Here is a 72,089-nt window from a genome sequence, read left to right on the forward strand (position 1 = left end):
AGCACATCCCTGTGCTCTGTTTTGTTCAGGGACCACGGAACGTCGCTGACCAATCAGCCCATGTTGCAGGAGGCAAGAGGATGAATGGGGACGCTCGCCCGTGTGTAATGCTGTGAGGAACGGATCCAAAACAGAGGAGATGGCAGCCGCTGAAATTAAAAGTAAAAAATGTTGTCAGATCAAGGTACTCAGTCAAGGATCTATATACTGTATATTAAGCAATTGTAAGCCAACTAATGGCAGGGAAAAGAATGAAAACTATGGGAAGGCCCCTGTACATAAAGTATCAGGGGGGGAATATTTTATTTTATTTCTATTTATTGTCAAGCAATATGCCATTCTTATTCCTAATATTACATATATGATCTCATATACATCCCCATATATACATTAAAATGTAAATTAAAATATTAAAAATTAAAATATGTATTTACATATATACCTCTTATTTTAATTACTTATCTCATTATTACTCTATGTAACATCCATTTTGTTGAGTGGCACCTTCTATCACCAGACACAAGGCACTGCTATGGGGGCTTCTTGTGCACCTAATTATGCTAATTTGTTTTTGGGGTGGTGGGAGAGCATGTTTGTTTTTTTCTGATGAATTTTGTTTTTTTCACTGATCACATTTCTTTCTATGGATGTTACATAGATGATGTCCTCATCTTAAGGGACGGTCCAGTTACCCTTTCATGAATTAGTCGACAAACTCAACCACAATTAAATTGGTATGGCCTTCACCTCCGAGGTTGGTGGACGGTCCATCAACTTTTTGGACCTAACTATTTACATAGATGAGCATAACCCCATCCAAACGGATGTATTCCGCAAACCAACATCTACCAGTTTTCTCCTGCACTGGGGTAGCTGGCACCCGGGTTCCTTGAGAAAGAGCATTCCGGTTGGCCAGTACCTCAGGGCAAGGAGGAATTGCTCAGAAGAGGCAATTTGTATGAGAGATTCCGGAAACATCTAAAACACGCATGCCAATGAGCCTATAGATCTGAAAGAAATACACTATTTACAGAAGTTAGAGAAAATTATACATCTAAAAAGGTCAGGTGTATCGGTACTTATGATGGTCATGTAGATCAAGTGATGGCAAGCTTGAGAAGACACTGGCACTTACTGTCAAGAGATCAAGATCTCTTATCGGTGATTGGCATTTCACCTAGTATTACATTTAGAAAGGGTCCCATTCTTAAGGATCAACTGGTGCACAGTCACTTAAAAGCTGAAGACAGTGGAAGAACATGGTTAGTCAATCATACGGTGGGAATTCGGGTAGAAAAACAGACATGGTGCACATCTACAATCTTGTATAATGATCTGATTGCTTCTCAGCATAATATCAAAAACTAACAGGTTGTTAGTATACATTTTTGATCAAAAAGTACAAGCCCACTCGCCACGTCAAGGCCACCTATCCAGAGTGGGTCCCTAACGTCCCTAGCATAAAATGGCGCAGCACCGGGCGGCGACCACCACCGCCGCGACGCCAATGCCCACAGGGGGGAATGACCCACCGGCAGAGCAGCCCCAATGCCACTCAAACCAGTCTATGGGCCGCACCCTCCCGCAGACACGGCGCCACGGCAGCAACGGACACCGCACAGAACCACACCAGTGTGAACAGGGATGTAATAGCTCACTTACCATACTCTCCCAGTCAGACTGGGAGGCAGCTAGGAAAGAAATGGCCCATGTGCAGCTAACTACTGCTTATATAGGGTTGGGCTGAGGGGGTGGGGAAGAGTGCAGCACATGGTAAAACAAAGAAAAAGGAGGGGATAGAAATCACAGTGTGAATTTGGGAAGAAAAACAGACATGGTGCACATCTACAATCTTGTATAATGATCTGATTGCTTCTCAGCATAATATCAAAAACTAACAGGTTGTTAGTATACATTTTTGATCAAAAAGTACAAGCCCACTCGCCACGTTAAGGCCACCTATCCAGAGTGGGTCCCTAACGTCCCTACGGTGGGCACATATTCTTGTGGACATTGCAAATTTTGTCCAAATATCAAGAAAACCAAAGAAGTGTGTAATCCAGTGGATGATCGGTCATATGAGATTCGACAATTCATTAACTGTGGAACACGTAACATCAGCTACATTGCTGAATGCCCATGCCCTAAGTGGTATGTAGGCAAAACTACGCAAGAATTTTGCAGGCGCATAGCACAACATCTGGGTAACATCAGAACTCAAAAAGATACACCACTGGCTAGACATATGCATCTTTTTCACTGTGGAAGGGGACATGAATTACAATTTATAGGCTTGTGCCAACTTAAAATGCGTTCCAGAAAGGAGGTAATTGACAATTTTCTTTAAAGAGAAGAAGCAAAGTGGATCTGGAGATAGTAATACAAAGCACCACGTGGTATTAATGAGGGTTTCTCCTTTGCTGCATATTTGTAAATTATAAATCTCAATAATACTGAATAATACTGAATTATCCCAGACGTGTATATACGTTTTATATGGCTTAGATAGTTTATGGTGGTTATAAGTAGCATCCTATTATTATCATGACCAATAGTGAATGGTGAATGTTATCACAATTGACTTGAACGGTTGTTATTGTACTTGGTCATATTTAATTTAGATAAGAAATTTGAGTTAGGTTGCACTGTATCATATAAGAATGAATGGTCGACAGGGGACTATAATTAACTAAACAGTCACATTAGATTCACTCACATAGAGTGTATTAAGAACAATATCACACCTTATCATAGTTATAGAGGGCCTGCTTCACTATAACATATGTCCAAATATTCCCCTAGACCTAGATTAACCTTAAATCATTGTCATTACACAAATTCAGATAGAGTGTCTGAGATGTCTGATTAGTATCAGATTATCTGTTACAACAAACGTACATCTGGGTCCCTATTATTGAAATAGATGCCCAATAATTATCTAGAAGGGGTCACTATAACTTAATTATATTATTATACTTACCTGAATAGTGTACATTGAACATCTGAATAACACCAGCTTATCTATTTAGTTATATCTATAATTAAGTCTCTGTATGTGAATTTGTGCTCACCAATCTATTAGATCGAGTTTCTATTAGGATTGTATAATGTCAATAGATAGAACAGAGCCCCTTTAACCTCAAGAGATACTAAGTCCAAAAACATGTGCTGTGCGCATTTTAGTCTCAAGAGAAACTAATTCCAAATACATGCGCTGTGCGCATCGGCTATGAAAAATGCACTAAGTGCCGAAGCAGGCACACTGATAACATCAGAGGATCGGCGAATAGAAGTTCTCCATAGGCATCAATAAACATGCGCAAACTTTAACGCATGCACATCAGTAACGGAACAACAGGAGGACATTGGGACTTGCTGCACGCATTAACTGTCATGCGCGGTGCAAGAGAATAATGTCGGCAATGAGGCGGGCACAACTGATGGACGTCAGTACAGGTAACAGGACAACCTTAAGTGACGTGAATATACATACCTTACCTGATTGGCGGACAAAGAGTATTCACCTAGGAAGTGATTAAGGATGCATGGACCTCATTGGACCACACTGAATCAAACTTGTTAACCTATCAATTATTGGTCCTGTGCGAGGGATTGTGAGGTCATAGGGGATGACTATAAAAAGCCCCTTTGCCATTATCTATCAGCCATTGCCACTGTTTGTTTCTTGAGAATGCCATTGTAATGGCGAAACATGTAGAGACTGGCAATTCAGTGTTATTTTAATGATCTCCAGATAGGGTTGTTGGATATCTGCAGTATCCTAGATTGGATACGTGAGGGTTAATCCCTATTATACACAATACACTACCTATCTGGCATCAATTTTAAGATTTCTTTTCTGGGGTTACAATTAACCATTTTATGAGAACACTATTAAAGGTTATGTTTTAGGGGTATTCAAATTGGGGTGTTTTACCCTGGGCTACGGCCCAGTGGTTTGGTGAATTCATAATTGGAGGGCCCCTTATGCCCTTTGGGTTTAGTTGCTATATAACAGCATTACTCTCACATTGTAGGCTATGTAAATGTACCATATTGACTTGATCTTTAAAGTTCACACACAGTCTCTCTGTTATCATCTAATAGATTGGAGACAGGATCTGCCCTGGATGTTCCGGGCTCTTCCTCGATAGCAAAAAAATGTCTCTGCAGTGTGAGTCCACGTGCTAGCTTGTTAACGTCCAGCAAGGTATTAAACAAATTTAATTTACATGTAGCTACAAAGTCCAAGCCTTTACTCAATAAAGTGATTTTCGATGTGGAAAGAGTACATGCTGATAGGTTTAGGACCATGCTCCCCACGGTGTCAGAAGGGACCTCAACGAATATCTTTTCCCTCCAATGTCAGTCGCCTGCCCTCCTAGTTCTCCTTTTTTTTTGTTGCCCGTGCGGCTTTTTGGAATGGCACCTGGGTTCGGTGCACTGTTCACATTAGTTTCTGCTGGATTTGTAGTAGGGGTTCGAGATGGTCTCCTACAGTCCTCCTCTTGGGAGCTCTCCACATCAGAGAAGCTCACTCTCCTGGACGATTTGGAGCTTGATTTGCGTCTGCGTCTTGGCTTGGAACGTGAAGTGCTCAGGATCGACCATGGTAGGTCATTTGTTTTTTCTTTATTCGTATGACATGTGAATACTTGATCTTTGTTATAATCATCAGTATCCTGACGGAATTTAGATTTTTTAATATCCATGATGTTATTTTCAATAGTGTCGAGTTAAATGCTTTGCTCCAATCTTTTGAACTCCTCATGATTTTTATAAGGTTTCAGTGATTGTTTTAGAGTGTCCATCTCTTGTTGCATACTCCGAAGCTCACTTTCTTCTTCTTCCACTATGTATGACATTAGTTTAGCAGAACACTCAAGATGTGCAGAGTCCCATTTGGTCATAAATTTCTGTGAGTATATTTTAACCAGTCTTTTCTTTAGTCTAAGACCGCGTGGTACAAGATCTTTGTCCAAGTATGTTGTGAGCATTTTGTGGTCCCACCATGTCCTGGTTTCTTTAATCATCAAGTCTTCTATTTGTCTGGTAACTCAAATACTTTACGGGCTTTTGTCGTTCTGTCGGGACCCAATGCTTGTTGGTCCTCTACATCATCCCGGCGATGGGGGTCCCCCACCTCTGTGGGAAGTGACTCCCTAATTTTAGCCAGCAATTGTAGCAAATAAGTCTTTGTGGGAGCGAGACGTCCAGGTTGCAAGTCTCTGACAAAGTACTGCATACTCTCTCACTGATGACCACTGGTACACACCTGTGCTGACGGACCCAACAGTCCCGCCTGGCTTCACTGCACAGATTGTTTCATGCATACCTAGTGCCAGACAGTCTCCATTTGCATAAAATAACTCAACACACAGCCATTAATGTCGAAACCTTGGCAACAAAAGTAAGTACACCCCTAAGTGGAAATGTCCAAATTGGGCCCAGTATCTTGGTAATCTTCTTATAGCCTAGGTCATCTTTATGTAGAGCAACAATTCTTTTTTTTTTTTTTTGCAGATCCTCAGAGAGTTGACCAGTATTTGTGAGTGTGAGAGCAATAACATCAAATTTAAGACTTATGATCCCCTTTCACACCTGAGACCTTGTAACACTAACCAGTCATATGACACCAAGGGAAAATGGCAAATTGGGCCCAGTTTAGACATTTCCACTTAGGGGGTGTAAAAAAATGTGAGGGGTGTCACTGTAAGGCCGGGTGCACATGTCAGGCGTCTAGCATTTGTTAATCAAGCCTAAATCTTGATGCAACTGTTGCCACAACTGATGACAACATGCATTAGTTGTCAACAGTTGTGTAGCATCCAGCGTCTATTGCTTCTAAACACCTGTCCAGTGTCAGTCCAGTGAGTCCAACCATTCGGTGTAAAGTGGCCTTAGGGGACCGACTGTCAAAGCAGGGAGCTGACAGCCCCCTGCCCCGCAGTAACTGTATCTACATCTGGAAAATGAAGGTGGTGACTGCATCCATGGCATCAGGCCAAAAATTTTGAGTTTGTGCTCTAGATGCCAGATACTCACACATTTGTAGTACCAAAGTAAAAGTGGTATTACGCATTAGATGAATATGGATGAACCCACTGTTTTCAGTGACACTGGATCTAATATATATGGGGCTATCCCGACAACAAATGTCAGAAAAGATAGGGATGTTGGAATTCAACTTGCCAAATACTTTTCATCTCAAAGAAGAGAAGTAATCAGCTTAATCCCCTCTTCCCATTAAAGGGGTACTCCACTACTTTTAAACATTTTAAGGTTAGGGGATAAGTGTTTGATTATAAGGGGTCCTACCTCTGGGACCCTCTACAATCTCCAGAACGGGGCACTGTCTCTCCCTGTGCATGAAGCAACATGTCAGCATGTGCTCCATGCATTCTCCATGATAAAGGGAAAAAAATGTGACCCGTAGTTGAATGTGACCGGAGCTCCTGAGCTCAGCACTCTAAGCCCTTCCCGGAGATACACCAGCAATGTAGTCGTATCTCCTGCGCTCCTATTAACAGTGCATGGAGCATATGCTGACACGCCACTCCATGCACATAGAGAGGGATACCTTTAAAATGTAGTTTACTACCCATTTAAGAATGTAAGCACTTCTGGCCAAGCCCAGTGTGCATGTATATGGGAATTGATCAAACCTACAAATCTTATCAATAATGAACACCAAGTCAAACATTTTTAGAAAAACTATGAATACATTTTATTAGTGATTCAATAAAAAAAAATAAAAAATAAAACAAAGAGTAATCTAGTTGTCGACAAATTCAGTTATCAAATAATCGGTCAATTTGTTGGAAATGGAACATGCACTGCTATACACATGTGGGTATGTGCAGAACATTGCACCTTTGTGTCTGTAGTACTACAGACACTAGAATGCAATACTCTGCGCAGTCAGAACATACCCCATGTAAGGCCAAAATTGCTGCATTTCGGTCACATTACATCCTAGAAACTGTTTTAATATGGCCATTGTACAGTATTTTTCAAGTAAAATCAGTTAACCCCCTTTTTTTGTCATTTTGGTGTGTTTTTTTTTACTGATTAATCAATGAAATTATCATCAACTAATCAATTAAATAATTGTTAATAGTGATGTCTCAATACCATTTTTTTAAGACCAAGTACGAGTACTGATACTTTTTTTTTGAAGGGGTACTCCGCCCCAGACATCTTATCCCCTATCCAAGGATAGGGGATAAGATGTCTGATCGCAGGGGTGCCTGCTGCTGGGGTCCCCGGCAATCTCTCCTACACCCCCCCACCCCCCCGAGTCATCAGTTCTCTGTAGCTAAGTTTGCTCCGTGGCTGATGACATGGGCCGGCGGTTCGTGATGTCATGGCTCCGCCCCTCATGACGTTGCACCCCCTCCCATAGACTTGCATTAAGGGGGCATGGCATGACGTAATAAGGGGGCAGAGCCATGACGTCATGAACCTCCGATCCCTGTATGGTGAGTCATCAGCCACGGAGCAAATGTAGCTCTGGAGAGCTAATGACATGGGGGGCTGCAGGAGAGATCGCGGGGGTCCCCAGCAGTGGGACCCCTGCGATCAGACATCTTATACCCTATTCTTGGATAGCGGATAAGATGTCTATGAGCGAAGTACCCCTTTAAGTACTCGCCGATACCAATTACCGATACTTTCTTCATTGTCAAGTGAGTTTTTTTTTTTCTTTAACCTCTTAAAGGAGTACTCTAGTGCACAGTATTCCTGCTCCGTCCTGCCCGGGCTGCATAATAAATGAAAATGAGCCATCACTCACCTCTCTGGGTTCCCGCGGAGCGCCACTACAGCTGGGCGGTCCTCCGGTCCATCTCCTTCATACTTCCGGGTGTAACGAAGCGTCACATGGCGCTCAGCCTATCCCCGGCTGAAGCAGAACATCGCGGCGGCCAGCGATAGGCTGAGCGCCATGTGACGCTTCGTTACACCCGGAAATGAAGGAGATGGACCGTAGGACCGATCAGCTGTAGTGGCGCTCCGCGGGAACCCAGGGAGGTGAGTGATGGTTCATTTTCATTTATTTTGGAGCCCGGGCAGGATGGAGCAGGAATACTCTGCACTAGAGTACTCCTTTAAGGACGCAGGGCGTACCTGTACGCCCTGCACCCGGTTCCTGTATTTAAAACAGGGTCATGCCATGACCCCGCATCATACCGGGTCGGTCCCATAGGCTTATGATAGCCGGGACCCTGGGCTAATAGCGTGCGGCACCGATCGTTGTGCCACGTGCTATTAACCCTTTAGACGCGGCGATCAAAGTTGATCACCGTGTCTAAAACTAAAGTAAAAGCTTCCCTGCAGCTCAGTCGGGCTGATCAGGACTATCGCGATAAAATCGCGATGTCCCGATCAGTTAGGACGCGAGCGGAGGTCCCCTTACCTTGCTCCTTTGCGTCTGATCGGCATTTGATTGCTTCAAGCCTGAGCTACAGGCTTCAGCAATCAACCCCCTATAACGCTGATCCATGCAAAGCTATGGCTTTGCAGGGATCAGTGTAAAAGATCAGTGTGTGGAGTGTTATAGCCTAAAAAAGTTAATAATGGTCATTTAACCCCTTCCCTAATAAAAGTTTTAATCACCCCCCTTTTCCCATAGAAAAAAACTGTGTAAATAAAATTAAACATATGTACAAAAATATATCATTAATTGAACCGCACGGTCAACGGCGTACGCGCAAAAAAAATCCAAAGTCCAAAATAGTGTATTTTTGGTCACTTTTTATATCATGAAAAAATGAATAAAAAGCGATCAAAAAGTCTGATCAATACAAAAATTGTACCGATATAAACTTCAGAACACAGCGCAAAAAATTAGCGGCCTGTACACGGAAAAATAAGATGAGACACGGGGTCAGAAGATGAGAATTTTTTACATATAAATTTTCCTGCATGTAGTTATCATTCTTTTCAGAAGTACGACAAAATTAAACCTATATGAGTAGGATATCATTTTAACCGTATGGACCTACAGAATAAAGAAAAGGTTTCATTTTTACCGAAAAATGTACTACGTAGAAACGGGAGCCCCCTAAAGTCACAAAATTACATTTTTTCTTCAATTTTGTCGCACAATGATTTTTTTTTCTGTTTCGCCGTGGATTTTTGGGTAAAATGACTAATGTCACTGCAAAGTAGAATTGGTGGCACAAAAAATAAGCCATAATATGGATTTTTAGATGCAAAATTGAAAGCGTTATGATTTTTAGAAGGCGAGGAGGAAAAAATGAAAAAGCAAAAATGCTGAGTCCTTAAGGGGTTAATGGGAAAAAAGGTGTTTCATTTTTATAAGGGAAAGGGCTTATATATATATATATATATATATATATATATATATATAATTGGAGTGTGTGAATACCCAGGCAGCCAGCCCAGGGTCAATACAACCAAAGTCCCCAAATCACAGCACCAGCCAGGTCATGGATCTTGAAAACTGGATAAATTTATTCTTCCCCACAACAAATGCAACTTTCGGCAATAGTAGCCTTTATCAAGCATGGGAAATGCTACTATTGCTGACACGTTGCATTTGTTGTGGGGAAGAATAAAGTAATCCAGTTTTCAAAATCCATGACCTGGCTGGTGCTGTGATTTGGGGACTTTGGTTGTATACAGTGACCCCCTGACCTATGATGGCCCCAACATACGATCATTTCAACATACGATGGTCTCTCAGAGGCCATCGCATGTTGAAGGCAGCATCAACATACGATGCTTTTGTATGTCGGGGCCATCGCATAAACAGCTATCCGGCAGTGCAGACTGCTTCAGCTGGTACCGGATAGCCGTTTACGGTGCCCCGTGTTGTCCGCTGACGATCACTTATCTGTCCTCGGGTCTCTGGCGCATCCTCTTCGGGATCCCCTGCATCGTCGGCGCTCTCCATCGTCATCATCACATCACTGCGCACGCCGTCCCATCATCCAATAGGAGCGGGGTGCGTAACAACGTGATGGAGGCGACGGAGAGGGATGATGCCGGGGAAGCAGAGGCCTTGCCGGAGCATCGGGGACACCCCGGGGACGCGGCGACAGCGATGGAAGGCGACATCCAGGGAAGCGGTGACGGTCCGGAGCGGCGGGGACAGGTGAGTATAACTTCCTCTACCAGTGGTCTTCAACCTGCGGACCTCCAGATGTTGCAAAACTACAACTCCCAGCATGCCCAGACAGCCGTTGGCTGTCCGGGCATGCTGGGTGTTGTAGTTTTCCAACATCTGGAGGTCCGCAGGTTGTAGACCACTGTCCTCTACTTTACATTGCACGGATCCCTCAACATGCGATGGTTTCAACAAACGATGGTCCATTTGGAACAGATTACCATCGTATGTTGAGGGATCACTGTATATATATATTTTTATTTTATTTTACTCGAGGTGGGAAAGATGGCACTGGAAAGACTCAGGGGGGACAGATGGCACTGGAAAGACTCGGGATGGGGGAGCAGAGGGCACTGGAAAGACTCGGGGTGGGGGAGCAGAGGGCACTTGGTAGATCTTTTGGGGGGGGGGGCACTAGAAAGACTTGGGATAGGGGCAGGGAGCAGTGGAAAAACTCAGGAGTGGGCAAAGGGAAATAGGAAGACTCGAGGGGGGGGGCAGGAGGCACTGAGTAGACCCTTGGGGGGACAGAGGGCACTTGGAGGATTCGGGATAGAGGGCAGCGGGCAGACGGTGAGGATAATGGAGGCGGCTCCAGTGACTGCACAGCCCTGGGAGGAGAGACGGTGCTGGGCGGGATGGGGAGGCGGGCACGGCTGCTGTAGGGCCCGAGGAGGCCGAAGATTTGCCTGTAGAGCCAGGGCTACCGCTAGATCCTGGTGGGCATAGATGCCATGGCACTGCGGGAGCTGAAGGTCTGCCTGCTGGGGGTGAGTGAAGGGCACGGTGCCCATAGGGAAGCGCACTATGGTAATATATTATGGAAATGAATGCAAATGCCCGGTACGCACTCCCCGCCGCCTGCTATAACCCGGAAACATCACGGGCACGGCTACCGGACCGCTACCGGGCATTGCCGAGCTCGCTGCATTGCATTCGGGAAGATGTGGCTGGTGCGGATTGTGTACTGCGCTCCAGCCTGATGCGAAACAGCTGTGTTCTGACTCTGCCCATTCTGCTGCCACCTGTATCTGCTCCAACTGCACCATGGGTTGTCTCCTACACTGATCCAGAGAAAGTGACCTCTTCACAGTGCCTGGCATCATGGGGTGGGGGCTGGCACCTCTTCACAGTGCCTGGCATCATGGGGTGGGGGCTGGCATCATGGGGTGGGGGCTGGCATCATGGGGTGGGGGCTGGCATCTACAGGCCCCTCTGATGTGCTACAACTTGTAGAATGGACTGTGTATTATATGTAGGAGAGTTCTGTCATGTCCAGATGGTGACATCCTAAGTAAGTTACATATGTGACATTAGAGAGGTCACCTGATGTCTTTGGATGGATAGGTTCATGCTGCCTTTTGTGTTTCACTGTTTGTCCTATTGTATACAGTGGTCCCTCAACATACGATGGTAATCTGTTCCAAATGGACCATCGTTTGTTGAAACCATCGTATGTTGAGGGATCCGTGCAATGTAAAGTATAGGACAGTGGTCTACAACCTGCGGACCTTCCGATCTTGCAAAACTACAACACCCAGCATGCCCGGACAGCCGTTGGCTGTCCGGGCATGCTGGGAGTTGTAGTTTTGCAACATCTGGAGGTCCGCAGGTTGAAGACCACTGGTATTGGAGGTTATACTCACGTGTCCCCGCCGCTCCGGACCGTCACCGCTCATCACCGCTGCCCTGGATGTCGCCTTCCATCGCTGTCGCTGCGTCCCCGGGGTGTCCCCAACGCTCCGGCAAGGCCTCTGCTTCCCCGGCATCCTCGCTCTCCGTCGCCGCCATCATGTCGCTACGCACACCGCTCCTATTGGATGACGGGACGGCGTGCGCAGCGACGTGATGATGACGATGGAGAGCGCCGACGATGCAGGGGATCCTGAAGAGGACGCGCCGGAGCCCCGAGGACAGGTAAGTGATCGTCAGCGGACCACACGGGGCACCTTAAACGGCTATCCGGTGGCAGCTGAAGCAGTCTGCGCTGCCGGATAGCCGTTTATGCGATGGCCCCGACATACAAAAGCATTGTATGTTGATGCTGCCTTCAACATGCGATGGCCTCTGAGAGGCCATCGTGTGTTGAAACGATCATATGTCGGGGCCATCGTAGGTCAGGGGGTCACTGTACAGCAAAGAAATGAAGTACATTGAGGCTTTTAAAAAATAATTTAGGTCAATGGACTTATATGGCATACAGCAGAATCCATTTTTAGCATCCCTTTAACATTTGAGATTTTCTGCTTTTCTTCTTGCCAATAGCAACCGATCATAACAAAGCTTTGATTTATTAAAAGCACTGTATGAAATGAAAACTGATCTGTGATTGGTTGCCATGAGCAGTAAAGTCAGGTATTGTTGTAGCAAGTCTCAGGAATCTTTCATATTGTCTTTTTGTATGTATTGTGCAGTTTGCTGTTTATTACAAGCAAAAGTCCAAAGGGAAGGTCAGCAATTTAAAGGGGTACTCCGGTGGAAAACATTTATTTTTAAAAATCAACTTATGCCAGAAAGTTAAACATATTTGTAACTGACTTCTATTTAAAAATCTTAATCCTTCCAGTACTTACCAGCTGCTGTATAATACAGAAGTTATTTTCTTTTTGAATTTCTTTTCTGTCTGACCTCAGTGCTCTATGCTGACACCTCTGTCCATGTCAGGAACTGTTCAGAGCAGAAGCAAATCCACATAGCAAACCTAGACTGCTCTGGGCAGTTCCTGACATGGACAGAGGTGTCAGCAGAGAGCACTGTGGTCAGACAGAAAAGAAATTCAAAAAGACTTCCTCTGTATTATACAGCAGCTGAGAAGTACTGGAAGGATTAAGATCAAGTCATTTGCAAATCTGTTTAACTTTCTGGCACCAGTTGATTTAAAAAAAAAAAAAATGTTTTCCACCGGAGTACCCCTTTAAAACACATCCTGTGCAAGTTTTAAGCCAGCCAAATCAGGGCTGAAATTTTCTTGCACCATGTAGCAAAAAGTGCAAAGTTTCGGCATACAATGCCATCATCAGGCATGCTTGATAAAGGCATTGAATGGCGAAACGTCCCACTTTTTGTTACATGGTGCAATAAAATTTCAGCCCTGATTTGAATGACTGGATCCCTGGAGTTGTGCTGTGATTTTACTTTTTGGGTGTGCTGTTTATTAGTTATAATTCACATTCCTTAAAGGAGTACTCCACCCCTAGACATCTTATCCCCTATCCAAAGGAAAGCTCTGTGGCTGATGATGGGCGATAGAGGGGCTGGAGTATTGTGATGTCACGGCCCCACCCCCTTGTGATTTCACGCTCCGCCCCCTCAATGCAATTCTATGGGAGGAGGCGTGGTGGCCATCACACCCCTCCTATTGGCTTGTATTGAGGGTGCGGAGTGTGACTTCATGAGGGGGCAGGGCTGTGAAGTCTATGCTCCGTGCAGCTGGTGAACGGGTGGGCTGCAGGAGAGATTGCGGGGGTCCCAAGCGGCGGGACCCCTGCGATCAGACATCTTATCCCCTATCCTTTGGAAAGGGGATAAGATGTCTAGGGGTGGAGTACCCCTTTAAATGGGTACACCTGTGGAAAATATGTGTATATATATATATATATATATATATATATATATATATATATTTTTTTTTTTTTTATCAACTGGTGCCAGAAAGTTAAACAGATTTTAAATGACTTCTATTTAAAAATCTTAATCCTTACAAGTACTTATCAGCCGCTGTATACTACAGAGGAAATTCTTTTCTTTTTGAATTTCCTTTCTGTCTGACAACAGTGCTCTCTGCTGACACCTCTGTTCATGTCAGGAACTGTCCAGAGCAGGAGAGGTTTGCTATGGGGATTTGCTCCCACTCTGGACAGTTTCTGACATGGACACAGAGGTGTCAGCAGAGAGCACTGTGGTCAGACAGAAAGGAAATTCTAAATAAAAATGACTTCTTCTGTAGTATACAGCAGCTGATAAGTACTGGAAGGATTAAGATTTTTAAATAGAAGTAATTTACAAATCTAATCTGTAAGAGTATCCTTTTAAGGGTAGGGTCACACATAGCTTATACGCAGCGTATTTTCCACTGTGAGAAATCCGCTGGGCAGCAGGAAATACGCTGCACATTTTGGAGGTGGGCCAAGGGCAACAACGTGATGCAGGTTTGAATCCTGCACATTAAATATGTGCAATATACTGTACATGTGAATACACCATAAGGGTACCTTCACGCATACATGGTCTGCTGCATATTTTGTGCAGATGATTTTGCTGCCAATTAACTTCAATGGGTAGTAAAATCAGCTGCAGAAAATATGCAGCAGATCCTCTATGCGTGAACATACCCTAAGGGTGCGATAACACTTGCATATTTCCTGCTGCAGATCTGCAAATTTGCTTCAGTAGATTTCGCTACACATTAACCCTGATTTACTATTGTAAACCCTACCGGTTTTGTCGGGTTGTGCACCACAATTTGTGTCTGTGCCAGAATTGTGTCCAAAAAATAAAAAAAAAACCTGACCAACTCTCCATTTTACTTAGAAAACTGAAAAGGGGCGTTCCCACCAACATTTTTGAAAAATCCCAACATATATACTAGTGTTTTCATTGAAGATGTGGATTTGAGCTCTGGAAAACCTGACAGCGCAGAGCATGTGTAAAAATTGCAAAACGTAGTGAAATATTAGTAAATACTGTGGAAAAATACCTGCTGGGAATCAAAACCCACATCAAAACCCATTTTTTTTATTTCCCCACAGCCGTATTGCATAATTGGAAATGCACCCTATGTTCACACGTCGGAGAGTCTCAGTTCGGACGCTGCGGGCGCCGGCATGCATTTCATGTGGACTCCGCACAAAGAATGTGTTCATTCTTTGTGTGGACATGGAAAATGGAATTTCCGTGCCAGAAACATCTGGCACGGAAATTCTGCCGTTTGCACAGCGCAGCAGAATCCCGTTGAATTTAACAGGACTCTGCTACAGCGGAATCTGCGCGCCGAATTCCAATGCGGAATCTGGCACGAAAATTCCAACGTGTGAACATGGCTTCACCCAGTGGTCAAATTCTGGGAAGAAAAAGTGTGGGAACTCGCCCAGGATTTCCAATCAAGGGCTGGACAGGACTCCTGCTAATGGGGACAGTGTATCTGCTGTGGAAAAAGTGCAGGAACTCCATTCCCAAGGGTTCCTGCAGGACTTAAGCCTTGGCTTCACCAGACCCCAATGACTGAGGAGGTCAAAAGACCCATCTGCCACAAAAAAAGGTCCCTGGTGTCATAAGACCCTGTTCCCACAATGGAAATTGGCTCTTAATTTCTGTGATAATGTGCTGCAGACAGTAAACGCTATCCCATTCACTATAGCGCAGTGCAAGGACCTCTTCGGCGAATTCCTCCTAAACTTCCGTAGTATGAATTGAGCAGCAAAATCCCATTGAGATCAATGGGAGGCTGCTGTAAGCAGAATCTGTGCAGAATTTTCTTGTGGACATTCCACATCAAAATTCTTATCACTGCACGAGAAATTCTGCACATAAGTTTCGTAGTGTACATGGTAGGTTTTGGGCCATGTTACCAAGTTTGCATTTGGGCCCACGTTTCAAGCTTCAAGGGCGGGAACCTGCACTATCTATCTATTTTATTTGTCTGTTTGTCGATCATCTATCATCTATTTCTATTCTCCACCCTCAGCCTCTCCCAGTAATATGGGTGCAGGCACAGCAGTTGGTTCTCTTGCTGCTGTTCAGCTAGGGTTGCCTTTTTTAAAGGGTTTCTGTCAGCAGGTTTGAGCCCTCAGCACTATATAGAGGAAGCAAAGGGCAGTGTAAGCATACCGGGGTTAGGGTCATGCAGGTTACTTGACTGTAAAAAGCCTGTTTTAGGGTATGTTCACACTGCGGAATTCCCACAGTGAACGTTACCATCAGTGTGAATGGGTCTTCTGCGAGACCCGTTCACAATGCGGAATTTCAGCAGCGGACAATTCTGCCGCTGAAATTGTTTCGTGCAAAGAAAGAACATGTTCATTCTTTGCGCCGAAGTCCACGAGTACTGCATAGCTGTCAATGGTACTGCATAGCCGTCAAGTATTTTCGGCGGCAGATGCCAGATGGAATCTCGGCTCACTGAATTCAGCGAGCGGAGATTCCGCAGTGTGAACATATCCTTAGGGTATGTCCACTTCTGCATCAGAGGCTTAGTTTATCTACTCATTCATTGGAGCAGATGAATTGAAACTGAAATTTAAATTGAACAGGGCTGGTTAATCCACTGGGCAACCAACACCATTGACTTTATTGGGTATCTGGCATGGAGTCCGCCATCTTACTGGACTTTACTGGACAATAAAATACTGCTTGCTACTTTTTTGTCCAGTATTTTGAATGGAATCTGGAATGTAGGCCCCCAACAAAGCCTTTGATGTAGGTGTGTACACAACTACCCAGGACACAGGCCTTTCATGGTAAGTGTCCAGAGCTCTTGGGCATTTTCCCAGAGTGACGGCTCTAGTGTTCTTCTGGATGCTAGAATTGAAAGAGGGGCTTTAATGGAAAGTGGCCGGTTGTGCAAAGCCATTTCTCTGCTGATATTAAAACTAGATTGGAACCATACCTCCCTTTTCTCACAATCCAATGTCTGAAGTCTGTGTCCATTAATTCCTATAGTGATAAAGCGCCTTTATGTTTAGATAAGATCTGACCTGAGCATAGAGGAGAGTGACTTCAGGCCCCAAAGACATCAAGCAAATGGGGCTGCTGGGTCATTAAAAGAAATGCCCATGCCCCATGGTAAAGTCACATTTCCCCAGAATAATTCCAGAAACATCATCTGTCACCAGACAGTTCTCTCTGACAAAGACTATAGCGCTCGATCGGTGGGTGGGCTGTAAAATAAAACAGCCCAGAGGGATCATGTAACCTACTCTCAAATATAGAAGTCATGTGATCTTGGCCAATCAGAGATGTCTTGGGACCTCCCACAATCTTCGAGAGGGGACCCGGCTCTCTCACCGAGGAGTGCATGTCGTCTACCGGTAGACTGCATGTGCTCCACTCATTTCTATAGGATCGCCGATGATGCCCAGGGGCTGTACTCGGGTCTTTTTGGCGCTCCCATAGAAACAGTGAGGAGCGCGTGCCGTTGGTAGCATGCGCTCCTCACTGAGATCGCAGGGGCCACAGCGGACGGACCCCCATGATCAGCTACTTATCTATCCTATGGATAGTTGATAAATACATTTTTGCCATAGATGTCCATTAACATATTGGACTCTTATTTATCAAAACTGAATATAAAATATAAAAAAATTCTGTGTTGGCTGTAGCAGCCAATAACAACTCATCATCCACGTAGAAAGCTACTTTGTGGCCATAAGGGTAGAGTTATTAATACTCTATGAGCCTTTATCAGACTTGGTGTTGTTTTCTGGCATTTTGTAAACTAGGGAATTGTCATTGATGAGTGTAAATAAACCTTAATGGGGTTCTCCATGTTAAATAACATTGATGTCCTATATTTTAGACCAGGTAGATAAGAAGGCAGAAAAACAAGATCTTCCATGGGCGCAATAGGTGTCAGATAAAAAGATCACTTCTGATCTATTGAGTGGTAGAATAGAAGATCGCTGGGATCATGGGTACTGATAAGACAACGATTTATTGGCACAATAAAGCAACGCGGGCACTTCGTAAGGCCATGTGCAAACAATGAGCATTCATAGCTTAATTAGACAGTCCTTACGTGCATTAAAAGGTTACGTTAATCAAGCTATTCAGGGTGAGCAACTCCGTTATGGGTAACTCCCAGAACAGCTCTAAGGAATAAATAGCCAAAGAATATTGTAAAAACATATAAAACGGACAATAAAATGAACCATCTGTATAGGCATAGAAAACTGTAATAATAATTACTTTACATAAATAAAAAGCCATTGTTCTGGTAATGTTACGCATATAGAATGGTACCAATCTATTGAACATAATATTAAATATAAATAGAAAAATGGTGATATTTATCATAAAAGTAAAAACAACAAAAAACTGAAAAATATGTATGTGACGGACTGAGGAGGGACCTCTCAGTGTCCCCCTCCACCAAGAGCGACTTCTCCTTCCAGACGACAAGCCCCAGCATACCACAGGCAATATCCCTGGGCAGAACTAGAGATTATCACATCCTCGTACCCAAAGAACCAGGCAACACCAGTCTTCAGGTATAAAAATCAATCTCTCTTTATTGAGGAACCAGTGTCTCCTTTTATAGGAAAGACATCACAGGGGGAAGGGGCAGTAAAGACAATACAGGGGACATTAAGTCTGGAAGATAATCCAATAAAAGTATCCCTATGTAGTGCATTGTTCAGAATGTGGACCGTGCGCAGAATTAGTACCTTGTGCAGAATGTGTCTTGAAAACAGCAAATAAAGGTATTTTAATAAGATATCCAACAAGGAGCTTTAGGTCACTGGACAACATTAACTGTGGAAATAGTGATGTCCTTAAGTCCATCAAAGTCCCAGTCTTTCTCGTGCCCGCCCCTGAAGCTAGTCCGAGTTCCGCTCAGTCACTCTTCCATAGTCACTCTGGGAGCCCAGGCAACAATAGCGGAGGGGTAGGGTGACTCTAGGGACTGTTACAATGTAAATTGCATGTAAAGCTAGCAATGGGGCTGTATAGTGGAATTGAGTGGAAAATCAGTAATGTTGAAGATGGAGAGGAGGGGATGGATAGTATACTGAATAATGATGTTATACTGACCTGTTAGGTTTCAAACAAGGATGGTCTCAAAAATGTCATTAAAGGGGTACTCCACCCCTAGACATCTTTTCCCCAATCGTGGGGGTCCCGCCGCTGGGGACCCCCGCAATATAGCATGCAGCACCCACCTGTATCTGCTTCCGGCAGAGCTGGAGGTTCTGGCTCCCGACCACGGGAACGGAAGATCGTGACGTCATGACTTCGCCCCCGTGTGCTGTCACACCCCGCCCCCTCAAGTCTTTGGGAGGGGGCGTGATGGCTGGATAGGGGATATGATGTCTGGATAGGGGATAAGATGTCTAGGGGTGGAGTACCCCTTTAAGGCTGTAGAGAGCTACATTTATGAATCCAGTATACCTCCAATCGTTTAAGCAGTTCAAACCAGTTTAATCTATGTTTGGACACATGATCAATTGGAGTCACTGAAAAAGATTTAGCAGTTCCGTTATGAATAGTCACATATTGGCCCTGATTTACTAAGAGTGTTGTGTAGGTTTCTTTGTGGGTTTTAATTCCCTACAATTTTTTCCATGGTATTTACTAAGGTTTCCCTACATTTTGCACTTTTCCCTACATTTTGCTTTTTTTTTTACACATGCTCTGATCTGTCTGGTTTTCCTCAGCTCAAATCCACAACATTTTCTGTGGAAACCTTAGTCAATAAGTAGTTTTTTTGTGAAAATGTTGGGAACACACCCCTTTTCGGTGACCACGCCCCTTTTCCAATGGGCACACCCCTTTTTCGGGTTTTCTTACTAAAATGGAGAGTTTGTCGGGTTTTTCAATTCTGGCACAAATTCTGGCGCGGACAAAATTTCGGGCACAATGCGGCAGAATCTGGCGCATAACCGGACTAAACATGTCGGCGTTTGCGATAGTAAATGAGGGCCATTGTCTAGATAGACTGTGTAACAAAAAACCTGTCTTCACGTTGAACCTCTGCTTATTGCCTTATTGATTCTGTTCCTAAGTTTCATGGTAGTCCGGCCCATGTATTGAATCCCACAATGACATTAAATCAGATATATTACGTAATCTGATTCGCAGGTCAGATGAAATTGGTTGGGAAAACTTTCTCCTTTTACATGGGAGATAAAATTCTGTTTGTTTTGCTGGATTTCTGAACAACATAGACATCTTTTTTTACCACATCGGAAGCTACCCAGCCGACTGGATCCTACTTTCTTAGGTTGGTGTTGTTTAAGTTGGATGGGGCCAAAATGTTTTTTAATGATGGCATTTAGTGGAACGTGACTCCAGGTTGTTTCTAAAGGGATGCTTTCAGGAAATTGTCACTCTCAAGGAGATACCAGTGTTTCTTCAGGATGTTCTTGATCTCAGATGCAGAGGTACTGTATCTGGTGATAAAATTTAGGTCCCATTTTCTCTCTGCATCTTTTTATACTTCTTTGTCTTTTTCTGTTCCTTTTTTGGGGGCCAAGCATTCTGCTTGAGTAAGATTTAAGTTTTTTCATAAGCATCAGACAGTAGTTTTTTTTTTGGATACTTTTTCTCCAAAAAATGCTTTGGGAGGATACCTGCCTGTGCTCGAAAATCTTCTTCTCTGGTGCAATTTTTCCTAATTCTCTTATATTGAGAGTATTGGACGCTCTCAAGCCATTTTTTGTAGTGGCCGATTTCGAATTCGATATAATTGTTGGTGTCAACCAAAAAAAAAAGTGATAAATTTGTTTTCGTCATGAGTGATGGTAAGGTCAAGGAATTCAATAGCTTCAGAGCTGGTGGTAATCGTAAAGTTGAGTCCCCATTGTTTGCTGTTTACAAACTCAGAAAATTTGACAACTGAGGACTGGGGGCCTTTCTAAATCTACACCAGGTCGTCTATGTATCGATGATATAATATCAGATGTTTCTGTATCTCTGCATTTCCCCAGATGTAGCGGGTTTCAAATGCGTCCATAAATAGGTTTGCGTACGAGGGGACCACTTTGGCCCCAATAGCCTTCCCTTTTGTTTGATGGTAAATGCCCCCATTGTACACAAAGAAATAATTCTCCAGAATAAATTCCAAACCATCCAGCAAGAAATATCGCTGAGGTTCAGTGATTTCATTATCCTCGATGAGGAATTTTTCAACTGCCTGTAGGCCTAATTGATGGTCGGTGAGGGCCGCCATATCACAGGTAACCATTAAGTATGAAGGTTCCCACTGGACTGTGGAAAGGTTATGTATAAGTTGGGATGTGTCTCGTAAATAGCTAGGAAGGTATTAATCTATTGAATGAGCCAAGTTACTAGTGGGGGAGTTTGTACAAACAATTATGGGACGCCCAGGAGGATTGGTCAAGGATTTATGGATTTTGGGTAGAAAGTAGAAATATGGCCGGTTAAAATGATACACTGTTAAAAATGTATATTCCTGTTTGCTCAGCATATGTGCATTATATATCTTTTAGACCAGTCACTGACCTTTAATCCCTGAAGATGAATGGAAGAGCTGCTGTATCAGGCAGGCACAGCCACCTGTACTCGAGTAAACAATGAAGGGGAAGGAGCCCAGATCGCCATGTCTGCAGGAGATCAGACCCCTACTGATGAAACCTTAATCTTAAAGGGGTACTCTGGTGGGAAACAATTTTTTTTAAATCAACTGGTGCCGGAAAGTTAAACAGATTTGTAAATTACTTTTATTAAAAAATATTTATCCTTCCAATACTTATCAGCTACTGTATGCTACAGAGGAAGTTGTATTTCTTTCTGGAGTTTTTTTTACAGTCAGCAGAGAGCACTGTGGTCAGACAGAAAATAAATTCAAAAAGAAAAGAACTTCCTCTGTAGCATACAGCAGCTGATAAGTACTGGAAGGATTAAGATTTTTAAATAGAAGTAATTTACAAATCTGTTTAACTTTCTGGCACCAGTTGATTTAAAAAAAAAATTCCACTGGAGTTCCCCTTTAAAGGGATACTCTGGGTAAAAAAATCAAATCATCTGGTTACAGAATGTTACATGGTTTTGCAAAGTATGTCAATTTAAAAATCTCAAACCTTGCAGTATTTATCAGCTTCTGTATGCCCTGGAGGAAGTAATGTAGTTTTTAGTCAGAAATGGTGCTCTATGCCACCTCTGTCCACGTCAGGAATTATTTAGAGCAGGAGCAAATCCCCATAGCAAACCTCTCCTGCTCTGGACAGTTATTGATGCAGACAGAGGTGGCAGCAGAGAGCACTGTGGTTAGACTGGAAAGGCTACATGGCTTCCTCCAGGGCATATAGCGGCTTAAAAGTACTGGAAGGCTTGAGATATTTAAACAGAAGTGAATAAAATCTGTATAACTTTCTGTCACCAGTTAATTTGAAAACAATTTGTATTCAATGATGTTACCCCTTTAAGGATAGTACATCAATATTACAGTGGCAGAGAAGTCCTTTGAGGGGCCATACATGTGTCCTTGTCTTCCTGAATGACTCCCAATTCAAGAATTCATAGTGTATGTGGTTACGGCCATATGTACTCTTTATTTGTCACAGCATAGACATATCTCCCACAACAGTAGGAACACTAGATATTTATTTATCTAGTATTCCTACTGTTATGGGAGATATGTCTATGCTGTGACAAATAAAGAGTACAAGTATATATAAATATAATTAGAAGAATAAAACAAATAAACCATGTGAAATTATTTACTACAAAAGACGTCAAAGGCCACTGCTTTATTCCTGTTTTTATATTTAATAAGTAGCCATACAATTCCTCTACCCTAGTGTCCTGGTGACAACACCTCCTGTCCTAATCTCCGACAGGTCAGCACCATTGTATGAACATTGTGTAAACGTAATATCATCTTTGACTGTAAATAAAAATATTAATAATAATAATGCTCTTTTCGCAGGATACGGGGGTTGGAAAGTCGAGCATTGTCTGGCGGTTTGTAGAAGACAGCTTTGACCCCAACATTAATCCCACTATTGGGTAAGAGTCAGCTGGTGATGGACTAGAGAGCATATAGGTTTATTAATTAAGATATTACTGTTTTACTTGAGCTAAGCTAGTATTTGACCCTAGATCAACATTCTGTCCTTATAAATCTAGTATCCATAACCTGTAATGTTATTACTCTCTAGAAATACCGTATATACTCGAGTATAAGCCGAGTTTTTCAGCACGATTTTTCGTGCTGAAAACACCCCCCCCCCCCCCCCCCCCCTCGGCTTATACTCGAGTGAACTCTCTGCCCTCAGTGGTCTTCAACCTGCGGACCTCCAGAGGTTTCAAAACTACAACTCTCAGCAAGCCCGGGCAGCCATCGGCTGTCCGGGCTTGCTGGGAGTTGTAGTTTTGAAACCTCTGGAGGTCCACAGGTTGAAGACCACTGCGGCCTTCGACTTCATCCAGCCCCCTCTCACCCCCTTTAGTTCTGTACTCACCTCCGCTCGGCGCTGGTCCGGTGCTGCAGGACTGTCCGGTGGGGAGGTCGTCCGGTGGGATAGTGGTTCTGGGCTGCCATCTTCACCGGGAGGCCTCTTCTCTGCGCTTCGGGCCCGGCCCCGAAATAGTCACGTTGCCTTGACGACGACGCAGAGGTACGTTCATTACCAACGTCCCTCTGCGACATCGTCAAGGCAACGCCTCTATTCCAGCCCGAAGCGTGGAGAAGAGGCCCCGCCCCGGTGAAGATGGCAGCCCGGAACCACTATCCCACCGGACGACCTCCCCACCGGACAGGCCTGCAGCACCGGACCAGCGCCGAGCGGAGGTGAGTACAGAACTAAAGGGGGTGAGAGGGGGCTGGATGATGTCGAAGGCCGCAGTGGTCTTCAACCTGTGGACCTCCAGAGGTTTCAAAACTACAACTCCCAGCAAGCCCGGACAGCCGATGGCTGCCCGGGCTTGCTGGGAGTTGTAGTTTTGAAACATCTGGAGGTCCGCAGGTTGAAGACCACTGTATCAGACATTGACAAGCGGTGATGATGATGACATGTGGTGATGAAGGGGGGGGAGGGGAATTATGACAAGGGGATGATGAAGGGGGGGGGGTGGGATGATGACAAGGGGATGATGAAGGGGGGTGTGGGATGATGACAGGCGGTGATGATGAAGAGGGGATGATGACATGCGGGGATGATGAAGGGGGGATGATGACAGGGTGATGATGATGAGGGTGTTAATGACGGGGGTCTGGATGATGACAGAGGGGGATGATGTATTTCCCACCCTAGGCTTATACTCGAGTCAATAACTTATTTTTTATTTTTTTTTCCTGGGATTTTGGGGTGAAATTAGGGGCCTCGGCTTATATTCGGGTTGGCTTATACTTGAGTATATACGGTAAGTCCAGGCCCCTTTTGAACTCTTTTATGAGTTCTACATGACCACTTCCTTTGACAGAGGGTTCAACAGTCTCAATGCTCTCACTTTAAAGAACCCCGTCTGTGCTGGTGTAGAAATCTTTTCTCCTCTAGATGTAGAGGATGATTGTTACAGATATAGTCCTGGGTATAAATAGATAATGGGAGAGATCTCTGATATATTTATACATAGTTATTAGGTAAATAACCCTAATTCTGATAATTTTTCTGGGTACTGTAGTCCTCCCATTCCCGTTATTACTCTGGTTGCCCGTCTTTGAACCCTCTCCAGCTCCACTATATCTTTCTTGTACACTGGTGCCCAGTACTTTACACAGTATTTCATGTGTGGTCTGACTAGTGATTTGTACAGTGGTAGAAATATTTCTTATACTTATATTTCATATAATTTTATTTGCCTTAGCAGCAGCTGCCTTACAGTTGACTAAATACGTTTAATACATATTACCACATCCTGGATTGTTATTTCCTGTGTCATCCTGGATTGTTATTTCAACGTTGAACCCATCTAGCCCAAGCCTCCAACCTATCCAGACCCATTTGTAACAGTGCACTATCCTCTATTGTGTTATTTACTATATAATAGATTGATACTTCTCTATACAGTCCCTCTACAAAGTCATTAATACATTTTTTAAATAGAATAGAAACCAAAACTGACCCCTGTGTTATCCCACTAGTAATTGTAACTCAGAGTATGTACAGTGGGGCAAAAAAGTTTTTTGTCAGCCGCCAATTGTGCAAGTTCTCCCACTTAAAAAGATGAGAAAGGCCTGTAATTTTCTTCATAGGTATACCTCAATTATGAGAGACATAATGAGAACAAAAATCCATTAAATCACTTTGTCTGATTATTAAAGAACATATTTGCAAATTATGGTGGAAAATAAGTACTTGGTCAATAACAAAAGTTAATCTCAATACTTTGTTATATACCCTTTGTTGGCAATGACAGAGGTCAAACATTTTCTGTAAGTCTTCACAAGGTTTTCACACACTGTTGCTGGTAGTTTGGCTCATTCCTCCATGCAGATCTCCTCTAGAGCAGTGATGTTGTGGGGATGTCGCTGGGCAACACTGACTTTCAACTCCCATAGCATTGAACAGTGTATGCGATCAAAAAAAAAAAAAAATGATGTAAACAAAAATAAACATATTTGGTATCGCCGCGGGCGTAAATGTTCGAACTATAAAAATATAGTGTTAATTAAACCGCACGGTCAATGGCGCACACGTAAAAAAAAAATACGTATTTTTGGTCGCTTTGTATACCCTAAATTTTTTTTTAAAGTGATCAAGAAGTCCGATCAAAACAATCATGATACCGATAAAAACTTAAGATCACGGCACAAAAAATAAGCCCTCATACCACCCCATATACAGAAAAATAAAAAAGTTATAGGGGTCAGAAGATGACAATTTTAAACATACTAATTATGGTGCATGTAGTATGATTTTTAGAAGGTGATTAGGAAAAAACGAATGTACAAAAAACAGAAAAACCTGTGGTCCATAAGGCGTTAAAATATAATGTTTATGATCATGCACCGTATACAGTGTGAACGTAAAAAAATACCAAACGTCAAAAATGCTGATTTTTGGTCACATCGTATATCAGATAAAATAAATAAAAAGCGATTAAAAAGTCCCATAAAAACAAAAATGGTGCCAATTAAAATTTCAGATCAATGCGCAAAAAATGAGCCTCATTCATCCCATATACTGAAAAATAAAAATGTTATAGGGGTCAGAAGAGGACAGTTTTAAGCATACAGATTTTTATTTAAAATTACCTTTTTTAAAGTAAGAAATAAAAGAAAAACTATATAAACTAGGTATCTGTTTATTGGCATTGACCTACAGAATAAGAACACTTTACTATGAAGTGCTCTGCAGAACAACAACCCTCCCCCCCCCAAAAAAAAGTTCCAATCTTGTAGTTTTCTTTTCAAGTTCCCCCCCAAATATTTTATTTTTTGTGTTTACCTTTATGGTAAAATAAAAAAAAGTTTCACTACAAAGTGCAATTAGTCGAGCAAAAATAAAAAGCCCTCATGTTTCTGTGGATAGATGAAAAAAAGAGTTATGGGGGAGATTTATCAAAACCTGTGCAGAGGAAACGTTGCCCATAGCATCAGTCAATTTTACTAAAAATTCTAAAATAAAAATAGCCACCACTAGGGGTCATCTGTCTTTATGCAGACAGACTAATCTGTATTTTGCAACATACTCGATACCGGCCATAAAGTGTGTTGGTATCCAGTATAGGAGAATCACCATTGCACCACTACAGCCTTCAGCTGTTCCTAAACTACAACTCACATGATGGGAGTTGTAGTTTTGCAACAGCTGGGGGTACAATCTTTGTAAAACTCTGTGTTAGAGCTATGTATTCCCCAGCTGTGTGTCTCCAGCTCTTGCAAAACTACAGACAAAGGATGTGTGGGCATTGTAGTTTTGCAACAGCTAAAGGCAACACTGTTCTAACACAGTGCTTTACAAACACTGCAGGTCCAGCTGTTGCAATGCAAAACTATAACTCCCAGCATTCTTGAACAGCCAAAGCTTTCTCTGACTCCTGAATGACAAGGAAGTTGATCACACATTCAGGAGTCTGTGAAAGCTGAATGACACACACAGTGACAGCTATGTTGATTAGCATCCAGCTTTACTAGCAACAGATAGAAAATGTATGCATAAAAACTACTGTGCAGTGATTTGCAGACTGCCCAGAGAGGAAAGGGTTACAGAGTGCAGTGATTTGCAGACTGAGTCATCCACAGTGAGGGAGAGAGATGGACACGCCCCCTCCAGAAGGTAAGAACACAAAGCAAGTGAGCAACATATAAATGCCATTTGTTAGGGATATATAGGTCCTAGACGTATAAAAATTATATGTACATGATCAAAATTAGGTACTGATCAAAGGTACAGATTTTTTTTGTCTTACAATTTTTGGGAACGGGCAGGGACCAGAAAATTCAGCGCTCAATATTAAAAATGAATGAGGAGTGCATTTCATAATTTTTTTTTCTAGTTTTCATTCTAAATCATAATTTTTTTTATTTTCACTTTACTTTTTTAGCCCCATTTTTAATATTGAGCGCTGAATTTTCTGGTCCCTGCCTGCTCCTGAAAATTCAAATACAAAAAAAAAATGTTAATGTTAATTTTTAAACAGGGATCAATTTATGTGGGCGGGCAGGGACATAAAAATGTAGCCGACAATAATAAAAATGTAGAAAGGGGCCATTTACATGTAAAAATAATATATTTTTTATAATACATTTTTTATTTTTTTTTATTAGTAATGTTTATTAATATTGTGTTTAATAATGTGTGTGCGTATGTGTGTTTCACTTTTTTTTCCCTCTATATTTTACATTTTTTAGGTAGTACTACTACTCCCAGCATGGAACAGACTGTTCCATGATGAGAGCTATAGTACCTGTACTAATAGACAGATCACAGCAGGTATCACTCCTGACACCTGGTGTTATTGTCCTATCTATTGCAGAGACGGAGCAGCTTTCTCCTGCGCTCGCATCTCTGCACTATACTCCGGCCGGCCAGTGATGTGAATAGATTTCACATCACTTATTCATATTTCCCACAGAGAGCTGTGATTGGCCAGATGGTTCCAGCCACTCGCAGCTCTCTGCGATAAATATGAATAATAGGTGTATATACGTCATATATTTCAGTGGGACCTGAGAAGAGCGGTCGCCCGCATCTATATATTATACAGGATGATCGCATAGGGTGTCAGGAGTGATACTCACTGCGATCTGTCTATTAATGCAGGTACTACAGCTCCCAGCAGTAAGCATAGTGTGCTCCATGATGGGAGCAGAAGTACCTGCAGTTAAAGGGTAGCTCCCACCATCCAATTTATTTATTTTTTTGCTAGCCCGTTCCCTCCATCCCCCCCCCCCCCCCCCCCGCCCCGCATACCCCGAGCCCTCATTACACTTGCAATTACTGCAGAGTCCGGCAGCGGGCGTGCACGGACAGCGGCGGCAACGAGGCGGCGGCGATGTGCGGGAGTAGTGGCCTCCCAGCCAGTGGCCGGGGAGCCAATGCGCTCGCTCCCGCTTGTCTGATTGACAGGCAGGGAGCGAGTGCAGCCTAACTGAAAAAGGACTGATTGCCACTCCAAAATCAGTCCTTTTTCAGTGGCCGGTTTTTAAATGTAAATTAAACCTTTTTAATGAAAAAAAAAATAATAAAAGTATATTAGAGATATGTTGTAGTACATAAGTACTACAACATATCAAAAAATAAAGTTGGTGACAGTGCCCATTTAAGGACAGATCAGAGCAGGTATCACTTCTGACACCGATGCGATCGTCCTATCTAGATGCGAGGAAGCCGCCCGCATCTATACATTTTACAGGACGATTTTAGCAGGTGTCAGGAGTGACACCCGGGGTGATCTGTCTATTAGCACAGATACTACTACTCCCATCATGGAACAGTCTGTTCCATGCTGGGAGTAGTAGTACTACTTTTAAAAAAAATTTTTTATAGTGAAACACACTTTATTAAACACATTATTAAAATACATTACTAGTAAAAATTGATTGAGAATTTTTTCGGATCAAATCGATTTTTTATTTTTTTTATTCATCAAATCGGCCGAATTGAATTTTTCAAAAATTCGCTCATCTCTAGTAGTGATGATCAGCTCAAATGGTAATTTGACTGGCAGTATGACATGGAACAAGGCATAGGGACATAGACAAGGGACATAGGAGGGAATTTATCATTGTATTTAGAGTTTTTTGTCACGTGCGCCAAAGCACATTTTTTTTTTTTTTTGCAACTTTATGCTGCTTCAAAGGATCTTACAAAAGTCAATTTCAGTTTCCAACTTAAATTGGTAACAAATTTATCAAGTGCAAAAGTCCTACAAAAAGTCACAAACTCCACCAAAACACCGCAAATCTACTCCAGAACAGACCTGGCTTACAAAACTTCCTTTGGAGAGCATGTTTATCATGCTGCTGTCTCAAGACGATCCGGCTTATTCTAGAGCTAAACTGTCTTAGCAAGTCAACACAAACGCAGAAATTGGTTAGGCTCACCAGAATGTGGCTCTTTATGTTGGCGTCTTGCAGTACTTTGACCCATTTCCTACCCACTCTCCTCGGAGCCGAGGGGATGAAAAATTTCCGCAGTTTGTAATAAAGATATGAAATAGACCTGTCACCCATAGAGCTTAGAAGTGAGTCATACTCTTTATAGGCGAGTTCTTTTTGTAGGTAGCATAGTTTAGAAGTATAAGTGGGATGGTGATACGTCATATTTGGATACCAGATCCGACATGGTACACCAGCGCCTCTCTGTAGTATTCATCAGGTTGCCTGAAATGTTAACTCCCTTCAACCTCCACACACCAAAACAGGCTACTTTCTCTCCCCACCGGAAAGTCTGGCATAACCCAGGGCGGCAGACCTATGCAGCCCCTAAGCAGGGCCGGCATTAGGGCGGGGCAATCTGGGCAGTTCTCCAGGGCCCCCATCCCCCAGGGGGCCCCCTGTGGGCGGCTCAGTGACGGATCCAGGGGGGGGGATCCGCCACTGAGCAGCCCACAGGGGGCACCGTCCCTTTCGGGACATCCCTGTGTCCCAAAAGATCTTTTCGGGACTCAGGGATGTCTTAGTTACGTTTCTGCGGCCCCACGTTAACGTTAAAAACGCAGGGGCCGCCTGGAGGTAGAGCACACAGGGACGTCACTGATGTCCCGTGCGTGCGCCCATAGGAACGGAGGTGCAGAGCATCGCAGCATCGAGGAGGACGCGCGCTGGCCGGCATGGTAAGTTACCAGCACTTTAGCTTCTGTGTTCCATCCACTGCTCCTCCGGTCCCGGGACCTACTGCTATGGCCTATAAGCCATAGCAGTAGATCGTGACCCCGGACCGGAGGAGCGGTTAATGGAGCACTGAAGTGGGGCAGTACACAGGCATACAGCCTCCAGCCATACACTGTATATGGCTGAAGGCTGTATGTCTGTGGGGGGAACTATGCTGTACCTAATGTACCTACCACTTATACTGCCAGCCTAATGTGGGGGAACTGTGCTGCCAAGCTAATGTGGGGGAACTGCAACCTAATGTGAGGGAACTATACAAAAATATTCAATTGTACTATTCTGATCCCTATAACTCTATTATTTTCCTGTATATGGGGATGTATGAGGGTCATTTTTTGCACTGTGGTTTGTAGTTTTTATCGGTACCATTTTTGTTTTGATGGGACTTTTCAATAGCTTTTTAGATATTTTTTTATGGTATTTGAAGTAACCAAAAATGTGCAAATCTGGTTAGTGCACTAGTACGACTTTTGGGGCCCCACTTTTTGATTTTGCCCAGGGCCACGCTAAGCCTAAAACCGGCCCTGCCCCTAAGGGCCTTTCAAGTAGCTAAAGTGTCCCTGAATAACACCCATATCTTTTTAATGTAAGGAGGGAAGGTAGGTGCTGCCAGTCTCCTCAAAGAAATAAGTCGAAAAGTTAAAATCTAGCATACCCCATCCTTCTCTCCCCAGACATCTGCTGTTGAGAAAGAGTTGTGAGGCCTCTAAAAACAATAATGGGTTCCGGTGACACATATCTGATTTGTATGGCCAGCTTTACACCCTACCCTTCAGATGCAAGGACAACATTAGGGACAACATTAGAATATATGGTGATGCTGAATTCTCCAGAAGGAGAATTGCACCTTGAGGGAGCTTTCTCCTGCTTGGTAATAAAGGGGAGGCCCAAGTGTTGGATACCCTTCAATGATGTCCACAGGCCCCGATGGCACAACTGCTCAAAATAAATCATCTACCAAAAGTCCATTGATAAAAGATTGCTGAGAATATACTAGGGTAGTTAGCTGGGGGGGGAATTGTTTCTCCTTGTGGGGATCGGCAGCTGATATAAGGAGTTTTACAGGCCAGGAAATGCTTCCTGGGAAAAAGTATGCAAATTAACTTTCCTCTGGAAAAAAGAAAGCTGTATCTTTAGTGCCACCCATTGGAGGCATAGCTAATTTGTTTTCCTGATTCTTTCTCACCTAATATTTCTGTTTGTTTCCTCTGATTCCAGGGCCTCTTTTATGACCAAGACAGTACAGTATCAGAATGAATTGCACAAGTTTCTCATATGGGACACTGCTGGGCAGGAGCGGGTAAGTACTCATTATACAGTAAAGCACAGTTCTCCTCAGTAACCTACCCAATCATAGTTAAATTTCTATTTCCCAATTGCAGCCTGCATTGTAATCAAGGGGATTTTATTTCTTTATAGATCTCTATTGTAATTACATTACTAGTTATTGCTCTACTGAAATATAATAGATCTGTATACTAGTATAGACCAGGTCGAGAACCATTATCATATGCTTAACCCTGGACAACTAGTATAAAAACCTCCATTCTATGCACTTCTGGCTGCAATCAAAGATTTGGAAAATGCTGCACGGCTATAAGGGGGTTTTGAACTGCAGATTTGTATACCTGGGCCCTGCTGTGATAGGATTTGTGAGATCATCCATAATAACACCTGTTTATATGGGGGAGGGGGGTCAAGGACTTAGAATAGCTTTGCAGTAATTATTTTTATTTGTTACTTTCTTTTGGGTGCAGTTTCGAGCATTAGCCCCAATGTACTATAGGGGATCAGCGGCAGCCATCATAGTGTATGACATCACAAAAGAGGTAAGAAATTCTTGCGACTTATAATGTACATCCATTTCTGTAGTGCACCAGTGTGTGGCTAAGGGGCTGACATCAGTGTCAGTTTATACAAAATTCTTGTAGTACTCAAAAGGGAACCTGTGACCAGTTTTTACCCTCTATAACTGGTGGCAACACATCATATAGGTTGAAATATGGTTTCACCGTATGGTAATAAGCTTCAAGGAGTCAATAGGGCGTGCAGTATCACCTTGGGCTGTAATCACGCCAGCTCAGCCCAGGCTTGGCTGACATCACTGCTCTTGACTGAAATCTCGTACAGGCCCAGAAGTAGTGATATTCCGGGGTGTGAAGAAGCTTCTAGCCTCGTGTGAGACTTTAGGGAGCAGAGCGGTGACATCAGCTTTGTCTTGCTGTCAAGGAAGGAGGGGTCTAATTAGCATACAATGCAGGACACTTTTAAAACTCATTTTTGCAGACATAAAGGGAACATGGTGTGAAATCTTATTTTACCCTTTATAACGTGTTGCTACCGAAATCTTCTCTTACCCTATATGACGTTGATAGGGATGACCCTTATGTTTCTAATGACTGATCAATATACTAATACTAAAATGCCATTGCTGCTGGAAAAATATATCTGTTCCCTACCCTTTAACCCACATACATCAGAATGCTATCTGCTCATGACTTCGTATTGAGACCTTGCCATGATGCCATGCAGCAGTAGAAAGACAAAATATCTGACGATCAGAGAACTTCTTCCAAGAAATTAATGGACACTAGATATGCTAATATATACGGACACAAAAGTTGAACAACCAATCAAAATGTAACATGCTAATTGTGATGTCATAACTAACCCTCCCTTCTTCCGAATGTAAAAACCAAATTTACTTCCTGTAATAACGGAGAACTCCCTGGGATATCGAGGAGGGAACTCATACCAACCTGGCCTGGTGTGAATTTTCTTACGTCGACACTCGGCAAAAATAGTTTAGCAGTAGTCACTCACAGATTAAGGCCGCACATTAACCAATCCTTAACAACGTGTTGCCACCAGTTATATAAGGTCAAATTTGGGGACAGGTTCCCTTTGTTACTGTAAGTCTACTAACCACAGGTAGATGCAGTGATCAGTAATGTACAAGGATATATCTATTACCAAGTCCTGCTCTTGCTCACATGGCTGTTTGTGATTCTGCACGTTCAGAGCTCAGTTGTGCACTATGCTTCTTCCCTTGTCTCCCTTAAGTCATCGCTGTTCAAGCTGTGTCCTTAGGAAGAACATTTTAGGAATATATAACATGCTGCTCTAACCACAAATTCCTTTGCAATGCTGAGGGGAAGCATTGAAGCAATATTTGACTGCAGGATCACATTACAGACAGGATTTGTTTGCAGCTTTGGAGATAAACCACTGCTCACTAATATTAACAATAATAATGCACTATCCAAATCATTTATATTTTTGGAAGTTAACAAAAGGAGCTAGTTTGTGGTGAACATGGGTATTCTGTATTTAGGCGAATAAACATCTTGTTCACATTTAGTTTGCCACGCCCCCTCATGACGTTACACCCCGCCCCCTCAATGTAAGTCTATGGGAGGGGGCGTGACGGACGTCACGCCCCCTCCCATAGACTAGCATTGAGGGGGTGGGGTGTGACATAACGAGGGGCGGAGCGTGATGTCCCTATGGGGCATGGCGAGCCCCGAAGCCTGCACCAGCGTCCGGAACCAAATGTTCCAAATGCTGGGGAGTGGAGTACCCCTTTAACAGCATTGCAAACATGGGCATTGTGTCTGTCAATTTGTCACACGTTTCAGCTCCGATTGCAGCCCACCTCTTTTGTAGGGACCCTCAAAGGTGATTTTGGGCTCGTAACTTTCAAATCTCAAACACACCTTTCCTGATAATACCATAGGAGCTCAGCTGGATTGCAATTGGGACTCTAGATAAGCCAAACCATGTTTTTCAGCACCTGTTGTCATTCTTTTGACAAAACATATTTTTTGAGACATAGGAAATGTTTGAGTTGGATATCTTGCTGTAGTATAAAACCACACCCAATATGGCGGGTGCTGAAAGTATGACATGGCCCACCAGGAAGTTGTGTTGATGCTTATAGTCCGCGATTCCTGTGATCTTTTAGTAAGTCACCAACAACACCCTCTGTGAAACATCCCTAGGCCATAATGGAACCTCTTCCATGCTTGACTGTGGTCTGAACACAAGTAAGAAGTGTGCGCTCATCTGTCGCATGGTGAACAAACTTTCACCACTTGGACCTTTGACACAAAATGATAGTAGATGACAAAAAGATGGTTGCATTGGACTTTTATCATTAAAGGGGTTATGCAGGAAAAAAAAAGTTTTTATATATATCAACTGGCTCCAGAAAGTTTAACAGATTTGTAAATTACTTCTATTAAAAAATCTTAATCCTTTCAGTACCTATGAGCTTCTGAAGTTGAGTTGTTCTTTTCTGTCTAAGTGCTCTCTGATGACACGTGTCTCAGGAACTGCCCAGTTTAGAAGAAAATCCCCATAGCAAACCTCTTCTAAACTGAGCGGTTCCCGAGACAGGTGTCATCAGAGAGCACTTAGACATAAAAGAACAACTCAACTTCAGAAGCACATAAGTACTGAAAGGATTAAGATTTTTTAATAGAAGTAATTTACAAATCTGTTTAACTTTCTGGAGCCAGTTGATATATATAAAAAAAGTTGTTTTTTTTCATGGATAAGCCCTTTAACCCCTTAAGGACGCAGGACGTAAATGTACGTCCTGGTGCGGTGGTACTTAACGCACCAGGACGTACATTTACGTCCTGTGCATAACCGCGGGCATCGCAAGGATGCCCGTGTCTTGCGCGGCGGATCCCGGCTGCTGATCGCAGCCAGGGACCCGCCGGCAATGGCCGACGCCCGCGATCTCGCGGGCGTCCACCATTAACCCCTCAGGTGCCGGGATCAATACAGATCCCGGCATCTGCGGCAGTGCGCGATTTGAATGAATGATCGGATCGCCCGCAGCGCTGCTGCGGGGATCCGATCATTCAGAACGCCGCACGGAGGTCCCCTCACCTTCCTCCGTCCGGCTCCCGGCGTCTCCTGTTCTGGTCTGAGATCGAGCAGACCAGAGCAGAAGATCGCCGATAGCACTGATCTGTTCTATGTCCTATACATAGAACAGATCAGTATTAGCAATCATGGTATATGCTATAGTCCCTATGGGGACTATTCAAGTGTAAAAAAAATGTAAAAGTAAAAAAAAAATGAAAAATCCCCTCCCCCAATAAAAAAGTAAAACGTCCGTTTTTTCCTATTTTACCCCCAAAAAGCGTAAAAAATAAATTTTATAGACATATTTGGTATCGCCACGTGCGTAAATGTCCGAACTATTAAAGTAAAATGTTAATGATCCCGTACGGTGAACGGCGTGAACGAAAAAAAAAAAAAAAGTCCAAAATTGCTACTTTTTTTATACATTTTATTTAAAAAAAAAATTATAAAAAATGTATTAAAAGTTTTTTATATGCAAATGTGGTATCAAAAAAAAGTACAGATCATGGCGCAAAAAATGAGCCCTCATACCGCAGCTTATATGGAAAAATAAAAAAGTTATAGGTCATCAAAATAAAGGGATTATAAACGTACTAATTTGGTTAAAAAGTTTGTGATTTTTTTTAAGCACAACAATAATATAAAAGTATATAATCATGGGTATCATTTTAATCATATTGACCCTCAGAATAAAGAACACACGTCATTTTTACCATAAATTGTACGGCGTGAAAACGAAACCTTCCAAAACTAGCAAAATTGCGTTTTTCTTTTTAATTTCCCCACAAAAATAGTGTTTTTTGGTTGTGCCATACATTTTAAGATATAATGAGTTATGTCATTACAAAGGACAACTGGTCGCGCAAAAAACAAGCCCTCATACTAGTCTGTGGATGAAAATATAAAAGAGTTATGATTTTTAGAAGGCGAGGAGGAAAAAATGAAAACGTAAAAATTAAATTGTCTGAGTCTTTAAGGCCAAAATGGGCTGAGTCCTTAAGGGGTTAAAGAAAGTCTGGCAGCAGTTTTGAGACATCTCTATACAGAGGAAGGATAACCATACCTGAGGTTTCAGTCATGCAGCTTGCATAAACAAGAAAACTGCAGAATTTTGTTCCGGCCACTGCCTCAGGAAGTCAAGGAGGAGGGTTGTTTCGTTCACAAAGCTCCCTGTATTGAGAGTTTTCCTGGCCCCTCTTCACAGCTGTGATTGACAGCTCTAGCGCCCAATCAAAAGACTGCTAGATCTTGAGGGTATAGGAAAGCTTTCAGTACATTACACAGCAGTACATTCTCAGTCATGCAAAAGACATCAGATATGGTTCTGCTTTCTTTCCCAATGTCTGTATAGGGTTGTCAGCAGTCTTGATGGTCCAAAACTGCTGACAGACTCCCTTTAAAGGGAACTTGTCATCACTTTCATGCTTCCTGAACCACGAGTCATTGCAGCGGTCACCTGTGGCTTCTGTCTGCCGTGCTGGCCTTGATTGATATAAGTTATAGGAAGAGATCTATCGGTCAAGGCTAGCTGGGTTGGAAGAAGCCAGGGACCACCCCAGTGACATGTAGTTTAGGCAGCATGAAAGTGATAACATGTTAATTATTCATTTTAATAGCAGTTGAGTACGAAGCCAACCACTTCCCACTCTGTGTAGTGTGGGGGCACTGAACAGCTGATCAGTGATAGTGCCATGTGTAGGCACCCCGTCAAACAGCTATTGATGGCTACCAGTTTCTATATAGGCCACCAATACTCTGGATAGGCCACCAATAGTATATTCTTGGAAAACCCCTTTAAGCAATGAGTAGCTTAATTTGTTCTGGCAGTGACAGCAGACTGGTGCTACACAACAGTTGTACAGTGGTCCCTCAACATATGATGGTAATCTGTTCCAAATGGACCATCGTTTGTTGAAACCATCGTATGTTGAGGGATCCGTGCAATGTAAAGTATAGGACAGTGGTCTACAACCTGCGTACCTCCAGATGTTGCAAAACTACAACACCCAGCATGCTCGGACAGCCAACGGCTGTCCGGGCATGCTGGGAGTTGTAGTTTTGCAACATCTGGAGGTCCGCAGGTTGAAGACCACTGGTATTGGAGGTTATACTCACGTGTCCCCGCCGCTCCGGACCGTCACCGCTGCCCTGGATGTCGCCTTCCATCGCTGTTGCTGCGTCCCCGGGGTGTCCCCGACGCTCCGGCAAGGCCTCTGCTTCCCCGGCATCCTCGCTCTCCGTCACCGCCATCACGCCGCTACGCACACCGCTCCTATTGGATGACGGGACGGATGACGTGCGCAGCGACGTGATGATGACGATGCAGGGGATCCTGAAGAGGATGCGCCGGAGCCCCGAGGACAGGTAAGTGATCGTCATCGGACCACACGGGGCACCGTAAACGGCTATCCGGTGGCAGCTGAAGCAGTCTGCGCTGCCGGATAGCCGTTTATGCGATGGCCCCAACATAGAAAAGCATCGTATGTTGATGCTGCCTTCAACCTGCGATGGCCTCTGAGAGGCCATCGTATGTTGAAATGATCGTATGTCGGGGCCATCGTAGGTCGGGGGTCACTGTACTGCCATTCATAAAAAGCAGAGAATTATGCAACTCTTTATTTCTTCTTACATTGGTTTTTTAACTGTGACACACAAAAAAAAGATATCACATGATTAGAAGGTTAGATCAGAGTCACATGTGCAACTATAAATTGTGAGCCTGAAAATGTCTGCAATATTTAGAATTTTACGTCACTTTGCTTTATTGAGAGATTGAGATTGCAGCGAGCCAGTTGCGAAATTTGTTAACGTATAATCTGTGAATAGAAGAAGCAGGGTAGGAGACGTGTTGAGACAGTTAAGAGCTCCAGATGTCTGCTTGCTGTAATTGAATAGGAATGTTCCCTTTTACATCCAGAGTATGCAACCCTGTGCTGGGCATCCACTCTAGACAATCCTCTGTAAGCTCAAAACAGCAGCTACACAAATATCTCTCCTGTCCTGATAGCTTGCTACAGTGACGCAGTAAAGGTAAAATGTATTTGTCTGCAGTTAAAGGGGGTTATGCAGGAATGGAAAGACAGAGCTAATTTCTGTAGAAAACCAGCATTTCGACTGTCCTCTGGTTGTCTGTGGTATTGTAGCTTAGTTTCATCAGTTTTGGAAGAAAAGAGCTCTGTTCTTCTAGTCTACATTCACACTGCTGTTGCGCTCTGACCCGTTTAGGGTCCGTTCGGCTCTTTTTTCTCTTTTTTTGCACCGAATGGACCCTGAACTGGTCGAAGCACAACTGACACTGCCAGGTCCTGACTGATCCCATTGACTTGAATGGGGTCCGTTTGGTGTCCAGTATTTTACAGGAGTTGAATGGGGGAAAAAATAAGGCATTGACTATTTTTTTCTCTGCTCAACTCCCTTGTTTCCGACGGAGCACACCGGCAATGTGAACGAGCCCTAACCACTTTATGCTCATAAAGGATGCCTATACTTGATGCAGCTGTAGCAACCTATAGCTATAGACAAGAATGTTTTTATTTACTGACAACAAGCAGAGATCTTGATTGACTCTCTGCTGCAAAAGACACTGATATTACCTAATAAAATTACTAGGCTTCCCCAAGGATGAGTGCAGTGGAGATCCCAGGCAATCTAAACTTCTGGACTTTCTACCCCTTTGAGTAAATTGTTCCTCTCCCTAAATTTTGTTTAATGTGTGTACAATTTTGGTGGCGCTGTACAATACTATATTGGCAAAACCATCCACCACATGTTAGATCTGTAAGAACAGGGAAAGGTTAATAGAACATGCGCACTATTTGTCATTAGGGTACTAGAGATCAACTGATTATCGGTTTGGCCGATATTATCGGCCGATATTCACGATTTTGGACGTTATCGGTATCGGCAATTACCTTGCCGATAATCTAATAATGCCCCACCCCCCCGCAACGCCCCCCCTCCCCTCCACCGCACCCCCCACTGCACCGCCCCAGCCAGAGACCGCCGCCGCTGCTGCCCCATTGCCTCCCCCATCCCCGGTTTTATAATTACCTGTACCTGGGGTCCGCGCTACTTCTGGCTTCTGCGGCATCCTGTGTTACGCTGTTCGCTGCTCAATGACGAGTGACGTCCTCAACGAGACGTCACCGTCAGTGCGCACAGTGACAGCTCAGGCCGCCGCCGGAGCCCGAAGTAGCGCGGACCCCGGGCCCCGGTAATTATAAAACCGGGAATGGGGGAAGCAATGGGGCAGCGGCGGTGGTTGGACTAAGGACCGGCAGGGGGAGAGAAGCGGGCGGCGGCAGTCTGCGGGCAGAAGGTAGGTAAGGGGAGGGGGGTAGGACTGAGGAGGACCCCACGACAGGCAGGGGAGAGAAGTGGGTGGTGGCGGCGGTCTCTGGCCCCGCAAAAGCCGCTGCAGTTCATTGATTTAAGGCACCCGCTTTAAATCCATGATCTGCAGCGGCGTCGCCGGGGGGGGGGGTGAGGGATAAATAGCCGATAATTTATACTGATATTCCGGTATGAGTTATCGGCTATAGGCCTTAACCTCCACAGATTATCGCTATCGGCCCTAAAAAATCGATATCGGTCGATCCCTAGAGAGTACTGCCAGTTTGCGACTCATGGGCCTGATACGTATTGGAAAATGAGTTGTGGAGGATATTGGCATAGGTTACTCTTGAAATGCGAAACAGAATTAATGTTAAAAATGGAGGAATTGGGTCCTTTCGATCTGAATGATTGGTGAGAGTTGAATTCAGAGTTATAATACTATTTGTTCGCTCTCTGCTTGTATGACTCATATAGATATATAAGTATTGTGTTTACCCATGTTGTTTTTAATTCGTATGTCTTTGATATTTAGGATTTATTATTACTTTGTAACTAATTTGTACTTAATTAAGGTTATTGCTATTTAAGAGGTAGGATTGGAGAGAGACCCAAGGGTCAGAGGAAGTGCGCCTCGCTGCATAAAACCGCCAGAGCCCTTTCTAGCCACATTCTTGACCATGTGACCTAATAGATGCCTGGTTTTGATCATTTTGGTGGTGACTGCCGCACAGTTCAGGCTGGTGGAGGAGGTGTAATGGTGGTGGGAATGTTTTCCTGGTGCACTCCATCTGTGGATGGATGTTTGGACAGTAGGACTTATTAGGTTCATCCCTTCATGGCAGACTGTCAGCAGGACAATGCACCGTCTACAAGGGCCTTATAGTCAAGATTGATTCTGGGAACATGACAGTAGGTTTTCCTTGCTTCCCTGGCTTCCACAGTCTCAAGATTTTATTGATATAGACTAGATCATATGTAGGACAAGGTAAAAGGGGCTGTTGCTCTGGACCTCCATGAAATGTGCAGCACCAGCAGAAGAAACGATTCAACACTTGATGGAGTCTATGCCACAAAATATTGCTGTGGTTTTGAAGGCTGAACAAGGTCCAATACTAGATGGGGGGGTGGGGGTGGGGTCTCTAATTAACCCCTTAAGGACCAGGGGTTTTTCTGTTTGTGCATTTTAGTTTTTTCCTCCTTACCTTTAAAAAAAATCATAACTCTTTCAATTTTGTACCTTAAAATCCATATGATGACTTATTTTTTGCGCCACCAATTCTACTTTGTAATGACGTCAGTCATTTTACCCAAAAATCTACGGCGAAACGGAAAAAAAAAATCATTGTGCGACAAAATTGAAAAAACAAAAAACCACCATTTTGTTACTTTTGGGGGCTTCCGTTTCTACACAGTACACATGACACCTTATCTTTATTCTGTAGGTCCATACGGTTAAAATGATACCCTACTTATATAGGTTTGATTTTGTCGTACTTCTGGAAAAAATCATAACTACATGTAGGAAAATTTATACGTTTAAAATTGTCATCTTCTGACCCCTATAACTTTTTTATTTTTCTGCGTATGGGGCAGTTTGAGGGCTCATTTTTTGCGCCGTGATCTGTGATCCATTTTTGTATTGATAGGACTTATTGATTGCTTTTTTTTTTTCATGATATAAAAAGTGACCAAAAATTCACTATTTGGGACTTTGGAATTTTTTTGCCCGTACGCCATTGACCATGTGGTTTAATTAATGATATATTTTTATAATTCGGACATTTCTGCACGCGGCCATACCACATATGTTTATTTTTATGTACACTGTTTTTTTTTTTTTTATGGGAAAAGGAGGGTGATTCAAACTTTTATTAGGGAAGGGGTTAAATGATCTTTATTCACTTTTTTTTTTTGCAATGTTCTAGCTCCCATAGGGGCCTATAACACTGCAAACACTGATCTTTTACATTGATCAATGGTTTCTCATAGGAAACCATTGATCGATGATTTTGCCACTTGATTGCTCATGCCTGGATCTCAGGCACTGAGCAGTCATTCGGCGATCGGACACCAGGAGGCAAGGTAAGGGTCCCTGCTGTCTCACAGCTGTTCGGGATGCCGCGATTTTGCCGTGGACATCCTGAACAGCCCCCCTGAGCTAACCGGCAATGATTTACTTTCACTTTTGATGTGGCATTCAACTTTGAATGTCAAGTCTAAAGGGTTAATAGCGCCACGCGCTATTAGCCACGGGTCCCGGCCATTGTTAGAGGCCGGGTGCGACCCGCTATGACGCGGGGCCACGCCGTGGCCCTGCGTTATAGAATGGGAGCGGACTCATGACGTACCGGTACGTCACGGGTCCTTATCAGGTTAAGTGCCCATTTGGTGGTTATTGTGCAATCTCTTGCACCATCCACTATCTTGTTTCTATTAGGGCATGTTCTTTATGCCCTAAGATTTGCAATTTTCCATTTTGTTTTTTTTTAAGTACAGAAATAAAAACAGAAATAACCAATTCAAATCACTGTATCTTTTACAGGAAACCTTAGCGACGTTAAAAAACTGGGTAAAAGAGCTACGTCAGCATGGACCCCCTAACATAGTGGTGGCAATAGCCGGGAACAAATGTGACCTGAATGATGTCAGGTAAGTCACAGTGAGATTTAGAGGACACAGTAGATGTCAATCATAACCTCTGAGATCATTGGCCACGGCTTTTATTCTGCACTTGACAAATGGAAGTGGATTGATTGTTCCTATGTCAGTAAGGCCGGGCACACACATGTGATGTCAAACTAAACTAACACATTGGTCTGTTTCCATCTTTAAAGTAGAGTTAAAGGGGTACTCTGCCCCTAGACATCTTATAAAATGTCAGATCGCCGAGGTCCCGCTTCTGGGGACCCCCGGGATCTCAGCTGCGGCACCCCGCTATCATTACTGCTTAGAGCAGACTCGCTCCGTGCGTAATGACCAGCAATACAGGGGCCGGAGCATCGTGACGTCACGGCCTGCCCCCTTAATGCAAGTCTATGTGAGGGGGCTTCACGCCACGCCCCCTCCCATAGACTTGTATTGAGGGGGTGGGTCGTGACGTCACGAGGGGGCGGAGCCGTGACGTAACGATGCTCCGGCCCCTGTATTGTCCGTCATTACGCACGGAGCGAGTCTACTCTGTGCAGTAATGATAGCGGGGTGCCGCAGCTGAGATCCCGGGGGTCCCCAGCAGCAGGACCCCGGCGATCTGACATTTTATCCCCTATCCTTTGGATAGGGGATAAGATGTCTAGGGGCGGAGTACCCCTTTAACAGTGGCAGCAACCAAATTTATTCTTCTATTTTTTTTTTTTTTTTTTTAGAGAAGTGCTGGAAAAAGATGCCAAGGATTATGCTGACTCTATCAATGCTGTGTTTGTGGAGACAAGTGCTAAGAACGCCATCAACATCAATGAGCTCTTCCTAGAAATTAGTAAGTAGCTTAAGTGAACGGATGGGTTCTCAGTATAGATATGCATATTATTCCTCTGTATGGTGGTGTTGGAACTATATGCAGAATTTATCACAATGTGAACCCTCTCCTATTATCTATGGGCACAGAAACTTGCTTTGCAGCAAGATACATTAAGAATGTTATTATTATTATTTTTATTTTTTTTGCAGTGTCATTATAGCATTGTCCATATAGTAAAAGAAACCGGTGGCGCTATCATGTAAAATGTAGGTACAAAAAATCTGACAATTATATGAGGTTCCATAGGAGACGCTGAATGAATAAACACTTGGATTGTGCTGGTTATATGAGACATAATTATCATAAGATGTGTGCAAAGTTGAACAAAAGCCGCACTCACCCGCTGCATCGTGCTGAAGTTCGATGCTTTATTTCATAGCATATCCATAAAAAACAGGCTAGGATGTGGACGGAATCTAAGACAACATGTTTCACGCAATTAAGCGCTTTCATAGCATAGCCATAAAAAACAGCCTGGGATGTGGATGGAGGCTAAGACAACATGTTTCACGCAATTAAGCACTTTCATAGCATAACCATAAAAAACTGTCTGGGATGTGGATGGAGGCTAAGACAACATGTTTCACGCAATTAAGGGCTTTCTCAAGTCGTAAGACTTGAGAAAGTGCTTAATTGCGTGAAACATGTTGTCTCAGCCTCCGTCCACATCCCAGCTTGTTTTTTATGGATATGCTATGAAATAAAGCATCGAACTTCAGCACGATGCAGCTGGTGAGTGTGGATTTTGTTCAACTTTCAACATATCTTGTGATCATTATAGCATTGTTATTTCGTTGTACTTTACTAAAATCTGCTTAGTATGTCACCTGCCTTGGTTCCTCTCTGAAAACTAAGAGATCCAGTATCACTTTCCAGGTTAATCCAGAGATTACTATCACAGCACTGAGGTCCCTGGAATGAAGAAATATCAGTATTGATCCTTTTTCTTACCCCTTTAGGTAGACGAATACCCTCCAGTAACACCTGCGCCACAGCTGGGAGGGGATTCAAGCTTCGAAGACAATCCTCAGAGACTGATCATAGATGCTGTTGACCACACGTGTATGAACTGGTAGACAGGACTGTATGGTCGGGGAGCCTCCACCGGACTGATCACCACTATGCACACAGTGTGTACGCTTCCTCCGCTACAAGCTTTGCACAGACGATATCTACTTTAAAGGGAAAATGTTGCGCATACACCGTCCTTCTTATACTTTATTAGGTGTATTATTGCATAATACTCCTAGGCGTATACAGAATCTGTGTTCTTACCCTCTTCTTCAATTTTAACAATTTAACCCATGGTTTCCATGTATATCCTTTAGAAGGACATTGAGCTCCAATGGATTAGGAGATAATTACGGCCCGATAGTTCATCCGAATCTCTTAGGTCCGTTTATATAGGATATCTTTATAGAGGTGATTTGCATCTTATTTAATTTTCCTCCTCTCCGTTTGTAAGATCTCTGCTTGCTGTTAGTGAATGGCAACATTCACTGTTTACATCTAGAGACCGGAATCCGGTCCTGATCATGGGCATTGGCACGATTGCTCGCTGGCGCATATTCAAATGTGAGTTTTGCTGCAGATCTGCAGGTAATTCATGGCAGGATCTGCATATTTATAATGTAGTGTCTAATGCGGATTTCACCCTTTGCATTGTGGGAGGTAAAATCCACAGTAAAGTTCAATATATAGGACATATTCCAGATGTAAAGAATCTTCCACTGAGCGTGAATGGAGTTTTATAGTCCACATTCACTTGCATTGTACTGTAATTTTTTGCCGAACCTGCACTGAAACCTCACAACAAGTCTGCAGCATCTAAACATGCCCTCTACTCCAGGGTTTCACAACCAGTGTGCCTCCAGCTGTTGCAAAACTACAACTTCCAGCATGCCCAGACAGCCAAAGGCTGTCCGGGCATGCTGGAAGTTGTAGTTTTGCAACAGCTGGAGGCACAATGGTTGGGAAACAAAGCTCTAGTCTAACAAGCCACTGAACTATTACTATCACTATGCAGTAATAATGGCTTTGTTCACACTAGCGTCATGCTTCTGTATTAATACAGAAAGCATTAACAATGCTGATGGATGCTACCGCTTCAATCTGTCTCTCCATTGACGCCAGTGGGAAAAATATTAGAACACCAGGTAGAATAGTATAGCAGGCTACGCTATTTTACCTGCCAAGAAAAATAACTTGAATAAATCCGACAATTGTGCCAGAGGGAAAAAAAAATCCCATTGAGATCAATAGGGATGGAAATGTTATTTTGGAATAGAATAACTATTTAGTGTAAATGGAGCCTAACTGGGGGTTGTAAATAAGGCATGGTAGGGCTTCTCATTTAACTTCAATAATCCTCTCCATCTGCAAGATATAAACCTTTTTTTATTTATTTTTTTCCATATGCAAATGAGGCTTAAGTGCTTAGGGGCCGTCCCCTAGCAGGACAAGAGCCCAGATAAGTCCAGGCCATGTCTTCTTTATCTAGTGGCTGCCTGTCAAATAGAGGAGGCGGGTGAAAACAGACTTTGGGGTGGTGATAAAGAGGATTTAGCAGGACTTGGCTGGGCTCTTTCTTGCCGGGCTGGGGAATGCCCCCTGGGCACTTGAGCTTTGTTTACATATTATCAAAAAGGCTTATATCTCACCGATAGTAAGGTCTATTGAAATAAATAAAAAAAAGGCATGCCCAGAATCACGACAAGTATCTCTCTCTAGCCATGGCCTTCTTCACACCCCTGTTTTCCAGCTGACAGGTCCTTTTTACAATGTCTTTGAATCACAAATCCCAGCATGCTCTGACAGATGCACTACAGTCTGCACACTTTAGTATGTGGACAAAGTATAGTCCATTTTGTTTTATTTGTGGAAATACTTTAATTTCTTAAAGGAAATCTGGCACTAGTTTCATCCGCACTAACAAGCAAAGCTGGCTGGTAGTGCGGGTGACACTGTTTAAAATGATACCTACCGTGCCCGGATCTATTTTTTAAGAGCCGAGGCAAGTGCTCTCTATCACCCAAAGTGCAAAAGTGTCACACTAAAAAACGTGCACAAAGGATGCGGTCTATCGCTAAGCCCTTCTCCAACAGGAGTGAGGCCCCCCAACAAACCTACCCTTCACCTCCGGGCCAAAAGGCACCTGCAAGGATCCAGGTTCGATGCCCCTTTTCACCGAAGCTACTAAGGGGCCGAAAATGCTCCTGGCTTCAACCTAGGAGTTAACCAGGGTATCAGCCTAGGAGCTGTACACTGATGGCATCTTGACCGAAGCCAAGATGCCCAGGGGTTGCAGGGAGGTGAGGAACCTAATGGCCACACACACCTCCCCTAGACCTCCAGGAGGGACACCCAGAAGGGCTACCGCATCCTGACAATCCTGTGTACAAAGAAAAACACAGTGGCACAGTGACATACAAAAAAAGAATAAATAAGTGAATGAAGTGCAGATATACTGCCCGGTCATCCGGCCGGATCTATAAAAATTTCCCCCATCCTAGCCAGAAGGCCGGGATACCAAGGGTGAGTGCCAAAGGTGAAGAGTAATGGTGCAGTGCGTTCACTCAGTGAGTTATAACACCCAGTGAATTTCGGCACCTCAGGCTCACCACTCCCCGAGGCACAGAAGTACCTCGGCTCTACACCCCTCTACCTCATGGCGAGACCCGGAGGAAACCAGTCACATCAGGACAGCCGTCGAGCTGATTCCTCAGAACCAGCCCCGGAACGCCCCCCGGTACACCTGCTCCCTCCATGCAGCATCCATCCCACATCAATGGCCAAATCCTAAACCACTGATGAGAACAGATACTACACTTGATCTTAGCCAAAAGGCAGGATCTGATGCTACATTCCTGCAATATCGTTATTTTTCTGAATATGTGAATGAGCAGCCTGGAGCACGGGCAGGGGTACGATCATGGCCTTGGGTATGGTGACGTCATCATTTTTCTTCCAGGCTTATTAATATTCACTTCATTTACCGCTGTCTAAGTGCCTACTGTGCAAAGCAAAACGACAACTCCCAGCATGTCCGGCTGTCTGGGAACATCGCTGATGTCACAGTACCTCGGCCGCAATCGTTACACCGCCTGTGCCCCAGACTGCTCATTCACATATTCAGAAGAATAATAATATCGCCAGAACGCAGTGACAGATCCGGGCACGTAGATGTCATTTTAATCAGTGTCACCCGCACTACTGGCCAGTACCGCTGGTGCAGATTAAACTAGTGACAGATTTCCTTTAGGGTCTAGTCAGTATCCAGCGTAGATTTGATGCGCACAATTTGATGTAAAGGATTTTCTACTGTAAATTTCAATGCAAACCAAAAGACTAAACAAATCCTGCACAAAATCTGCGCAGGATACTGTACGTGTGAATAGACCCTTTAAGATCTTCTCTCATGAAGACAACCCCTGGGTGTATAGAATGCTATAGTAGGGGGTGATCTGCTTGACACCCTCCTCTACGAACCAGACTGGCACAACATATGTAAACAATCTTGACATATAAGTGGCCACCATGTAATACTATATTTGCCCCACATTAAATTTCAATAAGCTGTAGATATGAATAGTCAAAGGGCAGGAGGGAAAAGAGCACTGTATCTGTATAAAGGGGGACTGGAAAGTATTAGCAGTATGTTTGCAACACTCACGATCTCACGAAGTTTTGTGACCTCTTACAGGGAAGTATCACTCTCATTTGGGGACTCTGTTCCTCTTGTGTGCATATTTTAAGTGGTTTTATTTGACTACTTTCAATACTTACTTCTGTGTTGTTGAGATTTTGTAAAATTTCTAAGCTCTGCTATTCTTTTCAATTCTACTTGATCTATTTTCTTAATACATAAAGGGGGTGTCAGGTATAGGCTTCTGATTGTTGTGAAAAGGCTCCTCCAACAATAAGCAGAGGGTGTTCAGTTACATCTTTACCAGTGATCAGCTGCAATCTGTGGAGGAATCTAAAAGAAAGTATTCTATTTTCCAGCAGCGCCACCACAGGTTAATGAGTGATAATGTGAGTGATAACTAATATGGCTTCCAGCTCCCTTGTTTGTCCAATTGGTTTGCATTTACAGGATAAGCCATACATTTCTGGTATCCGCAGAGGCCATCTCTGGGGCCCACACCTATCTCTGCATCCAGGGTCCCCTGGCCCCCTCTAGATCAGATGTGACCGCCGGAGGTGGTTGAAAGCCAAAAACAGTTGAATGGGCTGTTTTACATAGAGGTTAGTTGGTGTTGCGTAAACAACAAAGCATTGGGAGCTACATTGTCCAGGCAGCTCCCGTCAATGGCTATTTTGTGAACAACATAACTCAGCCAATGCAACAGTTTTAGGCTTCCTGACCACCTTCAGAGGCTGAAACCAAGGTGTGGATCCTAGAGGTGGCACCTGCATCCATCAGATATTTCTTGGACATCCTGTGGTTATGCCATTAATGGCCCAGATGGGAGTCTCCCTGTAAGGTGCATATGCTTCAGTTTTAGGCACAATATACTGTTTTATAATGAAGTGGAGTGAAGTAGGATAAGGTTATATACAGTATGGGCAATTCTGCTGAATTTTGCACATTGCTTTGATCTAGTGGTGTTTGTGGAAGCGCAGTAAGTGAGAACCACTTTGATTCTCTATGTGGAGAACACTTCTTGTTGATATTTGCATTATGTCAGATTTTCTAGTCCTTTCCAGTCAGTCAGTGGACGCCAAGCCTTGCTGTGTGAAGGCCAGAGAATTCAGTAATTGTCACCTTTATTAATGTTTAACGCATTTGTATTTACACAAGATGTGTCATAGTTACTATGGCAGATGTAGACCAAATGGGTACTACGGTTACACAAAGGCTGCCATGGCAAACCCCTAGAAAACTCATGTAGATTTATCAAATAGATTTTCTTCCTTAGATTCAAGCAATCAGATAGTTCAGAAGTCTAGAGTCTGGCAGCAAGTATTCCGTTTCCCTGCGGCGCCACCAATGGGGAAATTAAACATTACACAGCCCAGTAGCATGGTCCACTGGAAAAAGAGCGATAGATGCTTATTGTCATTGAAGTAGATGAGGGTTGTGAGTAAAGGAGGCCATATACCTTCAGTAGCTGTCGGCCGAACATTCATTTGGCTAACAGCTCTCCCAATCTCACCGTTTACAGGTTTTCTCAATGGAGAGAGTGGGGGTAACCATTGCCACACAGTCCTGGCAGCAGCCTATTTCTGTGAGGCAGTTTAGATACAACGTGCCCCATCCTTCTTTCCTCTGACATGCTCTATTTTGGGGGAGGCTGAGGAGGCCCCCATAAACCTTGGCTGACTTTTGTATGGGAACCTTTAGGGAACCCCTCTGAAGTAACTTATAAAGTATTAGAATATAGGGATTTTAAAGGAGTAGTCTGGCACACACTTTTTCATTTTATCCCGTCCGGGCTGCAAAAGAAAAGAAAACACACTTTCTCTTACCTGCCAACGAGCCCCTGGAGCTCCGGTACACTCCGGTACAGGAGTTCGATCCCCGTGCTGTATTCTTCTTACTTCTTGTTAGCCCGGCACGTCACACGGAGCTTCAGCCTATCACTGGCCGAGGCAGGACATCGCTGCGGCCGGTGATGGGCTGAAGCTCCGTGTGATGTCCCGGGCTAACAGGAAGTAAGAAGAATACGGCCCGGGGACCGAACACCTGTACCGGAGCTCCAGGGGCTCGTTGGCAGGTAAGAGAAAGTGTGTTTTCTTTTATTTTGCAGCCCAGACGGGATAAAATGAAAAAAGTGCGCGCCGGACTACTCCTTTAAACCAGACACTATCTTTAATACATCTTCTATTATATAAAATTATGGATTATAGGAGATTGGGTTTTATAAATGGGACAATCCCTTTAAAGACCGTCATGAAGGCTCTCTAATTTGTTGTGGGTGGCTGGCACCATATTTATAGAATGGTTGGGATGTAGTACGTCACTTTTAAACGGTGTTTGGAGAGAGGAAGGCTTTTTTTGATGCACACATTGCCCACATTAATAGACTGCCAAGCCTAGGGAAATAAAGTTAAAAAAAAAATCAGCATGCCCGATCCTTCTCTTCCCAGACTATCTGTTGAGGGGTGAGCGTAGGGCAGTCATGAGGCCCCTACACAAATCTTAGTCACACCAAATTCAATAGGTTCAGCCCTCTTTTTTCTAATGTGCATGGGGGCCTTTAGTGTATAACTATGCTCCCACAATGCATTGCTCTCTTGGAGCAAGCGACCAGCAGAATTTTAATTTCAGTTTGAGACCTGAATGATATAGAAAACACCATGTAATCTGACATTGTTATAGGACTCTGTTCACATCTGCGTTGTGTACCAGTTCTGTTGTACAACAAAGACCACCAGCGTCTCACTGACCCCTTATATTTATGGTGGAGTCTGTCAGGTTCCCCCATGGTGTCACTGTTTTGTCACCTGAAAAGCAATGCATATAGGACAGAACTTTTGACAGATATAAACAGAGCCTAGGATTAAAAAAAAAAGTTGAGTTTTCCTTGACGAAACTTCTTCATAATTCCGAGTATACTAAGCACACCCCATTTTAAGTCAAGATGTAATAACCTCTTTATGTATATTCGTGAATATAACTAATAATTCTCAGCAACCATCTTCCATATTAGATAAAAACATATTTAAAAGTGGCCTCCTTGTTTATATTTTCCTTAGACACCATGTACAACACTAATTCACTGACATGTAGGTCACAGTTCAGGTAGTATAGAATGATGATGCAATTTCTATGGATTTTCCCTATATTTTTGTTATATAGATAAATAAGATAAATTTGTAACTACATTGTATGGTCAACTCACAGGTTGTGTTCATATGGCATTTTTTGCTAAACTACAGCAATGATTTTGTGAAAACCAAGATATGACCACAACACGTAAAGTGACCCTTAGGCTAAATTCATATATTGTAAAATGTACTTTTGTTTTTGACTTTAGGCACAGATTTTCGGTCTTGCCAAGAAAACAGGCATAAAATTCGGCCTTTCATTGTCAATTATGGTCGAATATACGCATGTAAAAAATGAAAGCGTCAGTACACTTAACATTGTGTGAACTTTGCCTTAGGCCGGTTTTAGACAAGTGTAATATGGTCACATTTCTCTGTCTCTATCCAATTATAGTTGTAATCACCTAAACTGAGAGAGTCATAGGGATCTGTTCAGATTACAAAAACATAGCTACTTTTGTCAAAAAACAGCACCATGCCTGTCCTCAGGTTGTTTGTGTGATATTACAACGTAAATTCATTCACTCGAATGCAACTGAGCCGCAATTACACATACAGCCTGAGAACAAGAGTGGTGCTGTTTCTAAAAGAAAGCAGCTATGTTTTTCTAATCCTGGATAATTCCTTTAAACCAATAGTCTGCCAGTGTTCAATGACTAGGTCTGCAAGGACTTGGCACCGTAAGGTCAGGTTCACACTGTAAATGTTGAATTTTTTTTATTGAATTACATTTTTAACTTGCAAATTCTGTTTTGCTTGGTGAACTCCAGTGCCTCTTAATGAATTCACTAACCAAAACAAAAAACACATGTGAAAGATGCACAGTGTAAACCCAGTCTAATACAAGTTGCGCTTGTCTCTATTGGCCTTACATTGATAACATAGAACTGTAATACTTTGAACATGCAATTCTATTTAATTAACCTCCTATAATCTGTCCTTTAGGCTCTGTTCACATTGTGTTTAAAGTGGTACTATGCCCCTAGACATCTTATCCCCTATCCAAAGGATAGGTGATAAGATGTCTGATTGCGGGGGTCCCACCGCTGGGGACTCCCGCGATCTCGGCTGCGGCACCCCAGACATCCTGTGCACGGAGCAAACTTTGCTTTGTGCCAGATGACTGGTGATGTGGGGTGGAGGCTCTTGACGTCACGGCCATGCCCCCTCAATGCAAGTCTATGGGAGAGGTCACCCCCCTCCCATAGACTTGCATTGATGGGGCTTGGCATGACGGCACGAGCGGTGCACTGGACGCTCTAAACGAATGCCGGGTGCAGCAGAGAGATCGCGGAGGGGGATAGGGGATAAGATGTCTAGGGGAGGTATACATGGAGAGGACTTGCAGACATATACCTTCAACAAAAGGCTCTGTATGGGCATACAGTGGTATATGTTGCCCATAGGCTCCCATTTTGAGAAAATGTATACTGCATGGACACTCTTTTTGTCCTCCGTAGGCTCGATAATGCTTCTTTAGTGCTAATGTCGAACATTTGCTTCAAACAAAGTGTAAACAGGGTCATACCTAGTCCCCTGCCTGTCCATCAGCTAGATTTATAATATTAAATGGCAAAGCTAAAAATATGTAATTTTTGTACTTCGGACTTGGGCTGGTACCAAGGGAAAATGTAACCATTGTATTGTGTTTTGTGCTAATCTTATTTTTCTTAATTTGTGTTATTAGCGTCTATTGTAAAGGGAAGAATTCAGCTTTTTGACTGCAAACTATTTTAATCGTCTCTGTTCTTTGCTGAAAACAGTAAAATAATTTCTAATAAAAAAAAAAAGCTCTTGTTTTTGTGAACTGTAACGTTTCTTACTGCTAGGGAACAATAAACGCATTTCCAAGTCTAAGCATAAATACAGTGAAACTCTGCTAATCTGCACCCTGTGTGGTTCAGAAACTCTAATAATCCAGCATGAAGTAACATGGTCCTGTGCTAACAGGACATAACCTGATACTCCATGGTCCAGAAGGGGGTCGGGGGTCGAACGGACTAGGGAAATGCCAGGGTCATTCCAGCGGTAAAACTGGAAAGATCTCTTTTTGTTTGGACATCTTTTGGCCTTCTCTCTGTTTATAGTATTTATAATTATTCTTACAATTGTTCGGAATTTTCGATAGTCCGATACCCAGGCAAGCCAAATTATTTGAAATATTACTACATCTCCTGACATATGTAACTGTGTGCTATATAGTTGCTTATGTCACCCATTCACTCCTAGTGAAAAATCTTACACCACACTGCACTCCAGTACGCTTTTGAATACAGTGCAATACAAGCCACTTGGTTGCATACTTCCTGAATGTGTGCCAAAAGGACACAATAGTCAGAGCTATTATAGTTGTCTATGGACAAGTTGAGCATAAACAACAAAATATAGCCTAATGGGTTAAAAAAAAATCGTTCCATTAATCCCTTAAGGACCAAGCCCATTTTTACCTTTAACCCCTTAAGGACCGAGGGTTTTTCCGTTTTTGCATTTTCATTTTTTCCCCCTTGCCTTTAAAAAATCATAACTCTTTCAATTTTGCATCTAAAAATCCATATGATGGCTTATTTTTTGCGCCACCAATTCTACTTTGTAATGACGTCAGTCATTTTGCCCACAAATCTATGGCGAAACGGGAAAAAAAATCATTGTGAGACAAAATTGAAAAAAAAAAACACGCAGTTTTGTAACATTTGGGGGCTTCCGTTTCTACGTAGTGCATTTTTCGGTAAAAATGACACCTTATTGTTATTCTGTAGGTCCATTCGATTAAAATGATACCCTACTTATAAAGGTTTGATTTTGTCGTACTTCTGGAAAAATCATAACTACATGCAGGAAAAAGAATACGTTTAAAATTGTCATCTTCTGACCCCTATTACTTTTTATAGCGGTACAATTTTTGCATTGATAGGACTTATTGATCATTTTTTCACGATATAAAAAGTGACCAAAAATGCACTATTTTGGACGTTGGAATTTTTTTGCGCGTACGCCATTGACCGTGCGGTTTAATTAACGATATATATTTTTATAATTCGGACATTTCCGCACGCGGCGATAACATATATGTTTATTTTTATTTACACTGTTTTGTTTTTTTTTATGGGAAAAGTGGGTTGATTCAAACTTTTAATGGGGAAGGGGTTAAATGATCTTTATTCACATTTTTTTGCAGTGTTATAGCTCCCATAGGGACCTATAACACTGCACACACTGATCTTTTACATTGATCACTGGTTTCTCATAGGAAACCAGTGATCGATGATTCTGCCGCTTGACTGCTCATGCCTGGATCTCAGGCACTGAGCAGTCATTCGGCGATCGGACAGCGAGGAGGCAGGTAGGGATCCTCCAGCTGTCCTGTAAGCTGTTCGGGATGCCGCGATTTCGCCGCGGCTATCCCGAACAGCTCCCTGAGCTAACCGGCATGCTTTCAGTTTCACTTTAGACTCGGCATTCAACTTTGAACGCCGCGTCTAAAGGGTTAATAGCGCGCGGCACCACGATCAATCCGGCCTTGGCCCCGCGTTATAGATCGGGAGCGGACACATGACGTACCGGTACGTCATGTGTCCTTAAGGGGTTAAAGGGGTACTCCGCCCATAGCATCTTATCCCCTATCCAAAGGATAGGGGATAAGATGTGAGATCGTGGGGTCCCGCTGCAGCACCCCGCTATCATTACTGCACAGAGCAAACTCGCTCTGTATGTAATAACCGGCGATACAGGGCCCGGAGTATCGTGACGTCACGGCCCGCCCCCACAATACATGTCTGTGACTGTCCAGAAATGCTGGGAGTTGTTGTTTCGTAACAGCTAGAGGCTCCGTTTTGGAAACACTGCTATAAGATACGTTTTGTATTATTTCTTATAAAAAGATGGATGATTATTATTATAATTTTTAATTTTTTTTTAACAAAATCAATATGCTTAAAAATGCCCTATTCTGACCCCTACCATTCTAATTTAGATGGGACTTTTTGATATTTTTGGTGTTTTTTTTTAATTTTTTTTCTACTTTACACCATTCACCAAACAGGATCAATAATGTTATATTTTAATAGGAGCAATACCAAATATGTTTGTTTTGTTTTTATGTTTGAAAAAAGATAAAATGGGGGGTGGTCCAGATTTTTTTAATGTGGAGCTTTTTTATATTCTTTTTCAGACTTACAACCCTGACAACACAGGGCATACATGTATATCCTTTTCGCTGTCCGGGTGCAAAGCTGAACATGCATCAGCTGCATAAAGTTGATTGCCGCATCTATAAATGTTAAAAATGCATTGCTGGTCTTATAGAGGGGCAATCGGCACATATGCAATGTAATATGCATATGACAGCCAGAAGGCCCTCACCTGCTTCCTTGCCATTCTCTTGTCGATCTTCTCCAGGCTGCTTCAGCAGGTTTTCATACAAAATAGGTTACTGAATGCCTTGAAAAACATGTGTAAACAGTAAACCACAATATGAGACAATGTGGAGAAGCAAGCCACGCAGGCAAAGAATGTGTTCTACAAAGAGATAGGCAAGACAAGTAGCAGAATGCAGCAGTACTAAATAGGCCATTTCGAAAAATCAATCCACACTACCCAGATAACAGTACAGCCAGCAAAAGGTGGGAGATCAGTGAGTCCAAAGAAATGAAAAAACTACTTGAAAACATCTTGATGGTGCAAAATAGAAGTCAAGGACTTGATGTACATGCTTACTACATGAGGTCAGGTGAGACGATCAAGATAATGTACATGTATACCGCCACACAGGCATGGAGCAGAACTTGGAAAATATTGTTAAACTCCTGAAACACCAATAGAGCACTGCAGAAACCAAAGGGCATGCTGAAGGCTGTCTTCCACTTGCCACTCTCTTGGTTATGGATCAGGTTATATGGGTCCTGTGCATGTCCAACTTGGTGAAGAACTTGGCTCCATGAATTCAATCCCAAAGCTCAGAGGATACTAGTTATTGACAGTCAACAGTCTATGCAGGGTCGCAGAGATCAAACCTTTTTGTGGAGAAAGAACTCCGCTCTGACCAGCAAAGAGGATGCAAATGTAACCAGGGTAGACCATGGATGAAAGGATCATCTGGCACGATATAAATGGAGATCCTTGGAGAGTGGAGAACTCCAGATACAAAGCTCAGAGGGATAGTTACATACTGGATAGGCTTCGGGAGTGCCTGTCCTTACCACCGGGTGCCACCAGAATTGGCTTATACAAGTGGAAAGAGCTGGTACAGGACTAGCAAAGATTGATAAAGTTGCCAGCTGATTCAGAGCCAAGGAATCCAGTTACAGAGTTGCAAATTCTATAGATAAAAGTCACAGACAACAAAATAAAGAGTCTGCACCTATTCAGATATTTAAAGGGGTGCTCCGGGGAAGTTAAGAAAAATAAAAATGCCCCAAAGCCACCACAATTCCTGTTCTGTGTCCCCTCTCCCCATGTGGTTTTGGCAGCTCCTGGGGCCCCTGTTGTCTCCTAAATATTATTTTTCCTTGTTTGCAGCCCAGACTACAACTCCCAGAAGTCAGTGCAGCTCTGTGTAATGGCTGCCAGCCAATTGCTTTCACTATCTGTGTGCATGCTGTATTGCTCTCAGCAGCACACACTGTACAGGTGTTTTCTTTCAGACTATCCTTCTAAATCATGCTATGCTCTGAATGGCAGCAGTCAGTGATTAGATCTACAGCGGGCAAAGAGCAGCATTATGTGCTGAGTTGTGACTGAGAATCTTCACTGGGATTCTTTGCTGGCACACATGGAGGGGAGGTGTGGCTGTGAAGACAGAAATTGCGTGGTGCTTGTCTTCCAGGAGGGTGGAAGCTAGTCTCATTGAGGAGTTTGCACAAAGACAAGCAGGATCTGAATATGACGTCTTTCTCTTACTCCCTGCATGTGAGTGACAGCTGAAAGAGAGAATCTGCTCTATATAGCTAATGAATGATATATAGACAAATAAATAGGTTGGTGAGAGGGAAAGGATAGGCTATGGGTTTAGTTCACCGGAGTACTCCTTTAAGGATACCATCTGTGGTGTCCATTCAAAAATTACAAATATTGTTATTACAGTCTATCTTTCATATTTTTCCTATACTCTATATAACATTAACCCCCTAAGGACACAAACCATTTTGGCCTTAAATGTGCCTTGTCATTAAAACAAATTTTTGCACTTCATATGGTAAATAAAAATTTTTTTTCTAATGTACTTGGTTAAAAAAAATGACACTTTCTATGTTTTATTTGGGTTTAAAAAAAGCTGTCTCCCTACTTGTCCAGTGCACATTTCCCCCCTATCTCTTGCACAGACTTTGGACTCTTGCTGGCCTGGCAGAAGTCCAAAATCAGAAAATGCAGTCTGGAGTGCTGAAGGGGGGATGTGCATCTGGGCTGTGTGTAGCAGAATAAGGGAGGAAGTTCTCCCCTGTATGGCTTCAGATGATGTCACAAAAGCTGGGTAACGCCCCTTCCCAGTCTGTGAATCTGACTGAGCAGAAAATACAGAGCAATAGCAAGGTAGAAAACTAACAAATAATAAAAATAAAGGCAGAGGGTTTATCATGATGGGGGCAGTGAACTGGGAGGATTATAAAATTTAGAGTGGTACTCCGGTGGAAATTTTTTTTTTTTATATCAACTGGTGCCAAAAAGTTAAACAGATTTGTAAATTACTTATATTTAAAAATCTTAATCCTTCCAGTACTTATCAGCTACTGTATATGAAAGATAAAGTTATTTTCTTTTTGAATTCCTTTTCTGTCTGTCCACATTGCTCTCTGCTGACACCTCTGTCCATGTCAGGAACTCTCTAGAGCAGCAATTCCCCATAGCAAACCTCTCCTGCTCTGAACAGTTCCTGACATAGGTGGTGTCAGCAGAGACAGAGGTGTCAGCAGAGAGCACTGTGGTCAGACAGAAAAGAAATTCAGAAAGAAAAGAACTTCCTCTGTATGATATAGCAGCTGATAAGTACTGGAAGGATTAAGATTTTTAAATAGAAGTAATTTACAAATACTTGCCTCTGACACTGAAAGCGCCAGTGAGGGCGAGGAAGACCCCATACTTCTTTTGTCTTCGTCGCTCTCCTCATCATCTAGTGATAATGAGCCCCCAAGTAGGCGGAGACGCTGCTGTGGGAGTCCAGAAACCCCCCCATTTAACTGACCCCTGCCCCATACTAGTACTAGCAACCCTGCCACTCGTGCTAATATGCCGGCCCACCAGGCAAGTCCCCCCGATACACTTTACCGGTGAACCTGTCTGGAGTGCCCCATAGAACTTTGAGCCTGTGATTCCTGGGTTTGTTGGCAACTCAGAAATCAAAATTGACATTGCTGGCTTTACTGAAATTGACTTTTAGTTATTTTTTCAGTAAAGACTTTGTCAACCTGATGATGGAACTGACGAACCTGTACGCCCATTTTGGCTAGGCCCAATGGATGGCAGCTGTGAATGCTGCCGAAATGAGGACGCTTTGGGGCCTTGTGCTGTATATGGGCCTAGTCAAAAAACCTAATGTCAGGCAATATTGGAGTGGGGACGTCCTCTACCAGACCTCACTCTACAGTATGGCCATGACACAGGAACGTTTTGAGGCCATACGGAAATGCCTGCATTACGCTGATAATGCAGCATGTCCCCCCCAAGGTGATCCTGCCTATGACCGCCTGTACAAAATCAGGCCGGTCATGAATCACTTTTGAACTACAATAAAAGACAAGCGCTCTGTAGTGTGATACCATGGATGGCAAGATAATTAAAAACCAGGGATGACTGATGCTCACCAATGGTAGTTGTACTGTCCACATAAAACTATGATGTCAGCATGAGATGATCAAGCAGGCGGGACCCTGTAGCGGCTCCTGGCAAACAAGAAACAGATCCAACAGGCACATCTAGAAAAGATCATCAGTATCAGGATCAAGCAAGGCGCTGGGTCTCCACAAAGGTTAAAAGGATTTATTACCCATAATGCAACGTATTTCATGGTAACTCTACTTCATCAGGCATGTTGGGAACAGGGAAGGCTAATGGTATTTATACCACACCATTAACACTTACATAAGACACATAAAAGTATACAAATATAAAAAATACACAAAATATACAAAAAATACAAATATACATTAAAAAAAACACATGGAAACACAGGATGTGCAGTATAAAAATACAGAACAAGAACCGCCATATGCTAACGAGCATTTCAATAATTTCATTCAAACTGCTCAGAAAAAGCGTGTCCAATGTAAATATCCAAAAGGATTCTCTATTGATCAATTTTTTAAATCTATTTTGAACGCGTGGTGGTATGATTTCAATGATAGATAAATCCAAAACATCAAAGTTATCATCATGTTTTAATGCTAAATGACGGGACACGCTATGTAGCATATAGCGGTTCTTGGAATTTGATCGGTGTTTATTCAAGCGGGACTGTCTGAACAGTGTGGCCAACATATTGAAGACCACATGAATATGAAACCAGGTAAACTGCATACATACTGTCACAATTGCCAAATACATCAATAGAAAACATTTTTTTAGAGGAAGTGGAGATAAAGGAATATTTTGTATGTCCAATTAAGGAACAACACTTACATCTCATTTTATTACATGGGGATGTACCATTCTCTACAATATCTTTAGCATTAGTTCTACTACTAGGATTATTATCTTTTAGCCTGCTTGTAGCAATTACATTTCGCAGATTCATAGATCTGCGAAATGTGACACCAGGCTGGGTAGGAAGGAGGTCACCCAAAATCGGGTCATTCTTCAGGATCGACCAATGTATTTGTTTAATGTCATTAGAAGAACAGTCAAAATTAGTAATAAAGTTATGTCTATAGTCCATTTTTTTTAACTTTTTTCGTTCTTACTTTTTTTTAACAGGGTTTGTGGTTTAAGATATACCAAATCCGACTGTTGTTTATTTTTGACTTTATTAAAAGCCCTTTTCAAGGAAACGATCATATAAAATACGGGACTATTTAGTAAAGTCATCATAATTTTTGCAAATTTTACAGATCCGCAAATATTGCCCATTGGGCACATTGCGGATCCATTTAGGATAGTGCAAGCTATTAACCCCTTAAAGGGGTATTCCGCCCCTAGACATCTTATGCCCTATCCAGGGATAGGGGATAAGATGTCAGATCGCCGCGGTCTCGCTGCTGGGGACCCCCGGGATCCCCGCTGCGGCGCCGCGCTATCATTACAGCACAGAGCGAGTTCGCTCTGTGCGTAATGACGGGCGATACGGGGGACGGAGCAGTGTGACGTCATGGGGCCGCCCCTCGTGACATCACGGCCTGTCCCCTTAATGCAAGTCTATGGGAGGGGGCGTGACGACCGCCACGCCCCCTCCCATAGACTTGTATTGAAAGGGGCGGGCCGTGACGTAACGATGCTCCGGCCCCTGTACCGCCCATCATTACGTGCAGAGCGAACTCGCTCTTTGCTGTAATGATAGCGCGGTGCCGCAGCGGGGATTCCAGGGGTCCCCAGCAGCGGGACCGTGGCGATCTGACATCTTATCCCCTATCCTTTGGATAGGGGATAAGATGTCTAGGGGTGGAATAGCCCTTTAAGGACCAGGACATTTTACACCTTAGGACCAGAGCGTTTTTTGCTTTTAGTTATCATTCTGATTCCGAGATTGCTTTTCCATAACATATTCTACTTTAACATAGTGGTAAAATTTTGTGGTAACTTGCATCCTTTCTTGGTGAAAAATCCCAAAATTTGATGAAAAATTAGAAAATTTTGCTTTTTTCTGACTTTGAAGCTTTCTGCTTGTAAGGAAAATGGATATTCCCCCCAAAAATGTTTTTATTCACATTTCCAATATGTCTACTTTATGTTTGAATTGTAAAATTTACGTGTTTTTACTTTTGGAAGACACCAGAGAGCTTCAAAGTTCAGCAGCAATTTTCCAATTTTTCACAAAATTTTCAAACTCACTATTTTTCAGGGACCAGTTCAGGTTTGAAGTGGATTTGAAGGGTCTTCATATTAGAAATACCCCACAAATGACCCCATTATAAAAACTGCACCCCCCAAAGTATTCAAAATGACAGTCAGTCAGCATTTTAACCCTTTAGGTGTTTCACAGGAATAGCAGCAAATCTTCATTTTTTACACTCGCATGTTCTTGTAAACCCAATTTTTGAATTTTTACAAGGGGTAAAAGGAGAAAATGTATACTTATATTTGTAGCCCAATTTCTCTCGAGTAAGCACATACCTCATATGTCTATGTAAATTGTTCGGCAGGCGCAGTAGAGGGCTCAGAAGCGAAGGAGCGACAAGGGGATTTTGGAGAGTACGTTTTTCAGAAATGGTTTTTGTGGGGCATGTTGCATTTAGGAAGCCCCTATGGTGCCAGAACAGAAAAAAAAAAAAAAAAAAAACACATGCCATACCATTTTGGAAACTAGACCCCTTGAGGAACGTAACAAGGAATAAAGTGAGCCTGAATACCCCACAGGGGTTTCATGACTTTTGCATATGTAACAAAAATATATTTTTTTTCACTAAAATGTGTGTTTCCCCCCAAATTTCACATTTTTGCAAGGGTAAATAGCAGAAAATACCCCCCAAAATTTGTAACCCCATCTCTTCTGAGTATGGAGGTACCCCATAAGTTGGCCTGAAGTGCACTACGGGTAAACTACAATGCTCAGAAGAGGAGGAGCGCCATTGAGCTTTTGGAAAGAGAATTCGTTTGGAATGGTAGTCTGGGGCCATGTGCATTTACAAAGCCCCCCGTGGTGCCAAAACAGTGGACCCCCCACATGTGACCCTATTTTGGAAACTACACCCCTCACAGAATTTAATAAGTGGTGCAGTGAGCATTTACACCCCACTGGCGTTTGACAGATCTTTGGAACAGTGGGCTGTGCAAATGGGAAATTAATTTTTTTATTTTCACGGATCACTGTTCCAAAAATCTGTCAGACACCTGTGGGGCATAAATGCTCACTGTAGCCCTTATTACATTCCGTGAGGGGTGTAGTTTCCAAAATGGGGTCACATGTGGGTATTTTTTTTTTTTGCGTTTATGTCAGAACCGCTGTAAAATCAGCCACCCCTGTGCAAATCACCTATTTAGATCTCAAATGTACATAGTGCGCTCTCACTCCTGAGCCTTATTGTGCGTCCGTAGAACATTTTACGCCCACATCTGGGGTAATTCCGTACATTTTCCGTAAATTTGGAGGTCTTTTTTTGCTTTTACCGCTTGTGAAAATAAAAAGTATGGGGCAACACCAGCATGTTAGTGTAAAAAATTAAAAAACATTTATTCCAACAGGCTGGTAAAGACCCCAACTTTTCCTTTTCATAACGGGGTAAAAGGATAAAAAGCCCCCCAAATTTGTAGTGCAATTTCTCCCGAGTACGGAAATACCCCATATGTGGCCCTAAACTGTTTCCTTGAAATACGACAGGGCTCCGAAGTGAGAGAGCGCCATGAGCATTTGAGGACTTCATAGGGATTGCATAGGGGTGGACATAGGGGGATTTTACGCCAGTGATTCCCAAACAGGGTGCCTCCAGCTGTTGCTAAATTCCCAGCATGCCTGGACAGTCAGTGGCTGTCCGGAAATGCTGGGAGTTGTTGTTTTGCAACAGCTGGAGGCCGTTTTGGAAACACTGCCGTACGATACGTTTTTCATTTTTATTGGGGGGGACAGTGTAAGGGGTGTATATATAGGATGTTACTCTTTATTATGTGTTAGTGTAGTGTAGTGTAGTGTTTTTAGGGTACATTCACACTGGCGGGCGTTTACAGTGAGTTTACCGCTAGGAGTTTGTGCTGCGGCGACAAATTTGCCGCAGCCCAAACTTGAAGCAGAAAACTAACTGTCAAACTGACTGTGTGAATGTACCCTGTACATTCACATGGGGGGGGACCTCCAGCTGTTTCAAAACTACAACTCCCAGCATGTACTGACAGACCGTGCATGCTGGAAGTTGTACTTTTGCAACAGCTGGAGGCACACTGGTTGGAAAATATTCAGTTACCTAACTCAGTATTTTCCAACCAGTGTGCCTCCAGCTGTTGCATAACTTCAACTCCCAGCATGTAATGATCGCCGAAAGGCATGCTGGGAGATGTAGTTATGCAACAGCTAGAGGTACGCAACTACAACTCCCAGCATGCAGAGACAGCTGTTTGCTGTTTAGGCATGCTGGGATTTGCAGTTTTGCAACATCTGGAGAGCTATAGTTTAGAGACCACTGCACAGAGGTCTCCAAACTGTGGACCTCTAGATGTTGCAAAACTATAAATCCCAGCATGCCCGGACAGCAAACTGCTGTGTGGGCATGCTATCAGTTGTAGTTTTGCAAGATCTGGAGGTGCACAGTATAGCGATCACTGTGCAGTGGTCTCAAACTGTAGACCTCCAGCTGTTGCAAAACTGCAAATCCCAGCATGCCTTAAAAGCTCTCCGGGCATGCTGGGAGTTGTAGTTTTGCAACATCTGGAGGGTTACAGTTTGAGGGCCAATATAGTGGTCTCATATAGAACAAAAAGTCCCAGCACTCACCAAGTTGCAAGCTAATTTGCATTTATTGTACACAGGGAAACAGGACGCGTTTCTGCAAAGCCTTCCTCTGCTGTCTGTGACAGCAGAGGACGGTTTTGCCGAAACGCGCATACGAGGGTATACGAGGGTCGAGATTCCCATAATGAACCCCCAGAATGTCCCCACATTCTGGGTGTCAGCGGGAAGTTCGTGTGGGACCTGTTGCACCCACTACTGGATAAGGGTTACCACCTTTACTTGGATAACTTTTATACTAGTATCCCTCTTTTCAAATCCCTTGCCGCAAGATCTACGTCTGCTTGTGGGACCGTGCAGAAAAATCTGAGAGGCCTCCCGACCGTCCAGGCGCTAATCCCCAGGGGTGAGACCCATGCCTTTGCCAGTGAAAACCTGTTGCTGGTCAGGTATAAGGAAAAGAGGGATGTCCTTATGCTGACCACAATTCATGGTAATGGCCGCTCCCCTGTCACTGTGTGAGGTACCGCGGCACCGGTCCTCATGCCTCATTGTATCGTGGACTACAATCAGTATATGGAGGGAGTTGATCTCTCTGATCAAGTCCTCAAGCCATATAACGCCCTGTTCAAAACCCGGGCATGGTACAAAAAAGTTGCTATCTATATGGTCCAGGTTGCCATGTACAAAGCATTTGTACTGTCCCAGACAGTAAAGGGAGATTTCTAAAGTTCTAGGAGGTGCTCAGGGGGGAGTGGCCCTGAGCATGTCCAGAACGAGAGGTGCCAGGATCGAAATTCTGGAAAGAAGAGACAATCCCAGAAAAAATGCAGGGTTTTTCACAGGAGGGGGATAAGAAAGGACACTTGTTTGTTATAAGCCACCAAACATAATGGAAGAGGAAGAAGATCAATAAATGAAGCAAATAAACAAGGCAGCAAATCAGAATGAGGTGATAATAATGGGGGACTTTAACTTTCCTGATATAAACTGGGAGACTGAGACCTGTGACCTCATAAAGGAAACAGGTTTCTGACTATAGCTAAAGACAATTATCTGTCCCAAATGGTGCAGGGCCCGACCAGAGGGGGCGCCCTACTAGACTTAATATTACCAACAGACCTAATGTGCAAGTAGAAGGACACCTAGGAAATAGTGATCATAATATAATACATTATAACTTGTTCTTCAATAAATGAATCTCTCAAGGGGCCACAAAAACAATGAAATTTAGGAAAGCAAAGTTCGATCAACTCAGAGAAGCCCTTAACAATATAAAATGGGATAATGTCCTCAAAAATATGAATATTGACAATAAATGGGAGACTTATAGGAATATCTTAAATTCTCACTGTAAGATGCATACCCTATGGGAATAAAATGGTCAGAAATAAAAGAAAACCAATATGGATGAATAAAAATGTTAATAAATGGCAAAAATAAATCATTTAAACTACTAAAACAGGATGGCAGAGAAGAAGCATTAAAAAGCTATAAAGAAAAAGTTAAAATATGTTAAATACAGATAAAAGCCGCAAAAATAGAGACAGAAAGACTCATTGCCAAAGAGAGTAAAACTAACCCCAAAATGTTATTTAACTATATAAATAGCAAAAAGTTCAAAAATGAAAGTGTTGGCCCTTTAAAAAATGATGAGTAAGAAATTATAGACGGGGATCAGGAAAAAGCAAATATATTAAACAAATTCTTCTCCACTGTATTCACCGAGGAAAATGAAATGCCAGGTGAAATACAGTGAGATGAGGTAAACTCCCCAGTACAGGTCACCTGTCTAATCCAGGAAGAAGTACAGTACCGCCTACAAAAATCAAAATAGACAAATCACCAGGTCCAGATGGAATTCACCCCCAAGTTCTAAAGGAATTAAGTATTGTAATAGATAGACCTCTATTTTTAATATTCAGGGACTCTATAGTAACAGGGACTGTTCCCCAGGACTGGCGCATGGCAAATTTGGTGCCAATATTTAAAAAGGGGACAAAAGGTGACCTGGGAAAGGCCTGTTAATTTAACCTCCGTTGTATGGAAATATTTTGAGGGTTTTCTAAGAGATGCTATTTTGGAGTATATTGATAAAAATAAATGCATGACCCCATATCAGCATGGCTTTATGAGGGATCGGTCCTGTCAAACTAACCTGATCACCTGCAATGAGGAGGTGAGTTCCAGACTGGACCAGGGGCAATCGCTGGATGTCGTATATCTGGATTTTTCAAAAGCATTTGATACGGTTCCACATAAAAGATTGGTGCATAAAATGAGAAGGATTGGGCTGGCGGAGTATGTGTGTGGGTAAGTAACTGGCTCAGTGATAGGAAACAGAGGGTGGTTATTAATGGTACTTATTCTGATTGGGTGACAGTTACTAGTGGGGTACCACAGGGGTCAGTCTTGGGTCCTGTTCTATTTAATATATTTATTAATTACCTTGTAGAGGGGTTGAATAGTAAAGTAGCAATCTTTGCAGATGATACTAAACTCTGTAAAGCGGTAAACACTATAGAGGACAGTGCATTGTTACAAATGGATCTGGATAGTTTGGAGGTTTGGGCTGAGAAGTGGCAGATGAGGTTCAACACTGATAAATGTAAGGTAATACACCTGGGGAGGAAAAATCCGGGAGGGGTTTATATATTAAATGGGAGAACACTTGGGACAACTGATGTGGAAAAGGACTTAGGGGTCTTAGTTAATAGTAAATGTAGCTGTAGTGAACATTGTCGGGCGGCTGCTGTCAAGGCAAATAAAATCATGGGCTGCATCAATAGGGGCATAGATGCCCACAACAAGGAAATAATTCTACCGCTGTATAAATCACTAGTCAGACCACTCATGGAATACTGTGTACAGTACTGGGCATCAGTGTACAAGAAAGATATAGTGGAGTTGGAGAGGGTTCAAAGACGGGCAACCAGAGTAATACGGGGAATGGGAGGACTACAGTACCCAGAAAGATTATCAGAATTAGGGTTATTTAGTTTAGAAAAAACAAGGCTTAGGGGAGACCTAATAACTATGTGTAAATATATCAGGGGACAGTACAGAGATCTCTCCCATGATCTATTTATACCCAGGACTGTATCTATAACAAGGGGGCATCCTCTACGTCTAGAGGTAAGAAGGGCTCTTTACTGTAAGAGCAGTGAGACTGTGGAATTCTCTCCCGGAGGAGTTGGTCATGGTGAACTCTGTAGTTCCAAAGGGGTCTGGATGCATTTTTGGAGAATAACAACATTGATGGTTATGTATATTAGATTTATAGGAACAGAACGTTGATCCAGGGATTTATTCTGATGCCATATTTGGAGTCGGGAAGGAATTTTTACCTCTAGTATGAGGGTTTTTTGCCTTCCCCTGGATCAACTCAGTAGGGACTCATTAGGGATATAGGTTGAACTAGATGGACTATGAACTATGTTTCTATGTTACTCAGTGCAAAACTTGCCCTGATCATCCGGGCCTCTGCATTAAAAACTGCTTCAGGGAGTATCACACTTTCATGGGGTACTACCCCATTTTAATTGCTCTTGATTTGACCCCAATGTACCTGTCCACAGTAAATTGTCTTCCAAATTTTAAACCTAAAAGACCCAAAAATCATTAACATAATTACCCTGATAAGACCTCTGTGGTATTGGGTCATGTGTCACAGAGTCAATTGCATTGGGGTTTTTTAAGTTGCACTCTCTCTCCCCACCTGAGCAGGGTGCGCATTTGAGGTAACAGGTTAGGGACGGCCACACGCATAACATTCCCAGAATGATGATTCAGAGCATAGGGTTTGGGGCAGACATAATGTTTTACTTTTGGATATGCTCTGGGTCATCATTCTGGGTACCCAATTGGCATATTAGTAGGAAAATAGCAATTTTCATTTTTCACAAACTACACTTCACCCATTCCTGGAAAATAAATTTAGGAAACACCCATCCGTTCAAAATGTGGTCACATGTGGGTGTTTCATTTTTTTATTTTCCTCTGAATGTATGTAACTTCAGTCAGTTACTGATATGTCAGTAAGAAACATAGGCCTGAAATGCGCAGCGCTCTCTCCTCCCCTAAGCGGTGTGCGCATTTTCAGGTTAACAGTTTAGGGATGGCCACCCAAAAAAAAACATTCCCATAATGATGAAGCAGAGCATAAGGTTTGTGGAAGGCACATGTTTTACTTTTGGCTATGCCCTGGGTCATCATACTGAGTACAGAGATGGCATATCAGTTGGAAAATTACAATTTTCATTTTTCACATACTGTACTTCATTCATTCCTGGAAATTAAATATAAGAAACACACGTCCGTTCCAAATGTCCACTTCACCCCTATACAGATTCTTCAGGTGGTGTACCATCCGTAATGGGGTCATGTTGGGTCTATAATATTCTGATATATTGATCGCTATATCTATACTCATATGCCTTTGCTAAATGCTATATGCTATTGCTAAAATATTGCAGAAGAACGTTGTTTTCCTTAATTCAAAACATTTCAGCTTGTTGCCTGTTTCTAAGATGAGAATCTTGGATGGGGCCAAGATACAAGAAGTAAGCAGTTGAAGTCTAAACATTGGGCTTTGTGGAAGGATGGAAAAATCTCAAGATAGAGAAGATGCAACATAAGTGACCTATGCTACGCCATGCTCAAATGACCAATCAGCATATAAAACAATGATTTTATGTGATAGTTTTACCCTCCCCTTTTTGTCAATTGTGAAAAACGAATGTGATTTTCTCATAAACGTCAGAGCTCCTTGGGAGTCAGTGCTGAGAAGGGGATTTATACCAACATTGTCTGGTGTGAATTTGCTTATGTCGACACTCAGCAAAATAGCACAGCGGTAGTCACTCACAGTTTAAGGCCTCACAGCAAGGCATCCTTGACAGTCACATGTGGGTGTTTCTTTATTTTATTTTTTTTTCCTCTGAATGTATGTAACCATCAGCTACTGAAATGTTATAGGCCTCAAATACGAACATAGCTCTATGAGTCTTGAGCCCTGTTATGTGCCCACACGGCAGGTTACGTCAACATATGGGCAATATTTTGGGTAGCACCAGAATTTTTGTGAGAAAATCTAATTTTTCATTTTTATAAGCCACTGTTCTAAAAACCTATGAGGTGTAAATAATCACTGTAACCCTTGTTATGTTCCTTGAGGGGTGTAGTTTCAAAATTGAGGTCACTTGTAGATTTTTCTGGAGATTCTATGTCAGAACCTCTGCCATTGCAGGGCAAATCACCACCTTAGCCCTCAAAGGTGCTCTGTGCTCCCTCATTCCTTAGCCCTGTTATGCACCCGCACAGCATGTTACATCTACACGTGGTATTTCCTTACTCGGGAGAAATTGGGCTCCAGCTTTTATTCCTATAATCCCTGTTAAAAATTAAAAATTTGGTCTAACACTAGCAATTCAGTGTTAAAAATAAGATTTTTCCTTTTTACGGTCCACCGTTAAAAATACCTGAGTTGTAAATACTCACTGTACCCCTTGTTACATTCCTTGAGGGGTGTAGTTTCCAAAAGGATGGCACAGTTGGGGGGGATCCGCCGTTCTGCCACCATGGGGGCTTTGTAAATGCACATGGCCCCCAACTACAATTCCAGCCAAATTCTCTCTCCAAAAGCCCAATAGCGCTCCTTCTCTTCTGAGACCTGTAGTGCACCTGCAGAGCAATTTACGTCCACATATGGGGTATTTCTTTATTCTTGAGAAATTGGGCTACAAATTATGGGGGCCTTTTTCCCTGAGTACCCCATGTGAAAATGAAAAGTTTGGGGTAACACCAGCATTTTAGTATTAAAAATCAAATGTTTCATTTTTACAAACTACTGTTCAAAAAAACCTGTGAGGTGTAATTACTCACTGTAATGCTTATTACGTTCCTTGGGGGGTGTTAGTTTCCAAAATGGTGTCACATTTGGGGGGTTTCCGCTGTTCTGGCACAATGGGGGTTTTGTAAACACACATGGCCCCTGACTTCAAATTCTCTCTCCAAAAGCCCAATGGTGCTCCTTCTCTTCTGAGACCTGTAGTGCGCCAGCATAGCACTTTATGACCACATATGGGGTATTTCCTTACTTGGGAGAAATTGGGCTTCAAATTTTGGGGGCCTTTTTCTCCTATTACCCCATGTGAAAATGAATAAATTGGGGAAACACCAGCATTTTAGTGTTAAAAATAAAAAAATTTATCTTCATTTCACGTACAACTTTAATAAAAAGTCATCAAACACCTGTGGGTTGTTAAGGCTCACTGTACCCCTTGTTACATTCCTTGAGGGGTGTAGTTTCCCAAATAGTTGCCATGTGGTGTTATTTATTTTTTTTACTGTTCTGGCCCCCTGGGGACTTCCTAAATGCAACATGCCTCCCAAAAAACATTTCAGCAAAATTCTCTTTCTCCACTGGATTTTTTTTTTTTTTATACATTTTTGCCAGAAAGTTAAACAGATTTGTAAATTACTTTTATTTAAAAAATCTTAATCCTTCCAGTACTTATGAGCTGCTGTATACTACAGAGGAAGTTCTTTTCTTTTAAAATTTCTGGACTACTTCGGTCTATTCTTGACAGTTCCTAAAATGGCCAGAGGTGTCAGCAGAGAGCACTGTGGTCAGACAGAAAGGAAATTTAAAAAGAAAAGAACATCCTGTGGAGCATATACCAGCTGATAAGTACTGGAAGGATTAAGATTTTTAAATAGAAGTAATTTACAAATCAGTTTAACCTTCTGGCACCAGTTTAAAGAAAAAATGTTTTCCAGCGGAGTACCCCTTTAACCTGTTGGGGACGAAGGGCGTATGCATACGCCCTTTTGTCCTGGTACTTAAGGACGAAGGGCGTATCCATACGCCCGTGGGAATTTCGGTCCCCGCCGCGTGCCGGGCGGGGACCGGGCCGGGGTGACTGCTGATATCTATCAGCAGGCACCCCCTGCAAATGCCCAGGGGGGTCATTAGACCCCCCCCCCCTTGTCGGCGATCGGCGCAAATCGCAAGTGAATTCAAACTTGCGATTTGCGCCGATTCCGGGTCATTACGGGTCTATGGTGACCCGGAATAGTAGGGGGATCGTGGGTGTCTAAGACACCCACGATCCCCCTAAAGCGATAGGATTGAGGTGGCACGGGTGCCACCCCTCCTATCCCTGCTATTGGTGGTCTAGACGCGACCACCAATAGCAGATCAGGGGCAGAGGGGTTTACTTTCGTTTTCCCCGTCCTGCCCTCCCACAATAGGCGGGGCAGAACGGGGAAAACGAAGAGGAGCGGCGCTGGAGTCCACTTACCCCTCCGGAGGCAGCGGAGCGACGGCGATCGGCGGGCGGCGACCTGCGGCGGCGTGCGGCAGAAGGATGCGACGGAAGCCGGTGAGTAGTTGCCTAGCAACATCTAGAGGGCTACAGTCTGAGACCACTATAGTGGTCTCTAGACTGTAGCCCTCCAGATGTTGCAAAACTACAACTCCAAGCATGCCCAGACAGCTGTTTGCTGTGTGGGCATGCTGGAATTTGTAGTTTTGCAACAGCTGGAGGTCTGCAGTTTAGAGACCACTGCACAGTGATCTCTATACTGCCCTCTAGATCTTGCAAAACTACAACTCCTAGCATGCCCACACAGCTGTTTGCTGTCTGGGCATGCTGGGAGTTGTAGTTTTGCAACATCTGGAGGTCCACAGTTTGGAGATCACTGTTCAGTGGTCTCTAAATTGTAGCACTGCAGTTGTTGCAAAACTACAAATTCCAGCATGCCCACACAGAAAACAGCTGTCTCGGCATGCTGGGAGTTGTAGTTGCGTACCTCCAGCTGTTGCATAACTACATCTCCCAGCATGCCCTTCCGTGATCAGTACATGCTGGGAGTTGTAGTTTTGCAACAGCTGGAGGCACACTGGTTGGAAAATACTGAGTTAGGTAACAGAACCTAACTGAAGGTTTTCCAACCAGTGTGCCTCCAGCTGTTGCAAAACTACAACTCCGAGCATGTACTGACAGACTGTGCATGCTGGGAGTTGTAGTTTTGCAACAGCTGGAGGCTCACTGGTTGGAAAATACTGAGTTAGGTAACAGAACCTAACTGAAGGTTTTCCAACCAGTGTTCCTCCAGCTGTTGCAAAACTACAACTCCCAGCATGTACTGACAGACCGTGCATGCTGGGAGTTGTAGTTTTGAAACAGCTGGAGGTTCCCCCCCCCCCCCCATGAAAACGTACAGGGTACATTCACACGGGCGGGTTTACAGCAAGTTTCCTGCTTCAAGTATGAGCTGCGGCAAATTTTTCGCCGCAGCGCAAATTCCTAGCAGGAAACTTACCGTAACCCACCAGTGTGAATGTACCCACACTACACTACACTAACACCTAATAAAGAGTAAAACACTACATAAACACCCCCTTACACTGTCGTCGTCCCCCCCCCCCCCCCCCCCCAATAAAAATGAAAAACGTATTGTACGGCAGTGTTTCCAAAACGGAGCCTCCAGCTGTTGCAAAACAACAACTCCCAGCATTTCCGGACAGCCACTGACTGTCCAGGCATGCTGGGAGTTTAGCAACAGCTGGAGGCACCCTGTTTGGGAATCACTGGCGTAGAATACCCCTATGTCCACCCCTATGCAATCCCTAATTTAGTCCTCAAATGCGCATGGCGCTCTCTCACTTTGGAGCCCTGTCGTATTTCAAGGAAATGGTTTAGGGCCACATATGGGGTATTTCCGTACTCGGGAGAAATTGCACTACAAATTTTGGGGGCTTGTTCTCCTTTTACCCCTTATGAAAAGGAAAAGTTGTGGTCTACACCAGCCTGTTAGTGTAAAAAAAATTTTTTTACACTAACATGCTGGTGTTGCCCTTTACTTTTTATTTTCACAAGAGGTAAAAGGAAAAAAAAGACCCCCAAAATTTGTAACGCAGTTTCTCCTGAGTACGGAAATACCCCATATGTGGGCGTAAAATGCTCTGCGGGCGCAC

The 72,089-nt window shown here is 43.2% G+C and overlaps 1 protein-coding gene across 1 annotated transcript; it reads left to right on the top strand.

Annotated features, from left to right (window-relative positions):
• The first annotated feature begins 10,756 nt into the window (after positions 1-10,756).
• RAB22A (RAB22A, member RAS oncogene family) lies at positions 10,757-49,253 on the top strand. The gene is made up of 7 exons (XM_056548008.1): positions 10,757-10,902; positions 22,737-22,816; positions 31,308-31,389; positions 31,847-31,918; positions 41,845-41,951; positions 42,665-42,774; positions 43,776-49,253. The coding sequence occupies exons 1-7, from the start codon at positions 10,867-10,869 to the stop codon at positions 43,868-43,870; spliced, it is 582 nt and encodes a 193-aa protein (XP_056403983.1). The 5' UTR covers positions 10,757-10,866; the 3' UTR covers positions 43,871-49,253.
• Positions 49,254-72,089: the final 22,836 nt, after the last annotated feature.

The sequence above is a fragment of the Hyla sarda genome, chromosome 12, assembly GCF_029499605.1.
Source record: "Hyla sarda isolate aHylSar1 chromosome 12, aHylSar1.hap1, whole genome shotgun sequence".
NCBI lineage: Eukaryota > Metazoa > Chordata > Amphibia > Anura > Hylidae > Hyla > Hyla sarda.

Bases quoted from the DNA above. Each gene is read 5' to 3' on its own strand.
- RAB22A (XM_056548008.1), top strand. From the start codon at position 10,867: ATGGCACTGCGGGAGCTGAAGGTCTGCCTGCTGGGG. The intron at 22,817-31,307 runs GTAAGAGTCAGC...CTCTGATTCCAG, and splicing joins AACATTAATCCCACTATTGG to GGCCTCTTTTATGACCAAGA. The intron at 31,919-41,844 runs GTAAGAAATTCT...TATCTTTTACAG, and splicing joins TGTATGACATCACAAAAGAG to GAAACCTTAGCGACGTTAAA.